This window comes from Lissotriton vulgaris, chromosome 7, assembly GCF_964263255.1.
Source record: "Lissotriton vulgaris chromosome 7, aLisVul1.2, whole genome shotgun sequence".
Classification (NCBI taxonomy): Eukaryota; Metazoa; Chordata; class Amphibia; order Caudata; family Salamandridae; genus Lissotriton; species Lissotriton vulgaris.
Genome location: NC_141695.1, coordinates 1,143,575,317 through 1,143,647,405, shown reverse-complemented (window position 1 = coordinate 1,143,647,405; position 72,089 = coordinate 1,143,575,317).

Sequence of the window (72,089 nt, the reverse complement as noted above, 5' to 3'; positions counted from 1 at the left end):
CTAACCGATGGGGTCCACACCTTACCACAAGGGGGTAAGTTTCCCCATTTGCCAGGCAATTTTATTTATTTCGTTTTTACACTGATCCCTATTTTGTGTAATGTGGGCCTCATACGAGTCTGTCACATACTTGTTTGTCTTTCTTGTCTATTTGTTCATGAATTTGGAGACAGCTATTGTTGTGTGGCAGTGAATTGAGATTAGTAGCCCACATCACCATCCCTGGATAGGTCTTCACTACCCTGTGAGAGTCATGGGGTATTTGGAGCCAGATGTATGTATATTTTGCTTACCGATAGCGATTCCATCCAAATTGCTATTAGGAAATCACTTATGAAAATGTATGAAAGTACACCTTCCACAATTAGTGATTCAGTAGAAGTCGCATTTGCTATTTTGCAATTTCCGAATAGGTAATTGAAAAATCTGCTAATCTAGGAAATCACAAATAGTAAAAATTGCTTTTTAGGAACAGAAAGATGAAACCACTAAGGGGAAGTGTTCAAATTCATGCCCCTCTCAGGGGTTCCGGGACACAGAGGAAAGGGGTGCTGTTGCAGGAGTACATCTGAGGACCCTTGTGGAAATCTTTAGCTGAAAACAATCACAAATATGTCCAGGGTAGAGGCAGACAAAGACCTTGCAGCTAGAAAGCGCAAGCTTAAATTCTCAGAGAAGGAGCTAGAGGTCTTCACCGAGGAGTGTGTTGGACTTAATGAGGAGCTGATTGGGAAGAGCTCTTTCACTTTGCCAGAAGCACAAAACATAAACTCTGGAACGGCATCTTGGAGAAGATCAATTCTCTTGGAATGATGCAACATACAATCCCAAAAATCAGGGAAAGATTGTACGACTTTACATACTAACGAGAAGGAAACAAGTCGCTTGGCGGAGGCACATGAGACAGGCAGAGGACCATCTCAGAAGCCACCACCAACACCTATGCGAACCATGATTGAGGCATAAATTCACCCAGAGAGTGTTGTTGGGTTGTCCAACATAGATACCTCAAATCCACCATCTACATTGGAAGGTAAAATGTCATTAGATTTTCATTATATCATGATATCATCAATGTATGTTAAAAGATACTCCATTTTAATAATTGTTTTAACTTTCAAAAGCATTATGAGGGTTGTCGTAACAATAATCATCAGTTATCATATGTAGAGAAACACATGTAAAATAGTTTGCCCGCAAAAACATTGTCATTAAACGTGACCAATAATGAGAGAATCGAACTTAGAGATACAAGAATTCTGCAATTTTCATGTAAAAAAACCAATATACTAAAGTACAACTATGTATTTTTCTCAGATGTATCACAACAGATAAAGAATGACATGGAGCAAGTTAACACTGATGGAAGTCCTTGTAAAAATGAGCAATCCGCAGACAGATCTGCCACACAGACAGAGCAAGTAACAATACGCAGAAGAGCCACCGTTTCACCACTCCCTGTAGGAGTTGAACCAACTCAAGCCAGGAAAAACACTGAAATACCTTTCAGAGACAGGGAGATGTGTCACAGTTCTTTGTAGAGGAGTCATCATGCCACAGCTTCTCGTAATGCTAGCCTCCTTGTTGCCGAAAATGCTTCTGAGACATCTCAATTGTTTGGAGGGTTAGAGGCCTCAATGATCTCTGTGCGGGAGCTGCAGACCAAAAATATTAAACATGTAAATCGGCAGCTTACGTGTTTCAATCACGCAATGTCACAATTGCTCAATGGGAAATAGAGTCTTAAGAATCAGTTGAGGATGAGCTGCATGGCGGAGTGAGACATGCCTCGGCGTCGCTCCCGGCAAAGCTGCCTATGATCCGGCGATCGACCTGCCTTTTAGCCCGCAAAACAGCACGAAACTCGGCTGAAGAGTGGACGGAGGTGTGAGGCGTAGGCACAGCCCTTCGGTTTGCCCTTCCGTCGCTGTGGGGACGAACTGCACGGAAGCCTTCCTCGGGACCCGTGACGCCCTAGATGGCGGAGACCGGCGGTGCTGGAATCCTGGGCTGAAGTGACTGCGGGGCTGCTGCGGCGACGAGCGGACCGCTCCCCCTCCCGCGTGAGTGCGGCTGCTCCTGACCCTGCGACCGGCGCCTGGGAGCCCCCCCCTGGCGGACCTCGGGGCCGATACGGGGCTGCTGGGTGATTGTTCCCCCCCCCCACCCCCCTCGGCGCCGAGGGCGCACGGAGCCCTGGACGGAGGCCCCGACCCGCGGGGGCACACGGACCTACTCCTTCTCTATACCTTCCCCTCCCCCCTGAGGCACTCGGGGACCCGCTGGAGGCCTGGCTCTGGGGAAGGTGCCAGAGCGACAGCCCTCGACCGCTGGCAGTGGTGGTGAGTGGGGGTGCCGAAGCGGAGTTTGGCGAGACCCGGGGTCGGCCCCGAGGGCAACACTGCACCGGTCTCCCGGCTGCTGGACTGCGGGCATTGGGGACCCCCCGGTGATCAATATGGGCAAGAGGGACCCGGCGCCGCGCTCCACCAGGCAGGGGTCCATAGAGAACTTCACCACCACTCGGACTCCCAAGGATGTGGCCGCAGGGGCTCGAGACACGCATGCAGACACCGCCATGCTTCTGGAGGCGATCCAGGCCTCCAGGACTGATATTCAGGACTCCAGAGCGGCCCTTGAAACGAAGATCCGGGAGGTGGGATCAGAAGTCCTTCTGCTGCGCCAGGACTTTCGGAACCTGTCGGACCGCGTGGGCGCAACGGAGACCAGGATCACGGAGACGGAGGAATCTGTTTCCTCCCTCAAGAAAGATATGGCGGAACTACAGGCCTCCCACAGGCAGCTGCTGTGGCGGGTGGACGATGCGGAGAACAGAGCCCGCCGAAACAACCTGCGCTTCGTGGGCCTGAGGGAAGGAATCGAAAAGAATGATGCGGCGGCCTTCCTCCACTCTTGGCTCAAAACCATGTTTCCACAGGCTCCCTTCTCTCCCTGTTTTATGATCGAGAGAGCGCACAGGGCACTCCTGGCCAGGCCCCCGGAGGGGACGAGACCCCGCCCGATCATTGCTCGATTTCTAAACTATGCAGACAGAGACCTTATCCTGAGGGAGGCCCGGAAAATGGGGGAACTTAAGTTTGAGAACACGGTAGTTATGATCTTCCCTGATTATAGCCAGGACGTGCAGAAGCAGAGGCGCTCTTATGATACTGTGAAGGCTAAGTTGCGGACCCTGAACATATCGTATATGCTTCTCTTTCCCACCAAACTCAAGGTCCTCTACAAGGGAAAGTCGCTTTTTTTTGCTCGACCGGAGGAGGCCTGGCACTGGCTGGAGGAACGACCTCTATTGAGAGAGGCGGAAGAGGAGGGTCGTAGGATCCGGGAGGAGCTCGCGGCGGCCAACTTCGGGCGCGACCGCAGCGGGTCGCAGCGCTCCCGCCACCAGCGAGCGGACAGGAAATCTCAGCAGACCCCGTATCCATCGCGCCAGGGTGCCGCTGGTGGGAGAACGGGAGACGCTGATGATGCAGCGACACGGGACCCAGATAGGGGATCAAGATTCCGGTGTCTGCTGACTGAGCCTGGCAATGGCATGGACCAAGAAGAAGATGTGTCTGCGTCGGACTTAGAGGAACGCTCGGGCCGTCCCTCCACCCTCTGGCCGTGGCCATCCGCGACCTGGAACAAGGTGGGCCGCACACCGTGGAAGGCATTGACCCTGAAACGCAAGACTCGCATTCCTGAGGGGCTAAGGACCTGAGATTCTGTTTTGGCAGTTCCCTGCCGGGGACACGCAGGTACTGTTCTATTTGTTCTGAGGGGTGGAAACACTCCACACTGACACGTGACTCTGGACAGCTAGGTATCTCCTAGGTGGGTTTGTTTGGAGGGTGGGCGACAGACCTTGCTCCCTGGTATTCTGACCCGTCGATGGTTGTATGGGCGGGATGGCCGGGTGGCGCAGGTGGGGTGGGGGTTGGGGGGGTGGGGCTTGTTTGCGTTGTTTGGTTGTTCATGGGGGGATTGCGGGGGGAGTCTTGCCTCGAAATCTGGAGAATTCTGTGGTTCCATCATTGCAAATGTTTGTCCGCCAACTTAGCCCCGCGTCCTGGGGTGCACTTGTCCTATTGCTGTGTACATGACCGCTGACAAGTTGAAGGTCCTGACCTGGAATGTAAACGGTCTGGGGAATAAGATCAAGCGGGGAATGGTGAACAATTTTCTGAAGAGACTGGGCCCAGACGTCATCTTCCTGCAAGAGACCCACTTGCGGGGCACTGCCTGTCCGTTCATAGCGAGAGGGAGATACAAGGTGCTCGGCCATGCAGGGTACACATCTGATTCACGGGGTGTAGCGATTGTGGTCAAAAATACTTTCCCCTTTCACATCACACGCACATGGGGTGACCCTTTAGAAACATGCGTGGGGATACAGGGGACATGGCGAAGGTGCACCTACACATTGGTTTCAGTGTACGCTCCACCCAAATTGCAGGCGAATGTGCTAAAGCTCCTTGCATCCATACTTTTGGACACCCCAGACACCGTACAGATAGTGGGGGGTGATTTTAATGATGTGATGGACAGGGCATTGGATAGGTCCGGAGTAGTTCGCACCCGAGATACTCAGACTCCCCTGGCCCAACTGATGTCTGAAATGGGCCTGTTTGATGTTTGGAGGTCGCTACACCCGCAGACTGAGGCCTACTCCTTTTACTCGGCAGCCCACAAAGTTTTCTCCAGGCTGGACTATATATTTATGCCGCGACAGACGTTCGCTGCAGAGGACACGGCGACATATTTGGCGCGGGGTCTGTCGGACCACTCGCCCCTGTTGCTTTCGATGGGCCGGCCTGGAGGCGGGAGGGAGGCCGCATGGCGACTCACCGCATGGGATCTGGCGAACAAATCGGTTCTTACAGGCGTCAGGGCGGATGCACGAGTGTATATGGCTGAAAACGAGGGGTCGGTGGAATCGGCGGTGACCCTCTGGGAAGCGATGAAACCGGTGCTAAGAGATAGGATTAATGGTAGACTGGGGGAGGAGAGGAGGAAGATAGTAGAGGAGGTTGTGGCTGTTGAGCGCACAGTTGTTGAGCTGGAAAGGGAGCACCTACGTACCAAATGCAGGAAGACCTTACGTAGGCTGTTAGATGCCCAGAGGCGATACCGAGAATTGGTGTCGGACGAAGCGAGAACACAGAACCTGGCCACCCTCCATCGTCTCTAAGATGTAGGGGATAAATCTGGTAAACTATTAGCGTGGCTTAGTCGGAGGGAGAGGTTGGCGAGGTGGGTGAGTGAGGTTGCGGATGTGTAGGGGGAGGTCGTGCGCTCGGACCCACTTATTGCAGACGCATTTGCGACATACTACGAGGCCTTCTATAGGGCACGGCAACTAGGTTCCTGTGATGAATCACTCCTCTACATGGTGGACGTAGACCTACCCTGCGTAGATGATGAGGACATACCACTACTGGAAGCTGACATCTCTCTTGATGAAGTGAAGTCTGCCATTGCTGGGTTGAAACCGGGCAAGGCCCTGGGGCCGAATGGATTCCCCCCGGAATTCTTTAAAAGTACGGCTGACATAGTGGCCCCGCACTTGCGCAACCTCTTCCTTGAGGCCTACGCAGAGGGGGGATTGCCCCCCGACCTCACCCTGGCCACCATAATCCCCATTCACAAGGAGGGCAAGCCGCGGGAGGACTGTGCCTCTTACCGTCCGATCTCTCTGCTGAACACGGAGGTGAAACTCCTCGCTACGATCCTGGCGCGCCGCCTTAGGGCGGTTTTGCCTGCTCTGATTCATCTAGACCAAACGGGCTTCCTGCCGGACAGGGATACGAAATTCAATCTCCGTCGCACCCACAACTGGCTGCAGGAGGTGAGGGATAGGGACCCGCCGCACTGGTTCCTTTCCCTCGATGCTGAAAAAGCCTTCGACTCCGTGCATTGGCCGTTCCTTGAGGCCACCCTGTATAAATTTGGTTTTGGCCCCAAGTTCCGTTCTTGGGTACAGCTGCTCTACACTACCCCGAGGGCCCGGGTGAGGGTGAACGGGACACTCTCCCGCGAAATCCAGATCCAGCGTGGCACCAGACAGGGATGTCACCTGTCCCCTCTTCTCTTCACCCTGACAATTGAGGTGCTGGCGGCTAGGATCAGACAGAACCCGAGTGTCACCGGCTTCAAGGTTACACCTGCCGATGACACGCAAGAAAAGCTGTCCTTATACGCCGATGACGTATTGCTCTAGGTCACTGACCCGCCCACCACCATGCCTGAGCTCTCCCGGGAGATAGTTGGCACAAGTCCGTCCTTTTTGACCCTAAGGGGGCCACGGGTGCCGACACCCTCCCGGATAGACTGGTGGTGTCTACAGAGGGCTTTCAATACTTGGGGGTCTTCATGACGCTAGACGCTGAAGTGTCCCGCTCTAGGAATGTAGACAGGATACTGCAGAACTCTGCCAGTGATATGGCGTGGTGGCGCCAGCTGCCATTGACCCTTCTGGGCAGAGCAGCGTTGTACAAAATGGTGATACTGCCCAAATACCTGTACGCCCTGCAGAACTAGTACTACCCCATCCCAGGAGACCTCCTATGCAAAATACACGCTGACCTTAGGTCCTTCATTTGGCTGGGTAAGCAGCCGCGCGTGGCGCTCACCACCCTGCAACGCCACCAATATAGCGGGGGCATCTCCCTGCCGAACCTGGAGGCCTATTACTGGGCGGAGCACCTCTCCCCTATCAACGACTGGCTCCATGCCCCGGCGAGCCACCCCACATATGTGCTGGAACGAGCAAAGCTGTCCCCCGCTCACCTGCTTACGTACCTATACGGTGGCCCGCGAAGGACGCCCCTACTCCCAGCCACTAATATCACCCTCCGGGCCTGGAAAGTGGCCACGAAACGTATGGGTTGGGAACAGAAGCCCACACGGCAGACTCCGCTCTGGCATTGTGCATGGCTACGGGAGCTGAGCAAACTACGCGGTTTTAAACAGTGGGATGACATCGGGATCTCCTCTGTGGGTGATGTCATCGCTAGGGGGGAGCTCAAGTCGTTCGAGGCCATGCAGGCGGAATTTGGGCTCCACCGCTCGCAGTTCTTTAAATATGTACGGTTACGGCATGCGTGGAGGGCCCAGGCGATATCATTGGAGGGTCTCCCGGAGTATGCACCCCTAGAAGGTAGACTACTGCAGGAGCAAATTCCCAACAAGGCTGTATCCCTTACTTACAAGACACTTACAAATAATATGCTGGGGGATCTGACGAAACTCAGGGCTGCGTGGGAGCATGACGTGGGTGGAATGGAGGAGATCGACTGGGACCTAGTCCTAATGCACCCGAGGGAAGTGGCCATTAAATCCCGACTCCGCCTGATCCAGTACAACGTGCTCCACAGGACGTACTTTGACAGGGTCAGGTTGTTTAAGATGGGGAAGGTATCAGATGACAGGTGCCTACGTTGTCTACGTGAGGGGGGGGGCTTCTTCCATATTCTGTGGGAATGTGGCAAAATTCAGTCATACTGGACACTTGTCTTTACCGAACTGAAGGAGGTCCTGGCAGTGCCACTCGTCCAGGAGCCGAAACTGGCCCTACTAGGAATGACCAACGATGTAGACCTCCCCCGCCCCCTGCTGACGTTCCTAACCTTGGCCCTGGTGGTCGCAAAACGGGACATTGCTAAGTATTGGGGGGTGGAGTCCGTACCTACCATGGAGGAATGGAGGAGGGGGTTGGACCTCTACATGGCGGCGGAGCGGGTGACATATAAATCTAGGGGCTGCCCCAAGAAGTTCAAGAGGGTTTGGTCAAAATGGAGGCAGTATCATGGGCTGGAGAGTGTGTCGGGGTAGGGAGGCCTACGTACTGACCCGGGGTTTGGGGGGGATGATGGGATGGGCGGCGGGTATGATTTGGAGGGGACCCAGTGCGCTGGGAGTATGCCAACTATTTGACAGTCCTGGGGCGGCTGGTATGTGGGGCGAGAGAGGGAGGGCTGCGGTTGATGGAAACTGAATGCACTATTCTCACGGTTATCCGGACTCACGTTAACTTGATGGATGAGCTATTACTTTCCCTCGCATTGTTTAGTTGTGTTCAGGAAGGGGGGGGGGGGGTTTGGTTTGCTACTTGGGCTCAGAGGACATTTAATAAAATAAAAAAAAAGGAAAAAGCAGATGCCCGGATGGACACTATGGCCACCCTCTGTACTGGGACGGGGCTCCGCCTATGTGACCCATATGTGATGATGCTTTGATTGCTGTTTTTCGCAACGTTGAGAATTGGGGGGTTGCTGGCCTTTTTCTTTTCTTACCTGCGTAAGCATTGATTTCTGTTTGTTTGATAATGGCAATGTACTTCTACATGTATCTGTGCATCTGCAATAAAAAGGTTTTTTTTTTTTAAAAAAAGAATCAGTTGAGGATGGGCAGATCATGATGAATAACAACTTTGCAAGACTCACTGATTCAATGGAAAGATTTATTACAGCAATGCAAGAGGACCACTCAAGACAAAGTTGTAAGCAACACCAGCATATGAAGAGGTGTGATGCGTTAAGGTGATCCAGCAACCTTCGGGCACAGGCTGCTAGCAGTTTATCTAGGTGCACTGTCAACATTCACACTCAGATGTAACCTGCTGTAGTGATGTAGCCTGTGGCTCAGTGCAGGTTACATCTGCCTTAGAAAACATACAAACCAGTGCAATATCAAGAAATGCAGAAGTAGGGTTAGGGGATAATGAAGAGTCATCAAGCTGAAGTAGCCCCTCTGTGCCTGACGTCTTAAATCTTAGGCGCACACGCAGACTATTTACAAAGCTGTTACGCAGTGCAGCAAGTCACCTTGCTGCACCGCGTGACAGGAAAAGAGCAGGAATGCGTAGTATTTAAGGTAATACATTGCCTTTCTGACTTTTCCACTGTGCAGATTCCCTTTTGGCAGCCTAGTGCCAATGCAGGCACCCTTGCAACATGGTGCAAGAGGGCCTGTGTTGCATACAGGATTGTTTTTTGTGCAGGACAGGACACCTTCCTGAAACAAAAAGAGTCCTGAGAGGCCTTTTCCTATTTCGTTGTGTGCTGTAGAATGCAGCACACATAAAAAGAGGAGGTAACATGGAGAAATAAAGATATTTCTCCTTGTTAACGCCTCTGCTGGGAAGGCGGATCTTTTTGGTCCATTCCCAAGTCAACCAGTTCTGGTAAATCTGGGAATGCGACAAAAACCAAGGAAGCAGTGTGGGAACACCCCTGCAACGCCCTCTGAACACCTTCCCGGAGCAGAGTGAGGCAACGCAGCCATTTCTGCTGCGACGCCTTACTCCAGATTTATGGAGCCACTCGGAGCCACGTAAAGTGGCCTTGCGTGGCTTCAAAAATACTACTTAAGGTCTGTGTTGCTCTTGCACCACGTTGTGTGGTGTAAGGGCAATGCAAACAAGTTCATATATAGGCCCCTTAGTACAAATCTTGATGATACTACATAGGCAGGCACTGCTGGCAAAAGTAGTGCAAGCAGAGGTAGAAGAAAGCACTGATCAGTTTGTTATCTATTCATATGCATTTCACTTCTTATCATGTTTGCTTAATGAAAAATCACTAACAAGTTGTAAAAAAAAAGTCCTGAATAAATGGAACATTTTGATTTAAAACCATCATCAAACATGTGGTATTGTTCTCATTTCCAATATCCCTTTTCTACTTACCTTAAAAATAATTCGTAGTTCTCTCAGTACAACGGGCTCCACCCTCCCCAGCACGAGAAGCATCTTATTGATGCTGTATTTGTGGTATTCCATCCTCAGGATCAGAATCTGCTTCAATCTCCACACTGTGTAGACTCCTCCCAATAACAAAACTGTGCAACATTGCAGATGTAGCCATGAATTTGCAACATGTTTGGGGACGGTTCTGGAAGGCTCCACCACTGGTGTGCAGTCACCCGAAGCATCCTTTTAGGATTCCAAATGTCCTTTCTGACAGAACGGGTAGTTTTGTGAGCACAGTTGTATTTCCTCTCACTTCTTATACTTGAATTTTCAGAAGGTGTCAAGCTCCAAGGCCATAATGCCTATGCACTGTCTCCTAAAAGGGTACAAATACAGAAATTAGTATGACTTTTTGTTTGCATGCTAAATTGGGGGTAAAAAAAATGTATAGGCCCTTACCAAGTAGAAAACTATAGCCAAAATCACCTTGAGACAGCCTATTGTATATCCTACTGTGAAGTAACATCTATGACTCATGAGTGCTGCCTGGAAATCGGGCTGCAAGGTCTATTATTATACAGGATGCATCACATACAACCTGTATATTGAGGGAGTGACTATTTCTTCAGCTTTGAAAAATGAATTCATTAGCAGATGGGGACAGATAGCAATATGTGGGCCATCAACAAAGCCTATGACCTTGGGAAAATGTACCAGACGATAAAATGATATTCTTGCATGCTTTATGTCCTGTTGAGATGCAGGAAAATAAACATACTCATTAATTTTGGACAATATAACATCAAGAAACCTATGAGGAAAATGTGGCAATGCACTTTGGGGCACTACCCCTTGCTTCCGCTTTAACTCCCTGGTAACTTCCAGATGCTAAAAGGTGAAGGCAACACCATACCTGCACATGCAGAGGAATAGCATCTTGTGGTATCCTCTACTTTCCTTGCATGTCCTGGTCTCTGCCTTATGTGTTCTACCACTGTTCCATCTTAGAATGTGCCTTATTCAAGGTGTTCCACCTTCTCTGGTCAGTTGCCTGCTGGTCTTTGGAGGAAATGTCCCTAGTTTATATTATACAATAAACTTCCTTCTTTTCACCTCCACCTGCCTGGACTTCATTTATTGGATGACTCTACATTTTGGCGACGATTGGACTACACCTACGCACAGGGACCTCAACTCATCAACACCTCGTTTTGTGGTATTTTCCTTGTTTCCTGAAAATTCAACATATTTGCCTGTTTCACGACAATTTCAAGCTCAAGGATCTTTGCAAGAACTTCGTTCATCTCTCCAGCAACAAAGCAACCAAAGGTACTGTTTATTGACGTATCCTGGTATTTATTAAAACCTGGATCGTTTTTTTTAATTAACCTGGACCGTTTTTATTTTTTAACCAGAAAGTTGTGGCTGCTTCCCATAATTGAACTATTTGAACATCCCACGTTCAGATTTTCCTTTATTTATTTCAGAGTTCATTTTAAAAGAGGATTAATTGTTTTTTCATTGAGCGAGCCACTCACCCCGTTGCCTTTCAAACAGTATCCTAGCAACGCTCGAGCTCTGCCATTCCTCCTCAGCTTGCATCTGCGCTGTCAAAACGGAAACGCTCCTCACACGCGGACACGTCACTCTGCGTTTTGACGTCATCACGTCCTCCGCCATCTTTGCCGGTCCTGTTTTCACAGCGTCTTTCTCTGCTCCGCTCGCCTGCGCAATCAGCTGCTGGGTGAGAAGCGGCAAGTGCTAACCGGCACTTGAACAACAGGAGAAGCGGCAAGCGGTTACAAGCGGCAAGCGGTAAGCCGTATCATCACTCAAGCACTGTTCTGTACCCTAACAGGAGGAGAAATTTGTTCCTGGTTTTGCCCAGAAGACTGAAAAGTTGAGAGTTTTACTTAGAAAAGGACAAGAATTTGTTTGGGACAAAAGTTGTTGTGAGGAGTATGATCTTATTAAGAAGTGCCTCAATAATGCGCAGAATCTTGCTTCGCCATTGGCCTTACGGACCATCACCACAGGAGAAACCCATTCTGTACCTTCGACCTCCTCTAGTAAGCTGTATTTTCAGCCAGCTCGAGACTGACATCTGGCTTCCCGCATTATTCACATGCTCATTGACTGTCATTGGGAACTACTAACGAGACAGTCATCTGTGGCCTCAAAGTTTCTGCACATGTATGAAGATTGCCACTCTTCTCAACGCTGATTGGCACAGCATATTGGTATAATTACTTTATGTGATATGTACAACTCTTTTTAACGCTGATTCACACAGCATGTTGGTATAACTACTCTATGTGAGTTTTAGAAGTCGTTTTTCCTTCTGCTTTTAGGTTACCCCACCTTCTTTACAGACAGCATCCGTAATTTACTGTATTTCTCCAAAACATGCAAAATGTCACTGCCCCTCCTTTCTTTCTATCTGAGCCAGGTGATCCTCCAATTCCTTGGCTCAAGTGGAAGAAGGTGTTTGCTCACTACGCCAGGGTCTGTGGTACTTCTCTCAGTGCTGAGAGAAAGTCTTCTTTGTTTATGCATTGTTTAGGCTCGGAGGGCCAAGATGTATTCGAAAATTTGCCTGATTTACCTGATGCAGAAGCCAACGCACTTAATGAATATGAGGTTTGCATAAGAAAGATGGATCTCCACTACCTTCCAAAGTTAAGCATGGTTTTAGAGCGTTTTCACTTTGGGAAAAGGATGCAAAAACAAAATGAGACTGTAGAGCAATATGTTACTGCTCTTCGCAAACTCGCTTCTACATGTTCTTTTGCTGCTACCTTAGATGAGAGACTTAGAGACCAGCTTATGCTTGGTTCTTCTCTCGAGAAAGCTAAGGACAATCTTTGGCAAAAGGATAACCCTAGTTTACATGAAGTAATCACTGCCCTCAAACTTCATGAGCACTCTAATACCTGTTCTGAGGTGATCCGTAAGAACGCCTCAGAAGAGAAAAAAGGGTCTACTGAAGTAAAAGAAATAAAAACGTCCTCAGTTCCCACAATTCAAAAGTCTAACACCTCTGACACGGGAAACACAAATGTTAACAAAAATTCTGGTTCGGATGTTAAGGCAACCAGCTTTAAATGTTATCGTTGTGGAAATGTGGGACATTTAGCCAATGCCAAAGATTGTCCTGGTTGGAAAGCAACTTGTTCTATTTGCAAGAAGAGAGGGCATTTCACAAAATGTTGTAGGTCCAGTAAGGCTCAAAAGAAGGTGCGAGTGGTGGATATTTATGAACAAGAACAAACAGACCCAGTGGTATGTCAAGTGAATGCAGTGGGTCTTGATGGCCAATGGAAGATGTTTCCATTGAAGGATGTTCTGTCAACATGCTATTTGATTCAGGTGCCAAGATTACACTAATTCCCAGGGTTTTCTTTAAAAAATTCTTACGTAACAAAGTAAAGTTACTCAAACCAGATCTAATTCCTAGAGGGTATGGTGGCAGAATAATAAGTCTTTTAGGATACTTTCTGGGTTCAATTGATTTTAAAGGGAGAGTCACAGCCGGTAAAATTTATATTTCTATGAAAGGAGATTCCCTTATCAGTTGGCTACATCAGAGAGACCTTGGGGTCTACCTTGATCCCAATCAGTCTCCTTCGGTCTGTTTGAGAGAAATGCCGGTTGATGTAGCAGTTGTCTCAGATCACACTGGTTGGGCCAAAAGATATCCTGGAGTGTTTTCCAAGGATCTGGGTTGTCTTAAAAAATACCTTCACTTGATAAAATTAAAGGAGAACTCTGTTCCCATTGTGGCGAAGGTAAGAAATGTCCCGCTTCTGGTTCGTGACAAAATGAAAGCTGAGCTTGAGAAACTGGAAAACAATGGTGTAATAGAGGAGGTCGAAGGTACAGAATGGGTTTCTCCTGTGGTGATGGTCCGTAAGGCCAATGGCGAGGCAAGATTATGCATTGATATGAGGGAGTTAAACAAAGCTGTGATTGTTGACCATTATCCCCTACCGAATATTACTGAAATGCTATCTTCTTTAGGTGGGGCCACACATTTTTCTACGCTAGATCTTTCCTCTGCCTACCACCAGGTAAAACTACACCCGTCTTGTCAGGATTTCACAACTTTCATCACTCCCTTTGGGACATATAAATTTCTTAGAATGCCGTTTGGGCTTATTTCTGCGGCCTCGGTATTTCAAAGAGTGATGGAGGGTATTTTGGATGGTCTGTCTGGTGTTAAGGTCTATCAAGATGACATCTTGGTTCATGGCGTTGGTTCTAAGGAACACGATGACAGAGTGTGCGCGGTCTTGCATAGGTTGCAAGACGCGGGTCTCACACTTAGATTAGATAAATGCAAATTGGGGGTTGAGACAATTGAGTATTTAGGACATCTTGTGTCAGGCTCTGGTATCAAACCTAAACCGTCGTTGGTGGAAGCCATATCCAATCTCAATTATCCCAGTAATAAAGATGAGTTGGTTAAGTTCCTTGGGATGTCAGAGTTCTATAATAAATTTGTTCCTGGTTTTGCCCAGAAGACTGAAAAGTTGAGAGTTTTACTTAGAAAAGGACAAGAATTTGTTTGGGACAAAAGTTGTTGTGAGGAGTATGATCTTATTAAGAAGTGCCTCAATAATGCGCAGAATCTTGCTAGCTTTGATCCCACAAAAGATTCCTATATTATGACTGATGCCAGTTGCAAAGGTATTGGAGCTGTTCTTTTGCAGAAGGGTGAGGAAACTGACAACACCATACTTTTCATTTCAAGACCTCTAAGAGGTGCTGAGGAAAATTATTCCGTGGTGGAAAAAGAAGCTCTGGCTGTTTATTGGGCTGTTAATAAGTTAAAGAAATTTGTCTGGGGCAAAAGGTTTTCTGTTATCTCTGACCACAAACCTCTTAAAGAAGTTTTTGAAAAAAAGGGGATTGATTGCATATCGCACAGGATAAGAAAATGGGTTGTCGCTTTGCAGGACTTCGAATTCGGTGTGTCTTATCTACCTGGATCTAATAATATACTTGCCGATTGTTTGTCCAGGCTCACGGGCAAGGCTTCTTCTGAAGAACAACGTGATGATTTTTTCTGTTGTAATGAAGACTTGTCAGAGGATGTAAAAGTTTGTGTGGTCACCGAGGGTGTTATTACGGAGGATGAGTGGATCAGTGAATTGAGATCTGATTTAGACCTTCAACAAGTCATTACATATGTTCGTGATGGTTGGTGTCTAAAAAAGGATTGCAATGAAGTGGTGAAGAGTTTCTGGACTGTGAAAGATCAGTTGTCTTGGGTTGATGGAGTGTTAATGAGGTGTAGCAGACTTGTTCCTCCAACTAGATTGAGACATAAGATTGTGGAGTATGCACACTCTAGTCATATGGGCATTGCAAAAACCAAATCAAGAGTCAGGGAAATCTATTGGTGGCCTGCCATGGACACTGAAATTGAAAGATCTGTGAGAGATTGTCCACAATGCTCAGTTAGTGATAAGATACTCAAGTGCAGAACTCAACCTATGGTAATCAGAAAACAGTCTACTGGCTCATGGATTGATGTCTCATTGGATATCTTAGGTCCTGTCAAAGTTAGCAGTCAAGACAAGTCAATTTGGATGAATTGTTTTCCAGTGAGGGTCTGCCTAACTCGGTGCTCACCGATAATGGTGTGCAGTTCGTCTCTGGTCTGTTTGAGGGTTTTCTTAGAGAGAGAGGGATTCTGCACAAGCGTGCCTCTGTTTATCATCCAGAGAGTAACGGTGTTGTAGAGAGATTCATCAAGGTCCTGAAAGAAACGATGCAATTAGCTCTAGTGTCCAGCTACAATTGGGAGGAGGCCATTAAAAAGAAAGTATGTGAGTATAGATTCACCACACATTCTTCTACTGGTGTGTCACCTTTCCTCTTGTTCAAAGGAAGGTCTCCTTGCACTCCTCTCAAGCCTTCTTGGGTTAGTACGAAGATTGGGGTTAATGACACTTTGTGCACTGACTGGAAAGAGAAGGAGTTGGGAAAGGTAGCGAAAAGGAAGGTTGAGTATGACATAAGAAAAGCTGCTAAAAAAACTGTGGTGAGAGTGGGAGATGTGGTGAGGGTTAAATTGCCAGAAAGAAAGTTTGGTGTTTCAAAATTCAGCCAACCAATCAAAGTTATAAAACTTCTAGGTAATGCAGTTAAGACACAAGATCATAAGGTGTGGAACCTCAGCAGAATAGCTGTGTGTCGCGCCAAGAACATGGAAGACAATGTAGTGTCTCATTCTCCTGTACCCTCAACTTCTGTTCCCGTTAGAAGATCTACAAGGAAGAGTTCTGTTCCTTCTCGTTTTATTGACTGAGCTCCTGCTCACTTGTTACTGCAAATGTAACTGTTTTGCTCCACGTCTTCCTCCCTGTTTGTTCACCACACCCTCCACCTACCTCTTGTGTTTTATTGATAAGAGGGAGGTCTTGTGGTATCCTCTACTTTCCTTGCATGTCCTGGTCTCTGCCTTATGTGTTCTACCACTGTTCCATCTTAGAATGTGCCTTATTCAAGGTGTTCCACCTTCTCTGGTCAGTTGCCTGCTGGTCTTTGGAGGAAATGTCCCTAGTTTATATTATACAATAAACTTCCTTCTTTTCACCTCCACCTGCCTGGACTTCATTTATTGGATGACTCTACACATTGCTTCTATCTATCGGGGTCTGTTGGATGTAAATCGGCAATCAATTCAAATTTAGCCTGATTTATGAGCCTGTATTTATCAAATATCTCCTTCTCACTTTGATTGAACAGGGTTACCCTAACCCTAAAAATCCTTTCCTGTCTCATCCTCTGCATACCAGTCAAAAGTCTCAGCCTCCTCACCAAAACATACAATGCTGCCATTGTGAAAGGGTCTGATGCATTGTGGGCAGTTTATATAGGTTGCACCTGATTAGCACCAGATTGAAACTGGTGATAATTTCATTTCCTAAAACTGTATTTTGCACTAGTGGCACTTAGGAAATGCTTCATACACGCGATTTAAAATTAGCAATTTGAAAATCCCTATTTGCAATTCCTTATTTGGAATCGCAAAAATAGTGATTTCCAAAGGGAAGAAATCTCAATTTGGACTGGAAAAATTGCTTTTCGCTCATTTCGAAAGGGGCTTTTGCATTTGCAAATAGATATTTGGACCATTTACAAATGCAAAAACCTTTCGTACATCTAACCCTTGGTTCCTAATAATAAGTCAATTGTGGACCTATTACTTGTGAAGGACTGACATACATCCTAAACAATAACCACATTTCTTACAAGCCGCCACCTCTGTAAGATCAGATATTGCGAAAAATAGATCATATCTTCTGTCAGACAAAAGCATGTCATCCTAGCTTCAACAAAGCTTTTGTCCATACCTTATGTGAAAACACCATACGCTCAACTGTCCCACAGTTAGGTCTTGCCTATCCAACACGAATACACAAAAACTATACTGAACAACTTTTCTTCCAGGTGGATGCTCCAATTTGTGGGAAGTATTCTCTGAATAATTAGGACTTCTCACGCTGAGAAGGCACCTGAACAGACAACTTCTCCACTCTTTGTAAATGTATAGCAGGTCACCTACCCAGGCCCCAGCTTCCACTTACCTGGACTGGTCCTATGACCAGTCTAATGCACTTTCGGTCCCGGCCTTGCTGCCTTGAGGCCCCAACTCGTTCTTATGCTCCTTCTTCTCTCCCGCTCTCTACTCCTTCTTCTCGCCCTCACTCCTGTGTCCTTTTCCTTGTCCTTTTCACAATCTCTCTCACTCCCTTGCCTTCATCCTCGTGCAAGTTTTTTCAGTCTCTCTCTTTCTTTGTACCGGTTTTTCACTCTCCACTCTCTCTCTTTGTGGCTGTATTTCACTCTCCACTCTCAGTTTGTGATTCTATGTGCCAGTTATTCACTCTCCACTCTCTCTCACTTTGTATCTTTTTGTACCGTTCTCTATCCTCCAATCTTTTTCTTTTGCCTCGTTTCCTTGTGCCCACTTTTCCTTTGTGTTCGTTCTCCTCTGATTCCTTTTCCTCAGCATCTCATGTTTTCCCGTCTTGCATTCTTTGCCACCAAGTTCCTCCCCCACGCCTTACTTGCATCTCCCTCACATGTCTTCTGCCTCCCGTGTCCTGCACTTCCCAGGCACTGCCCTCCACTTCCCCTGTATCCCCCCTCCCAGCGCACCAACTTAATGGCGGATGCTGTGTGACCCGGTTATATGTTGTTACCACGAATTCCGTTGCAACGCATGCCTTTTCCACGCATGCGTTACCACGGAATTCGTTTTCCCCTCATCTTCTTTGCCACGTTGTTCTTACGTCATAAAGAGGAAGCGGAAGTTTATTCCGCTTCCTCTCTTATGACACTGCTTTCTTCGGCACGGCGGGATCGTTTTTCTATGGGGGGGGGAGACCCCCCCCCCCCAGCCCCCCTTTTTAATCCTTCGTTTTTTTTATTGTTCGTGGTAAATACGATCGTTGAAGGCATACGCGTTGGAAAGACGTTTACGTGGTAAGTGCCTCGTTGTAATCGTTACGCGTAGTACTGCCTTCGTTGTTAATGAAGTTTCCCGTGTGACCCCATTGAGCAGGTCCCCAGCTCTCACTTAACCGGACTGGTCCCCTGAACACTTTAAGGACATTTTGGAATACGCCTCACTGCCTCAAGGACTTGCCTCGTTCTTGTGCTCCTACTTCTCTCTCTCTCTCCTTATTTCTTTCTCTCGCCATCACTCCTGCACCCCTCTCCTTATCGTTTCAACTCTCTCTCTCTCATTATCATTCTTGTGCCCATTTTTCCACTCTCCACTCTCTCTATTTGTGCCTGTTTTCCACTCGTCACTCTCTTTTTGTTCCTCAGTATACCCGTTTTCACTCTCCACTTCCTCTCTTTGCGCCTCTTAATGCCCATTTTTCACTCTCCACTCTCTCTCTTTGTGCATGTTTTTCACTGTCCACTCTCTCTCTCTTTGCGCCTCTTTCTACCCATTTTTCATTCTCCACTCTCTCTCTCTCTTTGTGCTTCTTTTGGCTGTTTTCCTTGTGCCTGCTTTTCCTTCACTCCCGTTTTCCTCCGGTCCCTCCTGCATTTTCCCACCTCCCGCCTCTCCCTCCCATGCTTTCCCACCTTCCCCACTCTTTACCTGCATTTCACTCACATACCTTTTCCCGCCTACTTAGCCCTATCCTTCCCTGGCCCCATCCCAGTGCACACACTCCCTGGACCTACCTAATGGCGGCCGCTGCCTGCCTGCGCAGCCGGTCCATGCAGCAGAAGTGCCGCTGGCTTGCCAAAGGCAAGCCCATCTGCGTCTGAACCACGCCCAGTCCCAGGGACCATGGATTAACTGAACATCACTGGTACACAGCCTCCCTCTTGCATGCACTCAACACTGCATGCTGACACAACAGCTGCTTCCACGCCTCTACTTGTTCCACAATAGGACCATTCTCATGCACTCAAGGCAATTTTACCTGCACCAATATGCCACCCTCACACGCTACACATTCCTCACCATGTCTGGCGTGCATGCTCCTCACACTAGATCTCTCAGCAACCCCAACACTGAGATCTGGGTCATCATCAAAATTCTTCCTGACAGAGACCTGGCTAAGCCCCATATCAGCACCCACCATCGCCACAGCCATTCCACCAGGCTACAAATCTTCCGACAGGAGAGATTAAACAAGCTAGGAGGAGCACTCACTGTTAAGTAAAATAACTTTATTTGATCTATTTAAAAAACATAGATCATAAAAGTACATACTAAAAATAAGTTTTCATACAGTAAAATCTGGGAGGAAGTAAATGACTTGACTTGAAGACTCGCTGTCATCTACAAGGACTCCATTACCTGCACCAGCTCCACTGACATGAATACAACCTTCATGAAACATATGAATTTCTGGTTACAGAGCGGCAACCACACCACAATCGAAGGCACACTAGCATACCGGGACCTCTGGACCAGAGGCCACCTTCACTAATCTCCTCACAAACTTCATTGCCCCCATTGCCAGCACCTCGAACCACTTCATCTTACTCTGCAACCTCAATTTATATCTCGATGACCAAATACATCACACCTCCACTGCCGTACTCGAGAGCCTTGAGGTTCTGGGACTCATCCAAATCGTTGAAGGTCCTACCCACAATGCAGGACACACCCACGACCCAATCTTCAAAGCCAGCAACAAGGTCAAGTCCAGCCACCTCACTCTGCTCACCTGGGCGGACCATTCCATGCTCCACTTCTTCATCGATGCACCCAAACCGCTGACAGCCAAGACAACTAACATCCCTAGACATAGCTGAAACAAGATAAAATAAACAGACTGGACCAACACCCTCAATGCCCAATAACCAAACCTCATTGGCGACCTGCATGCCATCATCAAAGCCTTCAAAAACTGGATCACTATTGGAGCAAACTCCCTAGCCCCTGAAGAAAAACAAACACTCAAGAACCAACACATGAGCCTGCTGGCACACCAAATACCCAGGAAACTCCAAACACCACTGCAAACAGTTGAAGGAAAAACCAGAACCACCTGTGAAACCACTGAAAGAAACACTTACAAAGCAATCCTCAAGGTATACTACATAGAACTGTACGAGGCAAGAAAAACAACCCTAGCTCTCAGCCTGGAAAGCAGCTCCTATAACTGCAAAGAGTCCTTCAAGATCGTCAAAGAATTCTCCAACACCCCCAGCTCCCACCAACTCCATTGCCCCTTTGCAAGACCTCTTTGACAAACTCTCTGATTTGTTTCACAACAAAATTCTCAAGATCTACAGCAACTTCGACCCCCAAACCAAGACACAAGAAATCAACAACCAGCTGCCCACCACCACCAAATCGGACCACCACATCACAAACTGGCAACCCCTCACCCCAGAAGGCACCACTAAATTCATGAGAACAATCCACTACGGGCCCCCACCGACCCCTGCACCCACCATATCTACAACCTAGGAGGAACTCTGTTCAGCTCCCACCTCACCGCCATCATCAACACCTTCATCCAAAATGGAACCTTCCCAGACAACTGGAACCGCGCAAAATATCACAGCTCTCCTGAAAAAACCCACGGCAGACCCAAAACAGCTCAGCAACTACAGACCCATCTCACTTCTGCCCTTCCCATCCAAAGTTGTGGAGAAAGCTATCAACAAACAACTCTCTCCAGCCATCTTGGAGAACACAACCTACTAAATATCTCAAAGTCTGGATTCTGCAGCAACCACAAAAGGGAAGCTGCTTTCATCATAGCAACGGACGTCATCTGGACCATCATGGACAAGGGGAAACCGCAGCACTCATGCTACTCAACCTGTCTGCAGCCTTTGACACTGACTTCCACAGCACCCTTATCAGAAGACTCCACAACTCAGGCGAGCATGGGCGTGCCCTGAGATGACTGGCTTCTTTTCTCTCCGACTGGACCCAGTAATGCAGGCTCACGCCTGTACACTTCCGAACCCAAGAACCTCATATGCAGAGTCCCTCAAGGATCATCACTGAGCCATACACTCTTCAAAATCTACATGACACCACTTGCCCACATCATAAGATTCCACGTAATCAACATTGTCTTCTACGTAGATGACACCCAGCTCATCCACTTCCTCACAGACAATAACCACATCACCAGGATCAACTTCACCACCTACATGTCAAATGTAGCAAACTAGATGAAACAGAACTGCATAAACTCAATGCAGATAAAACAGAGGTCCTGATCTTCGGGAACAAGAGCTCTCCATGGGACTCCTCCTGGTGGCCAACAGACCTGGGATTCACGCCCACTTCTACTGACCACGGAAAAAACCTTGGCATCATCTTCAACAACAGACTCAGGAGGACCAAACAAGTAAATGCAGTCAATTCCTCCTGCTTCTTCATCCTACGTACACTCCGCAAAACGTTCTGATGGTCTCCCCACTGACACCAGATGCACCATCACCCAGCCCAGGCCCTCATCACCAGCAGACTGGATTACAGCAATGCACTCCATGCACTCTATGCTGGCACTACGAATCAACTCATACAAAGACTCCAAATCACCCAGAACGTCGCTGCCAGACTCATCCTCAACATCCCTCACAATGCATCATTGTGCCCCACCTCAGAAAGCTACACTGGATACCAATCCAGAAGCAATGCCATTTCAAACTGCTCACCCACGCATGCAAACCCTCCATAACGTTGGACCTGCCTACCTCAACCACTGCCCCAACTTCCACCAAACCAACCAGGCAACTGCACTCAACCGCACTCCACCTTGTGGAAATATCACACATCCACAGGAGCAAATAAGGAGGTTTCTACTTCTCCTACATTGCTACCACATCTTGGAACAATCTCCCACACCACATCAGGACCTCCCCATCCCTCCTTGAGTTCCGCAAGAAGCTGAAAACCTGACTATTCAACTAGGAGGCCGACTGGCCTACTCATCCGCTCCAGTACCTGGATACCTACATACATAAAACATAACACAACATATAACTTTCCATGCTGTGTCTCTCACCCTCCCCTCCTCTTTCCCTCCTTCACTCTCTGTCTACTTCCCCTGCTCCTACCCCCCTCCCCTGAATCTCTCCCCTTGCCTGCTTCTTCCCTTAAGTATATGTCCTTATTGTCTATCTCGACCTTACATGTAACTATGTTGCCATGCTCTAACAACTGTCTAACCTTTATAACGATGTAACCTGCAATTATGGTCTGATACTCATGTAAAACGCTCTGAATACTTCCGGGTATAGCCAGCGATACAAAACCTCTTTTTTTTTTTTTTTGTTATCCTCATATATCACGAATGGAACTCTTGATAGAAAGCTGGCACCTCCATGCACCATTGGTCGTTCTGTACCGGCCCTCGTTGTTAACGGCCAAAAGCAAAGTGGTACGCTTGCATCCTCAAGTAGCCACTACCTTCCCCTCCATACTCCTTTTTTTCGCCTATCTTTGGGCGCCCATGCTACTTAGGAGTCCAGGGAACCAGCAGGGCTCCAGACAAATCATTGGAAAACCAATCACCGAAGTTGCCATGCCACCAAGGCCTCCCAGACATTAGTCTCACTCAAGGGGTCACATGCCATATCTGATTTACTTGTTATTATGATCTGCCGTATACAATTAGCAAAGGTAGGGGGAGTTGGGCCCTTCCACGCCCTACAGATCTCTCGCCTTGCCAGCAAAATGATGTAAAAGACAAATTTCGTGATATAAAACCTTTTAAATAAATAAATAACATTAAATAAATAACAGAATCCCACAGTTTGTGCATAGCATGCAATAAGCTAGCAATACTTTGTTGCAAGCAGTAGGATGCAGGTTATATAGTGGTGATATAATATTTCTAAAGAAGGAAGTAACTAATTTGCTAATCAACCTGTTTCAAAAGCATAAATGGACACATGATGGATTTCATGATGCATTCTGAGTGCAGAGGTAAACCTGGAGCTTGGATTATGGGAAGTGCAAGAGTAACATAATGCCTGGTATTTTCCCTGCATGAATTCTTCCAGAAACTGTTTGGGTGAAAAAGGTCAATAATATCTGGAGAATGTGCCCTGTTCTTCCCAATCAAAACTGTGTTGCATTTACCAACATTTACCAACACAAATTCCACTAGGTATAACCTGTCAGTAATGGTGAAAATGTGCAGATTAAAGGTGCTGTAAAACCATATCTGCAATGTGTTCCCCATTCTGAACTCAACAATTCAGAATTGGATGGTAAAATCATCTTCCAGGTAAAGCAACGAGGTATGTGAAAGAATCTACCCTGAGGCCATTTCACTGAATAGTAAATCTACAGCTCACAGAATGCGGACATCAATAGATCTGTTTCTAATGAAAACACTATTTGACAGTATCACCAGAACCCTAACCCTTTTACAGTTGGTCATGAGCTGCCTTCCATGTATTGTCTCCATGGTTGCATTTGAAGTCAAAGACTAAGGGCCTGATGTACAGTTTAGTTGATGGGTACTTCTTCACAATAGTGCTAAATTCCCCACCCACTCTATTACTAGAGCATTAGGATGCAATGCACTTGTAATACGCCGGACGATACATCTCTCACGCTTGTGATGGAGATCTTGTTCGCCAAACTCTTAATCAAGCACTAAGATGCCAGATATTTCTCGCTTTGCTTCTTGGATATTTAAGTGTCAGTGCTCTTTTTGAGAAATTTGCTCACATAAAAGGTCTAAAGAGCAACATTTCCAAAGGATGGCAGCATTGGGATACAATTGGGCCCCTTTTTTCCAACATTTCCATATATTTGTGAATAGACTTCCATCGGTGAATCATTGGATATTTTTCAACGGGCCTCCTTCCATTGACTTGATACTTTGTTAGTCCCTTCTTTGCTCAGCTCAGTGGAGCATTCATCACTGACCTAATATCAATGATTGTTTGAGAGTATCCTTCCGCTTCCTCTTTTGTGCTTATGTTGAACTGCATGAGGAACTACTTTACAAATATAGCCTCCTGTCCTCTTCTGCAGGCACTCTCTAGTGTGTTTATTCCTTGCTATTGCTGCATGCATTACCACATTAAACTCAGATCTATTTTTTTTTGCCAATGCTTGTTCCCTATTACTGAGATACCTCTTCTTAACCTTGTCAGATGGCAGTCGCATAGCAACATCGTTTTTCTGGGAAAGCTCACTACAATCCCCAGAAATCTTCCTTTTAGGACTTTCTCTCCAATTAAAGTACAAATCACCAATGCCCCAAACTCACATATGATGTAATTGTTCACATTCACCATAAGAGAATTAAGTCTTGGAGTGAGAAGAGAGATTAGTATTGGATTATATTTTATTGTAGGATTTGTGTGGGACTACGTAACACGCTATGATTGTAATCTGTAGCAATTCCCGAGCATGACAACTTGTCCTTGATCTCTTTGTGAAAAAAGTGCCCTTTGGGGAGGGACCAATGAGGAGGATATTGGGGGAGTATTGTAAATTGAAGGCCTGGGCCTCTTGCCTGTCACTACAGTCTGAATGCCCCAGCTACAAGGAGGTTTTTGTTCTCTGGGATCTTCTGATCCTTTAGACTTTTAATGGGTATCAGCTGCCTATCATGGGATAACTTACGTAGTCATCATGGGACTGTCTGGTCATGAGGGCTGAGGTTGTGACTGGAGCTCTTGCACTGGGTTGAAACCAGTGCAGCACCATTTTTAGCAAGAGACACTTGTCAATTACATTATCGGCTTCCCACACACTAGCTCTGGCTACTTTGAATGACTCTCAGTGTTGTACTTTGACGCAAAGTCCAGCCACTAATGTCTAGCCTAGAATTTGTACTTAAAGTAAGTCTTTTAGTACAAATGATTAAATGTTGACAATCCATACAGGGGTGAGAAGTGTAAGATGTGTGCTTTATCCTAATGCAAAGGTCATCAACCAGTGGGGCATGCCCCCTCGCAGGGGTCCATGGCTGTGTTCCCAAGGGGTTGCAAATACCTCCATAAAAAATTAGATGAAAATGGCCGGGAAGCGCAAATTTGATTATTTACTGAGTTTCCAGGCTGTTGTCATTTACAAGTAGCAGTTGAATTATGTGGCACAATACAGCAAATTTTATTATAGTATTATTCATTATTTTGTACTTTTTACATACTGTTTGGGCAAAGATTTCACCTCATTAGTACCAGTTTAATTACCAAATACAGACATAAGCAAATGAAAGGTGACTAGGTAACCTCTGTCAAAGGCCTTCCATTGTGCGGGAACCCATGTTGCCATATTTAAGTAACTTTAAATTCATCTGAGCTAGAAACAATTTTATTTGTTAAATTCTGCAGCTTTTGCACCAGATGATGAGTTATGTAGCTGATCCATAACTATACAAAAAAAGCTGCAGAATCGCTAAATTCCAGTCGCTCTGGTTTTAGTGTCTAAGATCAAACAACAGCAACACAAAAAGGCGATGGATGAAATGATGAACATTGTCAAACATTCACCCCCAGTACAGAGATATGGGCCTAAATCCATTGTTTTTTTGCTCACCAAGCCATTGCAGTTTGGACCCAGCCATATTTAAATTAGCCTTGACCCTGTACCTCAAACTGGGGTGGCATGGTGAAGAGAAAAAATGGATTTAACCCAGTTCTAGGGTTGAATGTTTGACAATGTTCACCATTCTGTCCATTATCTTTTTGCGTTGGGATAGTCGCCCTGTGTGGGAAGAGTATGCCCAGACGTGAGTCCTGTGCTCGCTATGCTACTGGATTGAAGCTAGGCTGGCTGATGAGGGGTGGTACCCCGAAACTGGTCCCAGGGTGTTTTTATTTGGTCCAGTTAGGACCAGGCCTGGTAGTTCGGGCTAGACTGTTCCCTTGGGAAGCAGTGTCAAGACTCAAGATTTGCATATGGCTGGGTCCAAACTGTGGTGGCATGTTGAGCAAAAAACAACAGATTTAACCCGGATCTGTCACTAGGGGTGGTTGTTTGACAATGTTCAGCATTCTGCCCTTCATCTTCTTGTTTTGCTAAGATAAAACAACTGAAAAAGTTTTCAGAACTCATCATCCTTATGTCACTTATCATCATGAAACTTCAAGTGAAGCCATCAATAAAGGATTATACTGGGTCACAAGAAGCCCTTACATTTGCTGATTAACAATTGCTCACTTTTACATTTCATTCAGGTTGCAGGCACCATGATAAGAAGGCCTATTTCTTCTTTACCTCTCGTCTCGCCCTTGGCTTCATACCACAATGGTGTCCTATCCCATCCCCTTTCACCTTCACCTAGAGGCAAATCAAGGTTCACATTAACCATTCAGAGTTGTATTTTGTATTTTTTTAACAAAAAGTATGGGACCTGATTGTGTGGAATTGAAAAAAAAACATCGGCACATTGGTCCCCATAGATGCTGCCCACTTCGACATACAGATGTCATTTCGAGAAAACTGAAGGACGGCCAGCAGGGTCACATTCAGAAGCAGAGCCCTGATCATCCAGGCCCTGGGGCTTCAGAGTAATGGCCCACGAGAAAGAGGAAGGAGAGAGATTCATGGATAACGTCAAAGAGATGGCCCATAGGGTAGGTGCTATCTGGTGGCTAATTTTCCCCTCTCCAAATGGACAGAGGCTGCTCTTTCTCAGAGTGAAAACCTGAGGAAGGTGGAAAAATATGGGAGCTGTTTTTTTTATGAAAGGACCAGCACTTCCATAAGTGTAGCAGGTGCAGTGGCAGTGGCAGTGGGACTCAGGGTGTGTGGTGGCCACTGCACCCCAATAATGATTGTCTTGCTAGCAAAAAGTGGATTGAGGCCCTTTTCACTTGCCAGTATTAGAGCCCTGGTCACGCTCGGCTTTGAGCCTTGAGCTTAGGAGTAACAGCTCAGTGGAGTGGGCAGAGGACAATCTATTTCATAGGGCTGGAGGGGCAATGGCAATGGGTGCGATGGGCCAACTAAACCCCTATTATGGCTGTTTTACTATCCTTCCTTGTGTGCATTAGGGCCCCGTACATCCTTGCTCTGCCAATGTTACTTTGGTCAATGGCTCAAGGGAGGTGAGAATTGAAGCAGAGGACACAGTTTAGCTTGGGACTCAGAGAGATGGCAGAATGAGTAAAGCACAAGATCGGGCCCATGTTTTTACCAAAGAGCAGAGGAGATTCCCTGCTTCATACGTCGGTAGCTATCATTAGTGAAGCAGGTAAAGTGGCACTGGTCCCAGGGGGTTGGGGCCCACTGCTTCAGACTCATGGCTGTCTTGCTTTTCAAAAGAGGCATGGGGCCTTGCTAGCATTAGAGCTAAGGAACCGCTTGCTGCAAAGTGGGGACAACACGTAGGAGCTCTTTTTTTCTGAAAGGAACCGAGAGCCAGTTTAGGGACAGGAGTGATGGCCAGGGTGGGAAAGGCAGACAGGCAGCATGCTACCCAGGGATGAAGCTATCATTAATGCAGCAGGTGCAGTAGTATTGGGGCCCAGAGTGTGAGGGGATCACAGCACTCTAATAATGTGAGGTAGAGTTTTTGGATCAATATTTGGTTTTGTGTGGCATATCTCCTCTTTCATAATGCTCACATTTACAGAAGAGTACCCCCTACTCCCATCCCACTGTGCTCAGGCTTCCCACTCCCACAAGCCTTGCCATAAAGTTTATGGAGGGGCATCTGCCTTCAAACATTTTCCTTGGGTGGTCTCAAAGCAAAGAAATGCTGAAGACTTATTCCCTAATGCATATACATTGGGGCATATTTATCATTAAGTCTCGCAGCACAGCAAGCCATCTTGCTGTGCAGCATGACAGGGAAAGTGCAGGAATGTGCGATATTTAACATAATACAGTGAATTCCTGTCTTTTCCCTGTGCTGGCTCACAATGTGCTGCCTAGTACCAATGCAGTTTTATAGAAAGGGTGAGCGACCCAATATACCCTTGCGGGCTTGGGCAGATAGTATGTTTGAAAAATGGGCCAGCAAGGGATTTTGTTTGAAATAATCAGTTTCAGCAAAACAAGGGACTCCAGTTGAATGGGGTACCCACACTACCATTAGTTAGTGGCTGGATGTGATTTCATCAGCTATACTCAAACTGATGCGCTGTTGCTGCCGAGGTCGTGAACTTTGCTGCTTCGTTCCTCTCTTACAAGTCGTGACTCTTGACCGGCTGTCACTGAAGCCAACTTTGATACCTGCCTGATTCTGCTGTGTATCAGATTTCTAAGCACAAACAATGCTGTTTCCCTAAACTTCTGACCTGACAATTGGCAGAGTTTTCCTGTTGCTTCGATTAACTTCACCAAGCATCACTGACCATTCTTGGAGGTGTATGTTGTTTTACCTCAATTCATTTTTTTCTAGGGTCATCAATTACAATGCATAAAGTCTTTGTCCTGATGATGGTCTTATGAAACGACTTTCCAAAAGACCGAAACGTCGACTACCAAGTCTAATCCTGCTTACTACTTATCAGTTATCATTGATTTTCTTGTATTGATTTGAAATCATTGTGTTACTATTTACCAGCAGCATAGACTTATTTTGTGATGTTTGATTGGAGCATATAAGATACTCTTTCCATGTCTCAAATGCATCTCTTTGTACCCTATTTTTAACATTGACTGAACTCACCTTTTCTAATGAAAATAATAATCTTTTGAATCAACAACCTGGTTATTGCATTTTTTCAATTCATTGTGTTAGTGTGGTAATATCATTTGATCTGTATTAGAGAAATCACATCCAGCCACTAACTAATGGTAGTGTGGGTACCCCATTCAACCGGAGTCCCTTCTTTTGCTGAAACTGAGAATTTCAAACAAAATCCCTTGCTGGCCCATTTTTCAAACATAGTACCAATGCAGGCACCCGTAGACCATAGTGCAAGGGTGCCTGCATTGTAAGCAGCATTGTAGGCACATGTGCACCCAGCTTGCCAATTGCCTGTGGCCTCCAGTTCCTGCTTGTTCCAGCCTGATCCAGAGACACTAAAGCTGCAGGGGTTTTCCTGCCATGGTTTTCTCGCACACCGTTCTTCTTGCCAATAGAAGCCCTACCGACCCCAGGATCTACTTAATGCAAGCTGCAGCACGACTGCGCAGCTGGTGCACAAAAGTCACACCAAAAAAAGCCTGTCTGAGCCTATCCACACCTGGACCGCCCCCAGCACCATGACCCCTGGCCCTCCTGCCCCCTACTGAGCTCTACCCCCTCAACCCTGGATTCCTTGACAAACAATGCAAACATGTCAACCCATGATCCATGGTAGGCCCTTTCACCTACACCGACTGCCACTTCAGCTGCTACAGCAAACACTAGCTTACTGACCAGCCGGACCCTGAACACACCATAGACAACACTGGAACAAAAACACCAGCTCACAAGTGCCCTTCTCAAAACACACTCACTACCTCACTAAGACCTGGCTCAACCCCACTTCTGGGCCCGACATTGCCACCACAATATATATGTAAGATAACCCACTGAAACCAGATCAACAAGCCTAGCGGAGGGATCACCATCATACACAAGGAATCCATCCAATGCACCAGCACAAATGACATCACCCCAGCCATGGATACCTGAAATTCCAACTTCAAACAGACAGCAAGACCACCATCAGGAGCACACTCGCCTACCATCCTCTAGAACCATGTACAGTTTTCTGCAACTTTATCGCCCTCTTGGCATAGACTCCAACAACTATATTTTCCTCAACTACCTCAACTTTTATCTCGACGACCACAATTCATCAACACTACTAACCTCCTCAACAACAAGAACATCAGACTCACCTAATTCATCCATGACCCCACGCACACCGCAGGCTACAAGCTAGACCCCATCTTCATATCCAGCTACAGCATCAGGTACAGCCACACCATGGAAGTCACCTGGACTGACCACTCCCTTGTCCACTACACCATCACTAGCTCATGGACTTTTTCCCCAGTCTGCCCAAAGCCCCACACTGCCGCTAGAGTAAAATCTCAAAGGACACATCGACCAATGCCCACAACACCACTCACCCGATCTCCTCCAACAACCTAGACCAGAATGTCTGAAACTTCAACAATTGGATCACCAACTGCGTCCACAGAGTCTCTCCCATCAGCAACAACACTCACAGAAGGTCCACCAAGCAGGCTAGCTGGTACAATGAAGATCTCAGAACCTCTAAATGACACTATAAACAACTGAAAAGGAGATGGCACTGCAGCAAGGACACGACTAACAAGACCACCTTCAAGACAGCTTTCAACCTCAACCACAGACAGTTGTGAGAATCATAGAAAAATGCCTTAGCCTCATACATCGAATCAAGCTCCAATAACAGAAAAGAACGCTTTAATATCATCAAAGAATTCTCCAACCCCCTAATCCGCAACAAACAACATAACCCTCTAACATGAAATATGCGACAACCTTGCAAACTTCTTCCATGACAAGATCACCAACATCTACAGAAATGTCAAAACCAAACCCAAGGCCACTGACTTCTTTAAGCAAAACAATTACTCCGCTACCACCACAGACATCTGACTAAATTAATGGAGCTAGCTCATCACACAGAACTCCACCTTCATCATGAACCTGGCCAAATCAGGGGCCCAAAACGACCCATGCCCTCACCACATCTTCAACCTAGGCATTGCCAGAATCGGCCACGTACTCACCGCATTGTTAAATACCTCAATTGTCACTGCCACCTTCCCTAGGACTGGAAACACACAGAAGTGAATTCCCTACTAAAGAAACCATCTGCAGACCACAGCGAACTCAACAACTCTTGACTGATCTCCCTGTTCCCATTCCTGACTAAAGTATTAGAAAAAGTCATCAACCAACAACCTTCCTCACATCTGGAACAGAACCTCGATGACTCCCAATCCAGATTTCACTGTGACCAGAGCACCAAGACAGCCCTCGTCTCTGGCTACCGATAACATTCAAGGGCTGCTCGACCAAGGAGAGACTGTGGTTCTGATTCTCCTAGACCTCTCGGCCAGTCTTCGATATGGTCTCCCACCACACACTCATCAAAATGCTGCACAACATAGGCATGCAAGGAGCCGCTCCCAGATGGATAGCCTCTTTCCCCACCGTGAAAACGCAAAAACGACTGCGTTCACCTTCAAACCCAACACAATTGTCTGTGGAGTGCCACCTCTGGCCAGCAACGCCGAAACCTATGGACTAAACATCATATCCTACACCAATGACACACAACTCATCCTCTCTCTCTGAAGACACCACCAAGACCAACTTACACTTTTCCATTGCCTGCCTGCTTGGTGCACTGTAACTTGAGGAAAAAAAACTCTGTTGGGACTGAGACCTCTTTCTTTTCTTAATTTTTAAAAATGCTGACACTGATGTGTTGAACCTCTCCTAAAATTGGTCTCTTTGTCAAACAAGGAGAGCCAGCAGAGTAAGAGAAGGCAATAAATGCCATTATTGGTCTTGCCTAGACAGTTCCTGAGCTATCTCTTTGACACCTTTTATTTTCCATCACTGGCTTAGAGTTTGCTCATTGCTTACCATTAGTTCCAACCTCCCTATTTGTGTTGCTGCTATCCACCCACCCCAGTTGTTGTACAGGTAGCAGCTTGCCCCCACCCATCTTCTGCTGCCTGAGTGGTTGTTCTCAGCCCCTCCCTCCCACCCCCTGTTGTGCATGCTGCCCCCCGACTTACCCTCCCTTCCTCTCATGTTGCTTCCAGCAATAAACAAAAAATACCAATATCATGCAGCCAGCCTTGGTCACATCATGCCACTTTTTTCCCACTCTATCTGTTGTCTATGTTGCCCACCCACAACATTCCCCTCCCTCCCTATGTACTATACCCCGCCTTCTCTCCTGGCTGCAATGAAAAATATGTTCTGTGATGCGGACAGTGGTGGCTGTGTCATAGCCCTTTTTGTTTTTTTACTTACAGTCACACTGCTGTACAAGGTGATTAAAAAACATTGGCAAAGCCAATAGTTCTCCTGTAGGCGCAATCCATGGGCTTTGCAAGTGCTTGTTATGCTAATGTTACTGCTGGGTCTAATGGCAAGGCTGGCTTGAGAAACAGAAAAAATTACGAGAGCCTCAACACCTCAATTAAATAATTAGCAAAAAACAGAGAGGACTTGGAATACACTGTATTTACTCCTTAGATTATAGATCTTTAGGTCAACAATTGTAAAGAGCAGCATGAGTTTAGAATGACATGTTTGGTAGCTCTGTTTGATATTCCAATCGTTAATCACACATTTAGTTAGTTGTATATATGTGTATAGTGTCTCTTTGATTCAAGGTGTGATAACTGTGGGGCATATTACCTAGAGTGCGTTAGAAAACGCACAAAGCACATTCCCATATCGCCGGATTTTTTAACCGTGATAGCGCGCAATTATCAATGCGCATCACGTAGGCAAAATTAAATCCGGTGATAGTCGGCGATATGGCACATTAGCGCATGAAAACAAACGTTTTTTTCATGCGCTAATGTGTGCATTGATAATATGGGGGGGGGGGGGGGGGGTGGAATCAGCATTATGATCCACACCCCCATGTTATCAATGCCCTAACACCTGGTCAGAGCAGGCATTGGAAGACCTGCGATAAACGAGTTTATCGCAGGTCTGCCTCTCCCAACGCCTGCCTTGGTAATAGGGTGTTCCCACCTCCAACCACATTTTACATGTGGTTGGACGTGGGAACGCCCACTTTGCATGTCATTAGCGATGTTTGTCGCCAACATGCAAAGTGGGCTTGAGCCAGGCGTAAAAATTTCCTTGTGGATAGGGCTCTAGAAGTATCGCCGCTTTCTCGGCACAATTCGCCGAAAAAACTGCGATACTTCCCCTTGCTAATATGCCCCTGTATTCGTTGAATCTCATATACTAACTCTAATTGAATACCAATAATTAAATAACTGAACACAAAACACTAACCTCTGGTGTTAAACGGGGATAAAAGGATGCAACACCGCAGTCTCTCAGTTGCACAAACTGCTACCCGTAATTCTGGGCTCGAATCTCGTCTTCCTTACTTGACCACATTGTGTGATCTATGGCATATCGCTTTACTTCACTATGTATCTTTTCCCTGAACCAACCAGTTTGAGAGCACATAGAAGTAATTCAGTACAGGATCTGCTATATACAAAAACCCCACTTATATATTGTTAGGGTGAAATATGATCCTCCTTCACACTTAATAACAATATATGCTATATAAATAGAGAACAAACATTCTGGTAACTTATACCAATGTCTTTTTAAGGATTTTTGCAGCTCTGGACAAGAAATGTTGGGGCCAAAGTCAGACGTAAGATAGGCAGAGAGAAAGAGAGAGAGTGAGAAGCAGAGAACTAGACAGAGGTGAGAGAAAGAGAAAACTCACAGTCACAGTCACAGGTAGGCAGGGGGCCTAGGCAATGGCCATTCCTTAAAACATCTCTGCTTTTGATGACTTGACTCTTGCACTCAGTCGTAGAGTAAAGCCAGACCCCTCCTAACTCTTCTCTCCAAGGCTGTCCATACCCCTCCCCTCGAACCCAAAATGTAGGGACATATTTATCAAATGTTCTTGCTGCAACGCTGCAAGACAACTTGCTGCGATGTGCAGCATGAAAAGGAGAGGGTAGGAATGCACCATATTTGCCAATATATAGCCAGGGCCGGACTGGCCATAGCGGGCACCGGGCGTTTCCCCGGTAGGCCGCTAAGGTGGGGCCCGGTTTTTGGCCTCTGGGGGGCCGTTTTTGTTACCGGGGGTCGGCAATATCAGCCCCGGTAAGAAAATCATTCGAAACCGGCCCTCGCAAATTGCTGAGCAGTTTGCCAGGGCCGGTTTCTGTTCCCAGTCCGGCACAAACTGCTGCCTAACACCAATACAGGCATTCTTGTGCAATGTGAAAGGGTGCCTGCGTTGCAAGCAGAGTTGTTTTTGTGCAGGAAGGGACACCTTCCTGGAACAAAGCATTTACAATGCAATGGTCTCGGCATCATTAAAGGTAGAGCTTTTGGCACTGCTTATGACATTTCTTTTCTTTTTTTTTTTAAAATCATCAATAAATGGCATTGTCATTTACATTGCCAATAGCTTAATCGTTAAATAAATGGCATTGTCATTTACAATGCCAATAGCTATACCCTACACAGAGCCACCCTCACACAGACAGAGCCACCCACACATAGAGCCACCTACAAAACAAATAAATGACATTGTCATTTACATTGCCAATAGCACATGAATAGGTTTCAAAATAACTTCTAAACTTCTAAAAATGTATCAAGTGCAATGCATGGGATTCCTTTCATTTCATCACCTTTTTCTTTCATATAGATCATATATTGGAGCATGTATTAAACTGAAGGTATAACAAATTAAAAAGTGCAGGTATCATAGGGAAGGAAAGAGGAGTCGATCCGGTCCATCACCTTGTAACCTAAAAGTACTCTAGTAATAGAGACTGTGGTTTGATTAGCACACTAATCAGATGCTGGTCTCACTGTAAACAATTCAGTTAACTTGGCTGTAGTCTGACTGTGGGCGACCCCTTGGTTGTACGTGGAATCACTGAATCTACATACCAACACTGGTCATGGATTCCAAAAAGCTGTTTAAAGTGTGGCAGACAATTGTTTGGCTGCTTTATAAGCAAAGAGGCAAAAACAACGCTGAATACATTTGAGATCTGAAGACTACAGATAACCATTCAAAACAATCCAATACATCTAAACTGTACATTAGGCGATCTCTCTTTCAGAAACCAATAGGAAGGTTAAAACATATTTATATCTGCGTTTAATGTGCGTAAGCAAAAGCAGACCCAAGAACATTTTTTTTCAATCAAGGGCTTAATTTCACCCACACAATACTCGCGGGGGTGGGGGGGAGACTCGCGCGGGGGTTAAAAAATAAATTTAAAGAAAACTTATCTGACTGCCCGTGCCCGCGCCAGAGCAGAGGAAGCGGCTCTTGTTTTCGTCGTCAACCGAGGAAACTGCAGGGGACTGAGATCCTATCTGGCATCTGCACGCTGGGGAGGCTGGGAAGACCCGAGGGAGGCAGGCACTGACCCATCTCTAACCGGGGGCCTGGCGGGCCGTTTCTTTCACGTGGGAGCCCAGAGCGGGGTGCGGGAGCGGCACTTGGAGTTCACACTGCGGCGCTTCTGGGAGCAGCCAAGCAGGTGCCCCCCTCCCCCACCGGCCCAACACAGGGCTTTGTGCGCGCGCCATGAATCTGCCAATTCACCCAGAGTGAAAGGGGCATAAATACCCACAGACCACCGGGATGTATTTCAACCTCACACCCTCTTCCAGGATTAGAAAAGGATGGTTTCCACGGTGTATCATCGCTCGGGTAGGTGGGTACGGACCTGGTGCTAAACCCAGCTCGCCCATTTGACACATTGGGTGATCCTGAGCAAATTACCTCACAGATCTCTCTCTGGGCAAAACAGCAGCGCTTTGGAAAAAAAAGGTCTTAATTTAGACCTGAAGCGCTATGCAAGTAAGCGTTCTTTTACACTTCCAATCTGAATGCACAGATCGAAGCTGGCACCATGGGGAGGCCGCCCGCGACCCCCTTCACAAATAAGATTCGGGCATGCCTGACACACCTGAGGGTCATGACCCTATCCCCCGGGGCTGCCAGGCTGACCAATTCAAACAGGTTTCCCTACTGCCATAATGGTTTGGGTGTGTATTGAACTGCCACGGGAGCAGCGCCGGGGGTTTCTAGCTGCCCTCTGACCGTGGTCACTGGTGTCTGAAGCGTCTAGTTACGTTTCTATTTAACATATTTTGTTCCTGTAAAAAATGTAACTGGCCCTTTGGCCATCATTTCTAAGAGGGTGACTGAATTTTGCATCGGGAGGTGGTGGGGTCGTTTGGCGGGTAGGGTTTGGGTGGCAGTTTGTGTTTCATTAAAGCTGGCCTGACGCCCCCTGCAGCCTCGAGACTGAAACTCGAGGGGGGGGGGGGGTATGGTGACCCATCCAGGGGCCATATGATGGGTCCAATTACAGATGGGCCACCACTACCCTCGATGCAGAGCAGGACGACGGGGGGCAGAGCAGGACGACGGAGCTGCGGGGGGAGTGAAGGGGGGGGGGGGGCAGAGCAGGACGACGGAGCTGCGGGCGGAGGGAAGGGGGGCAGAGCAGGACGACGGAGCTGCGGGGGGAGGGAAGGGGGGGGCAGAGCAGGACGACGGAGCTGCGGGGGGAGGGAAGGGGGGGGGGGCAGAGCAGGACGACATACCACGGGGGCCGCAATTCTCCTGAGCTTCGGCGGCGTTACAACGTCCTCCGGGAGTGACCACCACTCTTCCGTCCACTCCTCCTGCTCAACACCGGCTCTCTCCGCACGTCATTGGGGTGCCTCGTCTGCTTCTCGTCCTCGCTCCTCGATGAGCTCATCTGCTTCACGTCCTTGTTCCTCATTTGGCTCGTCCTCGTTCCTCAGGAGTGCTCCGGTCTGTTCCCTCCGTCTCCCGAGTCCTGAGCACGCACACCTCAGCGTCCTGCAATTATGGTGGGCGTTCAAGATACCAGTTGCGATGAGATCCTGTGCGGGCGGGACAGGACCAGCGGGAGGGGGCGGGAAAAAAGACGGCGGGAACCAGACAGCGGGAGGGGGCGGCAAAAAAGACGGCTACCACTGAATGATTTATTTAGCGGGAGGGGGGCGGGAAGAAAGACAGACAGCGGGAGGGGGGTGGGAAAAAGAATACAACAGCACAGCGGCCGACCTAATCAGCGGGAGGAGGGCGGGAACAAACACGGACAGTGGGAGGGGGGCGGGAAAAAGACCAGGCAGGGAAAGAAAACAACGGCCGACCGATTCAGCAGGAGGAGGGCGGAAACAGAGACGGACAGCGGGAGGGGGGGCGGGAAAAAGACAGCGGGAAACGAGGACAGCAGCCTACCTCATCACAAGAAGACTTAAAATGGCGGCCACAAGCTTCAGATTTTTTTTCGGAATTGGGGGCGTATTTTGCTGTTCTGAGTGACGGGCGACGTCACTGTCTAAAGAACAGCAAAAATGACGCCCCCAAATCCGAAAAAGACGGGGCTTCTTTGGAGTGACGCATCTCTCCTCCAATGGCTGGCCTCCGTTTAGGAAGCCAGCCAATGAAGGAGAGAGGGGGCACGGAGGCGGGACCTTCGCCGCTACTCAAACTCATTAAATCTCCGGCCTAAGACTGCGCAAGCGCAGCCTTTTAGGCCTTCGACCTAACAATCCTCTGAGGTGTTTTCCTTTTTTAGGTGTGCTACAGAATGCAGCACGCTTAGAAAGAGGAAACAACGAGGAGAAATAAAGATATTTCTCCTTGTTGCACCACCCATGGGAAGGCGCAGCATTTTGACTCATTTAAGGTTTACCAGTCTTTGTAGACGTGGGAATGCACCAGAATCCAAGGGTGGGTGCATGGGAACACCCACGCTCCACCCATGGAATGTCTTCCCAGGGCAGAGTACCACAAGGGAGCAACTTGCACAGCTTGTGTTACTCCAGATTTACCAAGCAACAAAGGGCCACGCAAGGTGGCCTCGCGTTGCCTTTTAAATCTGACTTAGTATTGTGTTGCCCGTGCGACACCCTGCATGGCGCAAGGGCAACATAGTCCTATGATAAATCTGACCCTTAGCGTCTCTTACCCCTGCTTGTGATGGAGATACAAGAAGGCGTTTTTGCCTAGAGGCGCGCAATGGGTATTAAAAATGAAGGAGATCACCCAGGATCACTGTGAAAGACCCAGAATTCTTAGCTGGAACGCATGACCTCGTCTTGGCTTCATTTGTACCCTTTAGCGATGATGTACAAAGGTCCATTGCACAACACTCTCCTACACATCAAATGATGGAGATCACATGGGAGTCTGACTTTCCCACAATGCACCCTGGCCCATTACTTATTCACAAAACACCGAAAGAAGAAGTCTATCTGAAAGCAAGTAACTTACTGGGCGAGGGCCCATCCCGGACTGGAAACCAAACCCGGCCCTGGCAAAGTACTTGCCCCCCCCCCCCGGGGGTTGGGAGGTGCCGCCGAGCACTTTGCCAGGGCCGGAGTTCGGACGATTTTGTTACAGGCCCTGTAACAAAATCGGCCCCCAGGGGATCAAAACCCGCCCACACCCTTGCGGCGCAGCCGGGGGATTGCCCGGTGCCCGCTACGGCTAGTCCGGGCCTGCAGGAATTCCCCCCATTTCAGACAGTTCCGCAACATTCAGAGCTCAGGAACAACTTACAAATGGCGCCTACTCAAACAGCCTTTGTGAACCTACAGTCAAATCGTTCGCCGATGACTTCCTTTGGTAGTCCTGTCGCCTCCGTTTATTTTTATTTATTTATTTATTTATGCGTTTTTATATAGCGCAGACTTTACCCGAAGGCGTCAGAGCGCTTCACAATAGGAACAGAAAATTACAAGTGAACAAATTACAAAAGCAGAAGATAAGTTACATGAGGTAAAAGTGACAAGTGTGAGCAAACAAAATACATGAGGTAGCAAACAGTGCATTACAGGAGGAAAGAGTGACAAGTCTGCAGGTTACAAGAGAAAACAAAGTACAATTAGAGGTAATATACTGCAATATAAGCTAGACACTGAGGCACAAGAACAAACGTTACGTAGGCAATGGTGGCACTAGTGCAAGTATCAAAAGCAAACAAAATGTGAGAGGTAGCAAACAGTGAGTTACTAGAGAAAAGTGGCGTGTGCATGTTACAAAAGAGTACCAAACACAGGTACAAGGATAATACTGCAATATATGGCATACACTCCAACCACAAGAACACTCTGGGAAGGCAGTCCATAGTCATGGAGAGTAGAGTTTTCAGTAATGGCTGAACACACGTTTTAGGGCGGTCAGAGGTAATAAACAATCGCCCATTAGTCAGCGTCACCTCATGGCCCTTGATTTACGCACAGAATAGATCACATTTCCAAATCAATACTCCCTTTACCATCACCTCAGCACCTTGACCAGTTTACTGCCGCTAACAAGAGGCTTTCCAAGCCATGACGCCATTTCATGGCCTCCGTCTGGAGCCAAGCACGAGGCTCCAGGGTTTCCCAGCGTTCCGCCTCACCGCACGGCTGGGACATTCGAACCACGAGGCTGCGTCTCTACTCTTTTCGAGATAACTGGAACGTTTTCCCAGATGTGGGAGAGGCAATTACAGAGAAATGTGTTCTGAATCAAAAGACCAGAAAGCCTCCTCCTCGCAGAAAGAAGATAAGATTAGTGAGCACAGAGCTCCCTTTTCCTTCACATTTGTTGTATGGCTGCTGTTTTCTTCCCAGGCCAATCTGTGCCTTCAAAAGCAAACCCGACAACAGGGGCAGACGTTTATGTTTGGAAATATGGGGATCTTCCCGTAATGTGGCTTCGTTGCTGCAAGGCCTGCGAGGCTGCGTCAAAGCTGGTGCCAAGCCAGGCAATGTTAGCAAGGCTGGGACAGCGTCAGTGACCTGGCAGGCTGTGAAGGGCATAGGATGTGTTTGACAATACCTGTGCCCTTGTAGCCATCTAGAGGCGCTAGGCCATAAACCAGACTTACAGTTTCCTTAATATGGGTGATTCATTTGCTTGACCAGGCTCGGCTGGTAAAAGTCCCCGGGCAACCTCTCGTGTCTGGAAGAGCACACTGCAAGCTCCCCAGATGATGCTTGTCTATAGATAAAAAAAAATTGAATTACAATTGCATTTATATAGCACTTACTGCCCCTGATGAGGCGTTAAAGCGCTTTTTCAGCAAGTATCACACTATTCCGGGACCCCAAAGGCAACAGTGGTGAATTAGTATAGGGAGATATGAAATTAATTTGAGGAGTGGGCATGTGAGTTAAAATATTTCCCTGAGTTAAAGAGGAGATACTTCACTGCAACAATTAGGGAATTAACTGATGCAGACTACGGAATTAAGAATTCTACCACCTACTCAAACCTTAGTCTCAATCAAGAAGCATAAGGGTGAATGCTGGGGTGGGTTTTTGGATTTCCCTTGCAGCGAGCAACAGACTGTCCAAGAGGAGAACTAAACAAGCATTTACAATGCAATAGGTCTCGCATTTAGGAGGATCTATTTCAGTTCAGACGCGCCATTAAAACCTTTCTTTTTAATTAATACTCCTTGACTCAGTTTGCGCTTTGTGATGTTGTGTATACCTTTCTTGGCGCCAGGACGCCCCTTTGCTGGGGCAGCTGTGCGCGGTACAAAAACCAATAACATAACATAACATAACATAACATAACATTTACAGAGTTTGAACTATTGGCATTGCCAATGCCAGCAGCTTAAACTCTCGCAAATGCAAGACCTATGACATTGCAAATATTTTTCTTGTTGTTAAAGCCCCCATGCTGCACTTTCACGTGCATGAAATCCGTGCCCCTTTATTTTAAAAAGTCTTGTCTAAGAAAAGGTGCGCAGCCGCTATTAAAGTAAAGCTGTGGCATGGGGGCGTTTACAAAAAAATTCCTTTTTTTTCTAAAAGCCCCCATGCCGCGGCTATACTATAATAGCAGTGGCGCACCTTTCCTTAGACACGGATCTTTGACAGCAAAAATATTTGCAATGCCCTAGGTCTCACACTTATAAGAGTTTAAGCTATATTGGCATTTACAATGCTAATAGCGCAAACTCTTGTAAATGTGAGACCCATGGCATTGCAAAACAAGCGGCCGCCATTGTCCCAGCTGCTTTGAAAGTGAAAGCGCCCATGGCATGCTGAATGTAAGGAATGCATGTCGTGGCTGCAGTAGAGCAAAACCCTTTAAAGAAAATAGTGCTTGCAGATGAATTCAAACATACCGTGTCACAATAGACGCAAAAGGGCCAGTTGCCATGAGAGGTTTCAAATGAAGACAAGGCGGTGCTCAGGAGGGACTAACAAGGCGATTAAGGAATCAGAAGTCAACATTTACAGAGGACAACGACACAAGCCAATGAATGATATAGGCAGAGAGCGGCGGGGCTTCAAATCCCTAACTCAATATAGCATGGTTCTCACGCACTGCCCTGGCTCGACCTAATTAAAACTAATGTGTCATGGCTCTATCTCGTCAAGGTGCAGTCTGAATCTACAGCCATAACAAGTTCTTAGTCATCTGCCAGCGTGAATACATTTAATGGGAGCATGTGGGATTAGACTACTTTAGAAGGCTCTATCCCCTTACCACCCGCCACAAACTCCGCTATTCAGGCAAGTGGTGAGAACCCAGGCAAGAGAGGTTAGAGTTGGTAGAGGATGAGGAGAGGCAGACCTTAGAGACATTAAGGGACAGGGCAAAGCCATAAGGGTCCTCCTCCTTTAGGTGCAAGTAAAGAGTAGAACGTTAGCGGTTAATGACTTTGAAGGCCTTGAGAGGGTTAGTGCAGAGTAAGTAGCGTTGGTTATTTGTTGTGGTCAGTGTTAAGGATGAACAGACACAGACTGTAGTGAAAGTACTCCTGGCATTCCGGAATGCACGACAGGAGAGCTTCCTGATCCCTGGTATGCTGGACCAGGACTAGGAACTGCGTTGAGCACGTCCTATGAGTAGATCAGCAGAGTGCATGACCGCAGCAGTGGTGTTCGCTTGTTCCCCTCTGCATACAAAAAGTCTGGAAGTGGCTAGGAAGGAGATGGCTGTTAAGGGTAGAGACCGTGGATCGGATCTGCAGAAGACGCATGGTCGCAGGCCTCGCCAGCAGGGCTGGACTGGGAATCCAAAGCAGCCTTGCAGTTTTCTCAGACCAGTCCCTAAGGAAGCACTGCTTGACACGGGAGATTGGAAACGTTTGCTTGCTGCCTTTGTTAATGGGGGCCGCTGCAAAACTGGGCCTCTGCATCAAAATTGGCCACCACCCTTCAAGCCTCCCAGGGAAACATCTGATGCCTGATATGGCTAGTCTGGCCCTGCTCATCAGGAATCAGTAGCTGCAGCACGAAACTGGCTTTAAATGTAGATAACATACAGTGGAGCACATAGTGAACAGTCAATCTGTGAGGGATTTGTGAGTATTACAGTTGTTGCAAATATTTGTTCTGGGTTGTTTGCATTTCAGCATTGTTTTCAGAGAACAACATGTGCCTGGTGTGAATAATAACACTGAGAACTCTTTAGCTCGTTTTCAGTGGAGGAGGTTCCATGGTCTTGCACTGGAGGCGGACTGACGTAGGACTGAGAGGCTGAAGGAGCTGAGAATGCTAGGTCTCTCCGAGAGTCATCAAATTGATAGAAGGGTCATTGGCAAGCTCGACAGGAAGACCTACCAACAGGCCTGAAGGGAGTTTGTGGCTTCAGTGGCTAAGTATAGAACCAGAGCGTATGGTTCGGAAGCGGCACGTTTTGGTGATGTGATGAATTTTATAATGCATTAGATTGAGTAGGGTTTATCTGCAATGATATTTGCATTGAAATTGGCAGGCGTTCTATGGCAAGCTGCTGTGGGGTTACAGCTCGTTTCTGAGGGAGAGCATTTTTTAAGGCTACGTTGGAAAGGAGAAGAAGGTTGGAGGGCTAAAGGACCAATGACAGGGTCATTGTTGAGGAAGTTGTTTAAGGTACTGCAAGGAGTGAGTTTGGACAGGGGTGAAGCATGATTGTTCTAATTGGAAACGATTTGGAGTTTACAAAGGTTTGGAGTTGGTTGGGGGTAGAGAAAGTGAAGGTTCGTTGTTGCAAGATGTTTGCATGGAACAGGTATATGTGGTGGTTTGGTTCGAGATCAGGTTGATCAGAGAGGTCATGGCATGGAAATGAGGTTGCAGTGTTATCTGGTAGAAGAAATATGTCTTGTGGCAAGAATATCTTTGAGCAGGTTTGGGTAAAGGAAGGGGGATTTTGGAGCATGTGGGGTTTGTGTTTGGATGAGTTCTCATGCCTTGAAGGTGCTGTCAATATGCTTTGGCGGCATTACCACTGCCAGGAATAGATTTCGGTACACATTAAGGTTGTATTGTGCCAGCAAAAGAGGTGAGCGTGTTCGGTGTTTTGGGGAAGATGCTTAGAAGGTTAGGCAGGTTGAAGAACCGGGTTTTAGAACCCAGCGGCGCTAGGGATAACGCCCGATGTCTTCGGATTCCCCTGCCTCGGCAAACAGAGACACAGGACACTTCTTGATGACGTCAAAGACCAAGTTTATTGGCTGCAACCCGGAACAGAGGTCTACGAAGCACAACACGGGTGGTTCGCTAGAGACTGCACAAATTCAAGGAGCGGAGCATCGTCTTTTATGCTAAAATTCACATTCCTGGCTAGCATCAATTACATACAAACTGCCAAATGAAACAGTGACATTTCAAACATATCGCATGACGACAATCCCACTATCCATTGTCCAGCCCACCAGAAATGACTAAGCAAATTCCAATATTCCTGTTCAATCAGGCCGGACAAACTCATCCTAAAGACCTCAACCCAAATCCGTGATTACGCCATAAAGGAAGGAACAGAAGCAGATGAGAAGCAAGATAGAAGGGTGTGTGCGTGTACCATAAACTCAGCAATGTCCTGCTCTTTCATCTTTATCTGACCAGCTGCTTAACAAGGAACTGGCTCAGCAAGGTCAGCCTCGGGCAAGGGAGTCAGTTCGGCCAGGTCACGCAAGAGTCAGCTAAGGTGTACGTGTCCCAAGGACTCGTTCGGCCATAGTCATCGGCCTATGTGAAAGCAACCACACAAAATGGCTGCCACACACAAAATGGAACCCGAGGGTTCAAACGAAATCCCTAAATACGTAGTGTTCTCATTGATCGGTTATGACGAAAACACTCGTACACACCGCACTTGTGATTTGCGGTCCGCTGATACCAAAATCGTCTATATCCGACGACCTTCATCGAACGGGTTCAGAATCTACGAACCACAGACCATCGAACCACGGAACCACAGACCCTCCTTTTGCCCTTACATAGGCAATAAACCCAAACCCATGTCAGTCTGAATCCAGGTCTATATTCATCAGATCATCAAGATGTTGCTGTAGCATCATCCTAGTACTTAGCAACTCTCTCTGGACAGGTCTCCTCGCGCACGAAGTAGCACAAAGGCCACATATAGCAGGAGCACACTGTACACAGAGACAGAACAGGAAAAGGATAGCTAAGATTATCCCAATGACCAACAGAATCTTCCATCCCCACGTGGATATCAATCCCCAAAACCATCCCATCAACGACCAATCTCCCTCGTCTATATGTACAGACTCAGAGATCTTATGTAGTTTGGAAATGGCCTGGAAGACTGTCGGAGCGTTGTCTGGAATGAAAACGCAGCAGCTCGATTGAATCAGTTTACACACTCCACCTCTGTCTGCAAGTATGACATCAAGAGCAACTCTATTCTGACGTGTCATAAGTCAATCTGACTGGATCTCACCAGTCAAGTTACAAAGGGCACCGGCAGTTTCGACTATGGTGGACTCAACCACTCTCGTCAACTGGCGAATGTTTCTGCTGTTAGCCATCGGTCCCCAGAACGGCAGAAAACCCTTAAAGAAATCTCCCAAATCTTGCCCTGCGGTATCTTCCTTACTGAAGACACCTCTAGCAACTCTCGTCTTATGGTAATCTGCCGCAGCTGTAAAAGTGGGAGGCAACAGGAAAGAAACAAAACATGTACCCAAGAAATCAGGGGGCAACCATGTGTACGCCTTGTCATAACAGATGAAATAGGTACCCTTAGCTGCTAGGAACGCTGAGGAAGTCTGAGACGCAAATACATAGGTCTCAGTGCAGACACTCTTCCCTAACTGAGCTCTCGGATTCTTGCCATTACCCTGCAGACAATAACGACCCTGATGGGGCACTATCCAAATCGGTGGAGAACTTTTTGCTCGCTGGTTAACACTCAGACTAACTTCATATCCAGTAACGTTCAAACCAATGTATGCTTGTGTCTCATCTCTCGGGATAGTCTCATACAAACTAATTCCCCTAATCATATCGACTATACCCTTGACCAGAGCACTAGTCTTTGGACTATCTTTCACGGAACGTTGGGGATAGACATTATGAGCATAAATGAACATCGTTCTGTATGCCCAAATAGAACCATTGTAGCTAAAAGGCAAAACCAGGTAAGGAATACCTTTATCGGTAGTATGGTGCATGAGGCCACAAACCCAACAATTTGTCGTGTTCATAACTAGCTGGTGTTGGTGCAGGAGTTGAACAAAGGAATTGTTAGCAAATTCCAATCTTCTAACTATTTCATGTTCGGGCACAGGGTGAAAAGAATGAGAAGAAATAGTAGGAGGAGGTACAGGTTGCGTAGTTGGCATAAACGTCACTTGAAAAGAGAATATCACATATCCAATTAAAAACATCATTAAGCTAAGCAACATAAATAAACACAATATTAAAAATCTTTTCCGGGACATTAATTTACAGATTTTGCTCTTAAAGCTTATTTTCTCCACAGGCCTCTCCATCTCGAAAAACTCCATCCTCTCTAATTTGCTGCTCGTGGTGGTAGGGTGTTCTATGCTAAGGAATGCTTCTGTCAGCCCAGGGCAACTCCCTTAGGCCGACCAGAACCGTCGACCTAGTGTCTTCAGCTGCACTCCAAAGACTTCGGCAACCGCGACCCTACAGCTGAACCCGGATGGCGGTTCGAAAAACAAAAATCAAAGTAGTTCCTCGGAGAGTCAACCTTCAAAAATCATAAAAAAGGAAGAATTTATTTTATTTGTCCCGCGACTCTCGGTCGCAAATTGTAACGCTCTTTGCCAGGCAATGTTTGTTCACGGAAAAGTAGCTTAGGTTCAACAATGTTCAAACGGTTCAATGGAGGCACAGCTTCTTGGAGAAGATCATCACTTTCTTGCTCAGTGTTCGTTCCAATCAAACGGGCATCGCTGAATGGCAGAAAACGAGGCACGGTCTCAGTCTCAGAATCAGGAAGTCCTTTCTGGACCCACCGGTCGTACGGCAGAGGCAAAGGAGCCCTTTTGCAATGTACGCAGTGGCTCCAGTTCATTTTACCGTGCACTCGTACTGCAGAACGGATAGATAACAAAACCAGGTAAGGTCCGGTCCAGCGGGGCTGCTCGTTCTTGGTTCGCTGGAAATTCTTCACGAGCACCAACACGTCGGCTTCAATGGCGTGCCCTGGATCTTCAGAAGCTTGTGGCAATGATTTGTGAACCTGTTGATGCAAAACACGCAATTTAGCCGTCAATTCATACAGGTAGTCAAGCAACACAGGATGTTCTATTTTACTAAATTTTGTCGGCCTTGGCACTCCCCAAATATTCGCCGGGCGACCAAACACTATCTCATACGGACTCAAACCCATTTGTGAATGCACAGTCATTCTAGTGGACAGAAGGGCTAGAGGCAAGGCATCTGGCCATTGAAAACCAGAGCTCGCTTGAATTTTGGCTAACTTCAATTTTAGGGTGCCATTATAGCACTCGACTAGACCAGCTGATTGGGGGTGATTTGCAGCGTGGAACTTCTGCCGGATACCTAACCCGTCACATACTCTCTTCATCACTTGACCCACAAATTCACTCCCATTGTCACTCCAGATCATTCTCGGCAAACCGTACCTAGGGAAGAACTCTTTAATAAGGGCTTTCGCTGTGGACAAGGCAGTATTGTCCTTCAAAGGGTAGGCTTCCACCCATCTAGAAAAAGAGCAAACAACCACTAACACATACTTTAGGTTGTTGCACCTCTCCATGTGGATGAAATCTAGCTGCAAAGCCTCAAACGGATACGTTGGAGGAGCAAAATGACCAGCTGGAGTTGGAATTCCCTTACCAGGATTGTACATCAAACACACCATACAGTTCTTAACCAGATTCTCTGCACACTTAGGAATTCCAGCATTCTGCCAAACCGGGGCCAACAATTTGCAAATCCCTTTCACGATGATATGGGCCAATCCATGAGCCATTGTAACCACTGGAAGCATATACGCATTGGGTAACAACCATCTTTGTTGCTCTGACAAATCAATCCAACAACCATTCGAATCCAATTTACCCTTGCTCTCTCTCCATTCATTCAACTCTTTCTCTGTAGCTTCAGCTTGGATGGATTTCACACTCTCAATCGTATCTTCACACATACTTCCATCTGGAACCCATCTCGCCGGACCTGCAACATACATTCGACTCATCACATTTCTCGCAGTTTCTTTCGCTACTTCATCTGCAAACGCATTACTACGACCAACATCATCCGTAACTTTCTTATGCGCACTGCATTTCACAATCGCTACTTGCAATGGCAAAGTAAGTGATTCAAGAAGTTCATTCACCAACTGACCATGCTGGATCTTAGTCCCATGCGAAGTCAGGAACCCACGCTCTCTCCACAAACGTCCAAAACTATGAGCCACACCAAATGCATATTGGCTGTCAGTATACACAGTCACTCGTTTTCCTTTCGCCAACACACACGCTCTCGTTAATGCAATCAACTCTGCTGCTTGCACTGAATTATGTGGGATACGTGCAGCTTCAACAATCGTATGCAAAGTCGTAACAGCATATGCCGCAGTCGTATCACCATTCGGAAGCTTGAAACACGAACCATCAACCCACAAGGTACCATCACATTCTGGAAGAGGAGTATCACTAAGGTCTATCCTCCCTTTCGTTTCTTCCTCAGTTCTAAGGAAACAATCATGTTGTTCAGTGTCGTCTGACTCAATTGAAATCGGCAACAACGTGGCTGGATTCAACGTGTTGCATCTCTTTATATGCACATGACTTGCTAACAAGGTCAATTCGTAACCCGACAACTGAGCACTAGTTAAGTGCTGTGTCTTGGTACGATTCAACAAGGTATCCACTGCATGTGGAACCATCACAATCAGTGTATTGTCCATTACCAAACCAGCCGCTGCTGCTGTAGCTCTCAAACAACTCGGCAACGCTCTAGCTACCGGATCCAAAGTCGATGAAAAATAAGCACATGGACGCTGCTTATCGCCAAACTGTTCAGTCAAAACTGACAATGCACATCCCTCTCTCTCGTGGATATACAATGTGAAAGGTTTACTGTAGTCGGGGTACCCAACACAGGAGCCGAACGCAACGCATTGCGTAATTCTGAAAAGCTCTTCCGACATTCGTCAGTCCAAGGAATAGGATTTGGAGTATCCTTGACAGTAAGAGCTATCAAAGGCTTCACAAGCAACGAAAAATTAGGGATCCACTGTCTACAGTACGACGTAATACCTAAGAAAGCACGCACTTCTCTCTGTGTCATAGGCACACTAATTTTTGCAATAGCTTGAATTCTTTCTGGGGTCAGTTTCCTTCCCTCCTTCGATAAGAGGTGACCTAAATAGGTAATTTCTTGTTGACAATATTGCAACTTCGAAAGAGAAACCTTATGATGGAAATCAGACAAATGACGTAACAATGACAAAGTAGCCTCTCTACAGATCTCTTCATTGTCGGCAGCAACTAACAGATCGTCAACATACTGAATAAGAGCAGCACCATCAGGTAAAACCAACAAATCAAGTTGCGTCTTCAAAGCTTGGCTATAGATCGATGGACTCTCGCAATAGCCTTGAGGAGCGCGCTTAAAGCGGAAACTTCGTCCTCATAAAGAGAAGCCAAAAATATCTCTACTTTCCACTGCAATCGGGATGCTGAAGAAAGCATTCTTCAAGTCAATCACCGAAAACCACGTGGCTGTAGCCGGGATCAAAGTCAGTAAAGAGGTGATATCAGGTACAACAGGAAATTGGGGAACAACAATCTTATTCACCTCGCGGAGATCGATCACAAACCTATATACAGGAGGCTGTGAAGAATCAGTTCTCTTCAGAACAGGCAAAACCGGACTATTGCACACATTACCTCTCATTTCCTCAATCACATCTTTCTCAATCAGATCATAGATGATCGCTAAAAGTGCTCTTTCACCATCACTAGAGATACAATACTGTGGAATGCGTGGCAATCTAGCACTCGCCTTCAACGTCACAACATATGGCGGAATCTCTAGGAGACCCACATCGTTCGGACCAGTAGCCCAAAGAGAATCAGGGAGAGAAGACAATTCTGGTGGAAGTCGATCTTTAGACAAGTACATCAGAGAGATCACACTCTTACCCAATGTAAGATATACTCCTGACGGAGAACAATATAGCGTCGCATACAATCTCTTTAACAAGTCCAATCCTGAAAGGTTCTCACCACAACCAGTCGTCAGAATGAGGGGTGCTTCGAATTCACAAGGTCCAACAGAAATAGACAACGGACTAGAAATCGGATTTGTAACTGGGGCGCCAGAAAAACCTACTGAAACATTCTTTAAGCCAGACAAAGGTGCGCCAGGGAGTTTAGAGTGCATGATAGAACTCTTCGCAGAACCAGTATCCAACAGAAAAGGCTCTGACACACCTGATGCAATCACTTCAACATAGGGTCCACTCTGATCTACTGGAACTGAAACAACTCCCTCTATTTCTCTATGGCTGTCCTAGCAATCATTACCATCCGCATCCTCACCTTCAACATAGTAATCGTCCGCATAGTACTGTGGCGTCCTACCAGACTCACCTTTCTGCTGATCAAAGCTATTCATAGAGTTCTGTGGAGGCAAAGAACGCGTATTCTGACAACGACCTCTACCTCTAGGAGCTTGTTGAGCACCTCGACCTCTCACACCAGAAGCACCATTTGTGCGCTGTAACAGAACCGGACAACTACTCTTGAAATGGCCCTCTTCTTTGCAATACGAACACTGATTAGGACCAACGGGAAAATGCTGTTGAGAAGACTCGAACCTCTGCGAGTTTCTCTGATATTGCTGAGGTTGCTGATAATCACGCTGATTATTACGAGGTGGATAAGCTTGCTGTAGAAGAACTTTAGTCTTCAATTCCTTAGTCTTCCTATCCGCTTTCTCTATCTCATCCTTGTTCCTATTTTCATAGTACTGGGCAGTAGCCAAAATCTGCGCTGACGTAGAAACAGCCCAAGCACTCTCAGAATCCTTCAACTTATTGCACAATTCTGGAAGCAAATTATGAACAAATTTGTCAACTAACAACCTTTGACCACCTTTGGTACTCATGTCCTGACCACTGTGGTCAACAAAGGTCTCTTCGAACCTAGTGAAAAAGTCGGAAACAGACTCATCTTTCTTCTGCTTGCATGCAGACAACTTGTCCCAATTAACACGCACATCAGGCATCAAAGTCTTCATATAGTTAATTATCCTACCAGGGAGTTCAGCAATTATATCTTCAGGCTTAGCGCCACCTACTTGTCTATCATCTGCAGCTTTAAGATTATTCCATGTATCACCTAATTCCTGCGCATGATCCGTATGACGAATCTTTCCCCAAATAGGTTGTGGAACAACATTCCCAAACAACATGTCTATATCTGCTAGATTCATGATACATGAATCCTCAGTTTGAGATAGCGCCTTATAAAACCCTGCTGAATTTTTGCAAGGATCAGGCAAAGTCTGCTTAAGGGCTAAAACTTCAGCACCCTTCCAAGGAACATGTACCCAAACTCGCTGAAAGTGTGGCGGAATAGCTGGATTAGCAGCTGCATCACCAGGCCTCCAAACTGGAGGAACCTCACGCATCGGATATTGACGAGCCTTTCTCCTAACTGACGAATCAGGCTCAAACAGTCGCTGAGAAGGAGATGCATTCCTAAACGACAACAACGTCCCAACTGCTTTCTCAACTTCAAGACCCACAACAGTCCCTTTCGCAAACTCAGAACGTATACGGTACAACTCAGACGGAGTTTGACCTACCTCACTGTCTTCCCATTGTTCACGAATGAAAGAACCCATCATATCAAAAACGTATCTTTGTTTCGGTGCTTCCCATTGAAAGGAAAACATCCATAACACCCTCAAGATCATAGTGCGAAGGATACGAAACCCATTTACGCGCTAAGTGATCTAACACTGTCTTTTCATTAGCATCAGGCAACTGTCTACGCAATTGCCTACACTCGACAACAGGAGACATTCCCAATGAACCCAACAGAGGAGAAAAGATACTAGCAACGGCATAAGTCATTCTCTGTCGAGCAGAAGGAGAAGGTAATAAAAGAACAGGAGACGGAGCAGAATGAGATGAAACCAGAGACAGAACAGTAACAGAAGGAGTATACAAGACAGGCGTAGGAGTAGCAGACGAAGGAGGTAACAAAGGCGGCGGCCCTTGAGAAGGCTGCACCAAAGGAATAGGAGCCAACGGAAGAGGAGCTGGCTGTTGAGGAATCGCAGGTGGTAAAGCAACCGGAGGTTGCGCAACTACAACTTGTGGCGGTGCCATAGCATTCTGTACATAAGGGGGTGGCGAACTCAATAGATACGACATTAAAGGATCTTTCACAAGATCTTTCTTCTCTTCTTGTTGTTGAGGTGGCAAAGCTGGGTAGCACTTGTCTACCGCTAGTTTACGCTGCCTAAGCATCTGTTCGCTCTCTTGTTCTTCCTCGTTATCCCTAAACTGAATAGCAGCTTGCACCATTGACATACCTCGTTCTCGTTTATTCTTCTTCGCTAACTTAATTTCTTTCTGTTTGGCTTCTTTTCGCCATATGCGGAAAGAGTCAAACATTGCCGGCCGGGCTTTCTTCTTGAACAGTTTAACTTTGAGATTGTCTGAAATCTCTGTTTCAAAGCTACCATAACGGGGCTACTGTGGGACACCGTCTTTCCTGGTATATTTAACCCATATTTCATTATACGCTATGGGGCCCACTCTATGTTTTACGTAGAGCTCATAGGTCGGAGTTCCAATCGGAGGAACCGGACACGAATCCTCCAATCGGGAATCCCTAGTACAACCAAAACCAAATATCTTTCCAAGTCTGCTAAGACCAGGCATCTTCGCTCACTAGTCTAGCTTCAAACTTCAAGGGAAATCTTAAAACGTGAATACACGAGTCCCTCGGCTTTGGGGCCTGCAGGTACCAAATCAAAGCGATCCCGAAGGATACCCAAACAAAACTAAGGACTGGGAGACTCTCCACTCATACTTAACTGAAATGTCGATGGCGTCACCAGAAGACCCGTCCATTGTCTCGCTCTACAAATCGTCTAATGGCTCCAAGACAGGGCGACAGTCAGGGCAGCAGTCCTTCGTAGCCATTGGAAAGCGGGGAACCTCGCAGCAAAGACTTTCGGACCACGACGACATACAGGGGTCGATGAAGTGGCAGGCCTTCCTCCAGAATTTCCACACGAAGCTCCTTACGATCTTTGGGCTTGGACCGGTACCGCTGAAGTCGCCCCACTTTGGGCGCCAACTGAAGAACCGGGTTTTAGAACCCAGGGATAACGCCCGATGTCTTCGGATTCCCCTGCCTCGGCAAACAGAGACACGCAACACTTCTTGATGACGTCAAAGACCAAGTTTATTGGCTGCAACCAGGAACAGAGGTCTACGAAGCACAACACGGGTGGTTCGCTAGAGACTGCACAAATTCCAGGAGCGGAGCATCGTCTTTTATGCTAAAATTCACATTCCTGCCTAGCATCAATTACATACAAACTGACCAATGAAACAGTGACATTTCAAACATATCGCATGACGACAATCCCACTTTCCGTTGTCCAGCACACCATAAATGACTAAGCAAATTCCAATATTCCTGTTCGATTAGGCCGGACAAACCGATCATAAAGACCTCAACCCAAATCAGTGATTAAGCCATAAAGGAAGGAACAGAAGCAGATGAGAAGCAAGATAGAAGGGTGTGTGCGTGTACCATAAACTCAGCAATGTCCTGCTCTTTGATCTTTATCTGACCAGCAGCTTAACAAGGAACTTGCTCAGCGAGGTCAGTCTCGGCAAGGGAGTCAGTTCGGCCAGGTCACGCAAGAGTCAGCTAAGGTGTACGTGCCCCAAGGACTCGTTCGGCCATAGTCATCGGCCTACGTGAGGGCAACCACACAAAATGGCTGCCACACACAAAAAGGAACCCGAGGGTTCAAACGAAATCCCTAAATACGTAGTGTTCTCATTGATCGGTTATGACGAAAACACTCGTACACACCGCACTCGTGATTTGCGGTCCCCTGATACCAAAATCGTCTATATCCGACGACCTTCATTGAACGGGTTCAGAATCTACGAACCACAGACCATCGAACCACGGAACCACAAGGTGAAGATGCAATTGTAATAGACATTACGTTAGGTCCCCGTGGATGGGAATAATACATAATTAATGTTGCTGTCTCTTCTACGTTGTGTTGCTCGTTGCCAGTTAATTTGGTGTGGTTACGTGGCCAATTTATTTATGAAGAGGGCTCAAAGCAAGCTAAATGGAGGCAGTGCAGATGTCATTTGGGATTCGAGGACACCAGATCACTGACCCATCCGTGGGGTTGGGTTGACATTGTTACCATTGTTGGTGATTTTGTTCAAAGGGAAAGGCTGCCCTGATGCATTAATTTATTTAATCTACCTTTGATGTGTACATTTGACATGTCTTTCTTGGGTTATCGATGTCTCGCCCAAACAGTCTTTTCTCACCATGTGTCATTATCTGGTAGGCTACCATCCTCTCCCCCAGTGCTCCACTGTCACTCTGATAAGGAATGAGGTGAGGAGGGGTGCGTCTGTACACCTTGTACAGTATACCTATGTGTCCCTCATCTACAACACGTCGTGACGATTTGGCCAAGTTATCAACAAATCTCAGGATGCCAGGTAACGTCAATTGTGAGTTTATCCCTCACGTTCTATCTTATTCAAAGATGGAGTTGTTTTCCAAAGGTGAGTCACCATGAAGGACATAGATAATCACTAATATCTCTCTACTAGGTCTAGAAATGTGGCCAGAGGGAGCTGGAAAGAGGTGTTGCATCCTATTAGGGCCAGACTGGAAAACAAAATCAGCCCTTGCAAAAATATTCCAAGTAGGCCTGCACTGCAGGAGACCCAGGCTGTAATGGTGCCAAGGGGCATGGTTGAGTTATTGCAGCCCATTGTGCTCTGAAAGCAGTCTCTTAGCATACAACCAACCGGGGAAATGCGAGCGTATCATTCCACTACTATTCCATCTATTCACAGACCCATGCCTGTTGAGTGTTCATTTAAGAGAGTGCCAGTCTGATTTCATTGCACTTATTGATGCCATCTTGTATCAATAAATAAACAATGGACTTATGTTTTTCCCTATGTGCAGGTATTTTTTGTTATGCATGCATGCACCTACGGAATAGACCGCATCATCACACCTTTTTCTTTTTTTTTAGCCTGATGATTCACAGTATCGCAAAAAACATTGGCAAAGCCAATAGGTCTCAAATATGAAACCTATTGACATAGCCAAATATTGTTGTTTGTTGGAATGTATTCCACATATCTGTGGGATTGGTGAGCACTGGCTGCTGCCACAGGGAAGCAGGGTTCCCCAGAAGCACCTTTTTTTTGATGTCAGAATTCAGCTTAATTAAAATTTTAAACTGCGCTAAAGGCCTACCAAGATGAGAGGTGAACGACCATAAGAGCAGAAGAGGGTCCGCATTAACCCTCCGGCAAGGGCTGTGGGTCTTCGAATGATATAGCTGATTCCAGCTCCACTAATAGGAGCCCTGTACTGGAGGCTGCCACAGTGTCCTCAAAAATCTGACACCCAGTTTGAAAGATGACCTTGCACTTATATGATGAAAGAAAGAGTTGTGGTTACAATATTGGTCCTAAGGGTATTATTTGCAGGTTGATTTGAGTTAAACAGAGATAACCAGCTCTACAGACAAGAAACCTGTAAGGTTCATGGCTAGAGTTACGGCTCATTGCTGTCCTACCATGTTTTTTCTTTTGTTTTATTTTATTTTATTTTATGTGCTTGTATAGCGCCTGAATAGACCCCCGAAGGGGTATCTCCGCGCTTTTGCTAGCTGAAAGGAACATAAAATTATCCAGGTCATTCCAGAAGTACCGAGGCAGAGGGAAAATTAGCCGCTGGTGAATAGGTAGGTCTTAAGCGTTTTGCGGAAAGCTAGATGGCTTGAAATACATTTTAATGTAAGGGGGAGTGAATTCCAGAGAGCGGGTCCAGTATGTGCCAGGGCACGCCCTCCCTGGCCGGACCTTTTTATTTTAGGGACCTGAAGTAGATGGAGATTACTGGACCGTAGAGATCGAACTGGGACATAGGGTTGAAAGGCAGTTGTAAGATATTTGGGGCCCTTGCCTATCAGGCATTTATGAATGGTGCACAAGATTTTAAACTTCGTGCGCTGCCGCACTGGCAACCAGTGGAGTTCCGCCAGTAGGGGTCGGGAGGGGGTCCTAGATGGAGCATTAAGGACTAACCTCGCCGCCGTATTTTGGACTACTTGCAGTTTGTTCATTTGGCCTTCATTTGTTGACAAAAGAAGGCCATTGCAGTAGTCCAATCTACTGATCACTAGTGCCTGGACTAGTGTCTTCCTGTGGTTGTCGGGTAGATAGGGGAACACCCTTTTCAGTAAACCAATAGCCCTGAAGCATGTGCCGGCAACTTGGTTGACGTGATGTTTAAATGTCAGCGTATGGTCGAATAATCCTCCCAAGTTTTTCACCGTCTGCTTTGGAGTGGGAACTGGACCCAGTTCTACAGGCCACCATTCACCAGACCACAGAGTCACCGCCTCTCCAAACAGTAAGACCTCTGTTTTTCCCACATTGCATTGTAGCCAGTTGTCAGCCATCAGACGTACAATTGTCTTGGTTTTTACCCTTCCCATAAGGGGACCAACACTAGAGCTCTTCAGGAGACAGCTCTGCTTTATCAATGAGAGTAATTTTCACTTGCAGTTCATGGGGTAAAATGTACATTTCTCCAATCCTGCTTAGTGATCTAAGTGAATTCTGGCAATTCTCAGAACTATGGGTTAACAGTGCTAAATCGGCCCTCTTTCCAGTGGGACAGTTGAAGGAACTGTTGATGACCGCCTGTCGGATGTGAGACTGCTGTGGGAGACGGGCAGTATTAAATACCTCAGGATGTATATTACCCATGGGAAACAGCAGGAGTGTGAGCTGAATATGGGGCATGCGATTATCAATCTGCGCCCCTCTATTGCTTTCTGGAATACGCGGAAGCTATTTCTGATGGGGAATAGAGCACTTATAAAAATGGTGATCCTGCCCAGATGTTTGTACGTCATGCAGGAAGCCATGTACTAGATCCCAAACAGAGTGTTCTGTGTCCTAGACCTGTGGATAGACCTCCTCTGAGCTGGCAAGTGCTGCAGAATAGGCCTTAATACCGTTGAAAGGAATGGAACATGGGCGAGATGGAGGTCCCGGATTTGGAACTTTATTATCTTGCAGCACACCTGCAGCATGCCATACAGTGGCTGGATGGGGAGGCTAACTGGGAGAGAGAGCGCTGTTGGAGGGCACACATGATGAACACCAGCTCAGTGCCCTGCTAATGAGGGGAAGAGACATACCCAATACTTTCCCACACTTGATCTGCCTTCTGGGTCGTCTCTGGGAGACAGCGGTGCGAGGAATGATTGGGCTTGTTACATATGCCCCGAACTTGGAATTATGGACAGTATGCAGCTGTGAACAAATAGCTTGGACAGTGGTGGTCGACAAGTGGCAGGTGGGGGCTGTATGATGCTGTCCGACCTGTAACCGGCAGGCTGCTTCATCAAGCTACAGAATGCGATTGAGACGTATGACTTGGGACAGGGACAGTTTCTTCACTACGCTAAAATAGCTGCCATGACAACAGCTATGGGCGTTGTTTCCAGAGACCCTTGTGCCCACACAGAACATGGTGACCATGCATTCTATGGCGGATGGTCGCAGGTTCATAACGCACATACTTTTGCACATTGTGCATGAATAGACGACTAACGCCACTTTGAATAGAGGACACTTGGCAGCGTGTGTGTTACAACCTCTCTCGCCCAGAGATTGGCATCAAATTCATGCAGGAGTGCACAAGGTGTCGACTAGTGCGACATTCAAGTTGATTCAATACTACGGGGTGCACATGGTGTATAGTTCCCCTAAGAGGCCACATACTATATATCCCAAGAGGCTCCAGAGTTGTGTCAGGTGCGGCGCACCTGCGGCACATTTCCTGCAAGTGGTGCGGCAATGCCCCAATAGTGCGATTTATTGGAGGCCAATACTGCATCATATCAAGCACGCAACATGCTGGGGGGAGCAGTACATGATCAAACAGTGTATGCTGGGACCAGAAGAAACAAGCATTGGCATAACCAATAGGTCTCGCCTTTGGGAACTTATAAGTGTTTAGCCATGCAATAGTTGATGTTGTTGCACCAAGGATATTGTGCTGCATAACTAAATACTTATAAGGTCCCAAAAAGCGAGACCGCTTGGCTATGCCAATGCTTGTTTTGTTCTTGTAGCATGCGCACACACACACACACGCCTCCTACTTTTGCGCTGGAGCCATTGGCTGTCCCCCCCTCACCACCCCCCCCACCCCCCCTCCCACCATTGAAGGACCGGGTTTTAGAACCCAGCGGCGTCAGAGAGAACGCCCGATGCCTTCGAGTTCCCCTGCCTTGGCAAACAGAGACACGGGACACTTCTTGATGACGTCAAAGACCAAAGTTTATTGGCTGCAACCAGGAACAGAGATCTACGAAGCACACACGGGTGGTTCGCTAGAGACTGCACAAATTCAATGAGCGGAGCATGGTCTTTTATGCCAAAAATCAAGCCTCAGGAAACATTCAAAATTAGCATCGACTTCATACAAATCGACTAATGACAGTGTGACAATTTAAAGGTAGTGAATGACGACAATCCCATTCTCCGTTGTCCAGCCCACCAGAAATGACCAAGCACATTCCAAATTTTCTTGTCGGATCAGGCCGGACAAACCCATCATAAACCCTCAACCCAAATCAGTGATTATGTCGTAAAGGAAAGGCAGAAACAGATTGGAAGTGAGATAGAAAGGTGGGAGCAGTGTACCGTAAACTCGGGCACGTCCTACTCTTTGATCTTTATCTGACCAGCTGCTTAACAAGGAACTGGCTCAGCGAGGTCAGCCTCGGGCAGGGAGTCAGTTCGGCCAGGTCATTCAGAAGTCAGCTAAGGCATACGTGTCTCAAGGACTCGTTTGGCCGTAGTCAGGGCCTATGTGAGGGCAACCATACAAAATGGCTGCCGTTCACAAAATGGAACCCGAGAGTTCAAACTAAATCCTTGAATACAGAATGTTCTCTTAGATCGATTTATGCGAAAACACTCAGACACACTACACTCGTCATTTGCGGTCCGCTGACACCAGAATCGTCTATTTCCGACGACCTTATTTGAACGGGTTCGGAACCACCGAACCAGACCCAAAAACTCACAGAACTACAGACCCTCCTTCTGCCCTTACATAGGCAACAGACCCAAACCCATGTTAATCTGAATCCGGAATTATATTTATCAGATCATCGATATGTTGCTGTAGCATCATCCTATTACTTAGTACCTCTCTGGACAGGTCTCCTTGCACACGAAGTAGCACAGAGGCCACAAATAGCAGGAGCACACTGCACACAGAGACAGAACATAAAAAGGATAGCTAAGACCATCCCAATGACCATCAGAATCTTCCAACCCCAGGTTGATATCAATCCCCATAACCATCCCATCAATGACCAAACTCCTTTGTCCAAATGGACAGAATCGAGATCTTATGTAGCTTGGAAATGGCCTGGAAAACTGACGGAGCGTTGTCTGGAATGAAAACGCAGCAGCTCGATTGAATCAGTTTACAAACTCCACCTCGATCTGCTAGTATGACATCAAGGACAACTCTATTTTGGAGTGTCATAAGTCATTCCGACTGGAGCTCAGCAGTCAAGTTACTAAGGGCACCAGCAGTTTCGACTATGGTGGACTCAACCACTCTCGTCAACTGGCGAATATTCCTGCTGTTAGCCATCTGTCCCCAGAACGGCAGAAAACCCTTAAAGAAATCTCCCAACTCTTGCCCTGCAGTGTCTTCTTGGCTCAAGACACCTCTAGCAACTCTCGTCTTATGGTAATCTGCCGCAGCTGTAAAAGTGGGAGGCAACAGGAAAGAAACAAAACATGTGCCCGAAAAGTCAGGGGGCAACCATGTATATGCTTTGTCATAGCAAACAAAGTAGGTACCCGTGGCAGCTAAAAATGCTGGGGAAGACTGAGACGTAAATACATAAGTATCCGTACAAACGCTCTTCCCTAACTGAGCTCTCGGATTCTTGCCATTACCCTGCAGACAATAGCGACCCTGATGGGGCACTATCCAAATCGGTGGAGAACTCTTCGCTCGCTGGTTAACACTCAGACTAACTCCATATCCAGTAATATCCCATTCACTAAAGGGTTGCTTCTCATCTATCGGAATAGTTTCAACGGCATTAGTCCCTTTAACCATGTTGACTATGCCTCTTGCAACAGCACTATTCTTCGGGTTGTCTTTCGGTGAACGTAGGGGATAAACACTATGGGCATAAATAAACATCGTTCTATAAGCCCAAATCGAACCATTTAAACTGAAGGGCAAAACTAAGTACGGAATACCCTTATCGGTTGTATGGGGCATTAGACCACAGATCCAACAGTTTGTCGTGTTCATCACTAACTGGTGTTGGTGCAAAAGTTGAATAAAGGAATTATTGGCAAATTCCAATCGTCTAACTACCTCATGTTCAGGCAAAGGGTGAAAAGAATGAGAAGAAATAGTAGGTGTAGGTGTAGGTTGCACAGTGGGATTAAACGCTACTTTAAAAGAAAATGTCACATAACCAATTATGAATGTCATTAAACTCAATAGCAAAAACAAACACGGTATTATAAATCGTTTCGTCGTGATCAATTTGCATAACTTCTTTCTAAAAATCATTGTCCTTGCAGGTCTCTCCAACTCGAAGAAATCCATCCTAAACTAAATATGCTGCTCGCGATGGTAGTGTGTTCTATGCTAAGGAATGCCTCTGTCAACCCAGGGCAACTCCCTTAGGCCAACCAGAACCCTCGACCTAGTGTCTCAGGCTTGCACTCCAAAGACCTTCGGTAACCGCGACCCTAAAGCTGAACTCGGATGGCGGTTCGAAAAACAAAAATGAGTAGATCCTCGGTGGAGAGTTAACCTGCAAACAGAAAAATCATAAAAAACTTTATTTGCGCTTTATTTGTCCATGACTCTTGGTCGCAAATTATAGTGGCTTCTTCCAGGCAATTCTTGATCTTTAAACAGCAAATCAGGCTCAGTAGTGTTCAAGCGATTCAAAGGAAGCACTGCTTCTTGTAAAAGATAATCACTTTGTCTCTCAGAGTTCGTACCAATCAGGCTAGCATCACTGAATGGTACAAATCATGGAACAATGTCTGTTTCAGAGTCTGGAAGTCCCTCCTGGACCCACTTATCATACGGTAAGGGCAAAGGTGCTCGCTTACAGTGTACACCCTGGATCCAGTTTCTTTTGCCTTCTACTCGTATTGCAGATCGTGTAGACAAGAGGGCTTGGAAGGGTCCCGTCCAGCGGGGCTGATCGTTCTTGCTCCGCTGAAAATTTCTTACGAATACCCAGCTTCCAGGTTCAATACCGTGGCCTGGATCTTCTGAAGCTTGTGGTAGGCTCTCATATACCTGTTGGTGTAAGACACGCAATTTAGTCGTCAGTTCGCGCAAATAATCAAGCAACACAGGATGTTCGATCTCACTAAATCTAGTTGGTCTTGGCATACCCCAAATATTAGCTGGGCGGCCAAAGACTATTTCATACGGACTCAGGCCCATTCGCGAATGCGCAGTCATTCTTGTGGACAGGAGCGCTAAAGGTAAAGCATCTTGCCACTGTAGACCAGTGCTCGATTGGATTTTGGCCAATTTTCATTTAAGACTGCCGTTATAGCACTCGACTAAACCAGATGATTGGGGGTGATTTGCAGCGTGGAACTTCTGCCAAATACCTAGTCCCTCACACACTCTCTTCATGACTTGACCCACAAATTCACTCCCATTGTCACTCCAGATAATTCTCGGCATTCCGAATCTAGGGAAAAACTCTTTTATCAAAACTTTCGCTGTGGACAAGGCAGTATTGTCCTTAAGGGGATACGCTTCAAGCCATCTAGAAAAGGAGCAAACAACCACTAGGACATATTTCAAGTTGTTGCATCTTTCCATGTGGATAAAATCTAGCTGCAAAGCCTCGAGCGGGTACGTAGGAGGAGCAAAATGACCAGCTGGTGTTGGAGTTCCCTTACCAGGATTGTACATCACGCACACCATACAGTTCTTAACCAAGTTCTCTGCACATTTTGGAATTCCCAAATTCTGCCAAACTGGAGCCAACAACTTACAAATCCCTTTCACGCTGATATGTGCCATTCCATGAGCCATTGTAACAACCGGAAGCACATATGCTTTAGGCAACAACCATCTTTGATGCTCAGACAAATCAGTCCAACAACCATTTGAATCCAATCTACCCTTGCTTTCTCTCCATTCATTCAACTCTTTCTCTGTAGCTTCAGCTTGAATGGATTTCACACTCTCAATCATATCTTCACACATACTCTCCTCTGGAACCCATCTCGCCGGACCCGCAACATACATTCGGCTCATTACATTTCTCGCAGTGTCTTTCGCAACTTCATCCGCAAACGCATTACCACGACCAACATCATCCGTAACTTTCTTATGGGCACTGCATTTCACGATCGCTACTTGTAACGGTAAAGTAAGAGATTCAAGAAATTCCTTCACCAACTGTCCATGCTGGATCTTCGTCCCATGTGAAGTCAAGAACCCACGTTCACGCCACAAACGTCCAAAGCTATGAGCCACGCCAAAGGCATATTGGCTATCAGTATACACATTCACTCGTTTTCCTTTCGCCAACACACATGCTCTTGTTAGTGCAATCAACTCTGCTGCTTGTGCTGAGTTATGTGGAATACTTGCAGCTTCAACAATCGTATGCAAAGTCGTAACAGCATAAGCCGCAGTCGTATCACCATTCGGCAACTTAAAACACGAACCATCAACCCACAAAGTACCATCACACTCGGGAAGAGGAGTGTCTTTTAAGTCTATTCTCCCTTTCGTTTCTTCTTCAGTTCTCAGAAAACAGTCTAGCTGTTCTTCACTATCATCTACCTCAACTGAAATTGGCACCAACGTAGCTGGATTCAACGTGTTGCATCGTTTAATGTGCACATGACTCGCTAACAATGTCAACTCGTAACCTGACAAACTAGCACTAGTTAAATGCTGTGTCTTCGTACGGTTCAACAAGGTATCCACTGCATGTGGAACCATGACCACTAACGTGTTGTCCATAACTAAACCAGCAGACTGTCGGATTGAAACAGCCGCTGCCCCTGTGGCTCTCAAGCAACTCGGCAACGCTCTAGCTACATGATCTAAAGTCGACGAAAAGTAAGCACATGGGCGTTGCTTATCGCCAAACTGCTGAGTCAAGACTGACAATGCACATCCCTCTCTCTCGTGGACATACAGTGTGAAAGGCTTACTGTAGTCGGGAGTACCCAACACAGGAGCCGAACACAACGCATTGCGTAATTCTGAAAAGCTCTTTTGACATTCATCAGTCCAAGGAATAGGATTTGGAATATCCTTAACAGTAAGTGCTATCAAAGGCTTCGCTAACAAAGAAAAATTAGGAATCCACTGTCTACAGTACGACGTAATACCCAAAAACGCACGTACTTCTCTCCGTGTCTTAGGAACACTCATTTTCACAATAGCTTGAATTCTCTCTGGGGTCAGTTTCCTTCCCTCCTTCGATAAGAGGTGACCTAAGTAGGTTACTTCTTGTCGACAATATTGCAACTTGGAGAGAGAAACTTTGTGATGACAATCAGACAAGTGGCGTAGTCATGACAAAGTGGCTTCCCTACAAATTTCTTCAGTATCAGCAGCCACTAGCAAATCATCAACGTACTGAATAAGGGCTGCACCATCAGGTAAAACCAACAAATCCAGTTGTGTCTTCAAAGCTTGGGTATAGATCGATGGACTCTCGCAATAGCCTTGAGGAGCGCGCTTAAAGCAGAAACTGCGTCCTCCTAAAGAGAATCCAAAGATATCCCTACTCTTTATGGCAATCGGGATACTGAAGAAAGCATTCTTCAAGTCAATCACCGAAAACCATGTGGCTATAGCCGGAATCAGAGTCAACAAAGCAGTAATATCAGGCACAACAGGAAATTGTGGAACAACAATCTTGTTCACTTCGCGAAGATCGATGACAAACCTATATACAGGAGGCTGTGAAGAATCAGTTCTCTTCAAAACAGGTAAAACAGGACTATTGCACACATTACCTCTTGTTTCCTCAATGACACCCTTGTCGATCAGATCATAAATGATCGCTAAAAGTGCACGCTCACATCACTTGAGATTCGATACTGTGGAATGCGCAGTAACTTAGCATTCGCCTTCAGTGTCACAACATATGGGGTAATGTCCAATAGCCCTACATCATTTGGACCAGTAGCCCACAATGAATCTGGTAAAGAATACAATTCAGATGGAAGACTATCTTTCGACAAGTACATCGAAGCGATCACTCTCTCACCCAAGGTAAGATGTACTCCTGACGGAGAACAATACAGTGTCGCATACAATCTCTTCAGTAGAACCAATCCCAGCAAATTCTCATTACAACCGGTAGTCAAAAGAAGGGGTGCTTCGATCTTACACGGTCCAACAGAAAGAGACAATGGAGCAGAAATCGGATTAGTAACGGGGGCGCCAGAAAAACCTACAGAAACATTATCAAAGCCAGACAAAGGTGCGCCAAGGAGTTTAGAGTGCATAATAGAACTCTTTGTAGCACCAGTATCTAGCAGAAAAGGTTCTGACACACCTGATGCAATCACTTCAACATAGGGTCCACTCTGATCTACTGGAACTGAAACAACTCCCTCTCTTTGTCCATGGCTGTCCTAACAATCATTACCGTTCACTTCGTCACCTTCAACATAGTAATCATCCATATAGTACTGCGCTGTCCTACCAGATGAACCTTGCTGCTGATCAAAACTATTCATCGCGTTCTGTGGAGGCAAAGGACGTACATTCTGTCCGCGACCTCTACCTCTAGGCACTTGGTGAGCACCTCGACCTATAACACTAGAAGCACCATTTGTGCGCTGTAACAAAACCGGACAACTATTCTTGAAATGACCCTCTTCTCTGCAATACACACACTGATTAGGCCCATACGGGAAACGCTGTTGAGAAAACTCGTTTCTTTGCGAGTTCCTCGAATATTGCTGAGTCTGCTGATAATCGCGCTGACTATTAGTACGGGGTGGATAAGCTTGTTGTAGAAGAACTTTAGTCTTCAATTCCTTAGTCTTCTTATTCGCTTTCTCTAACTCATCTTTGCGCCTATTTTCATAGTACTGAGCCGTAGCTAAAATCTGTGCTGACGTGGAAACGGCCCAAGCACTCTCGGAATCCTTCAACTTAGTGCACAACTCGGGAAGCAAATTATGCACGAATTTATCAACGAACAACCTCTGACCACCCTCGGTAGCTATATCCTGACCACTATGATCTACAAAAGTTTCTTCAAACCGCGTGAAGAAATCAGACACAGTCTCGTCTTTCTTCTGCTTACATGCAGACAACTTGTCCCAATTAACACGCACTTCGGGCATCAAAGTCTTCATGAAATTAATAATCCTGCCAGGAAGTTCAGTAATAAGATCTTCAGGCTTAGCACCTCCAACTTGTCTATCGTTTGCAGCAACAAGATTAACCCATGTATCACCCAATTCATTATCATGATCCGTATGTCGAATCACGTTCCTGATAGGCTGTGGAACAACATTACCAAACAACATGTCTATGTCCGCTAAATTCATGACACACGAACCCACAGTTTGAGTGAGCTCTTTATAATATCCTGCAGGATTTTTGCGCGGATCAGGTAAAGTCTGCTTAAGTGCTAAAACTTCAGCACGCTTCCAAGGAACATGTACCCATACTCGCTGAAAGTGTGGAAGAATAGGCGGATTAACAGTTGCATCACCAGCCCTCCAAACTGGAGGAACCTCACGCATCGGATATTGACGCGCTGTTCGCCTAACTGACGAATCAGGCTCAAACAATGGCTCGGAAGGAGCATTATTACGAAACGACAACAACGTCGACACCGCTCTCTCAATGTCAAGAAGACTCACAATCGTCCCTCTCGCAAACTCGGAACGCACTCGATATAATTCTTCAGGCGCTTTACCCACTTCGACCTTCCACTGTTCATGGAGGAACACACACATCATTTCGAAAACATATTGTTGCTTTGGTGCTTTCCATTGCCGAAAAACATCCATAATACCCTCAAGATCATAAAGAGAGGTATACGTAACCCATTTACGCGCAATGTGATCCAACACTACACGCTCATCTGTATCAGGCAACTGACTACGTGATTGTCTATCCTCATGCACTGGAGACATACCCAATTGTCCCAACAAAGGAGAAAAGAAACCAGAAACAGCAGCAGTCATTCGCTGCCTAGTAGAAGGAGAAGATGGAAGAATAAGGGAAGACGGAACAATAGTAGAAGATTCCAAAGTCGGACCAGAAGGAGTATTACAGACAGGCGTAGCAGTAGCAGACAAAGGAGGAGGCAAAGTTGGCGGCCCCTGAGGAGGCTGCGCCAAAGGAACAGTAGCCAACAGAAGAGGAGCTGGCTGTGGAGGAATTACGGGTGGCACAACAACTGGATGTTGCACAGCCATGACTGGTGGCGGTGGTGCCGTAGCACTCTGTGTATAAGGGGGTGGCGAACTCAAGAGATGTGACATTAAAGGATCTTTCGCAAGATCTTTCTTCTCTTCCTGTTCTTTAGGCGGTAAAACCGGGTAGCATCTATCTACCGCTAACTTCCTCGCTCTAAGCATCTGTTCGCTTTCTTGCTCTTCCTCATTATCCCTAAACGCAACAGCAGCTTGTACCATTGACATACCTCGTTCTCTTTTATTCTTCTTCGCTAATTTAATTTCTTTCTGTTTGGCTTCTTTGCGCCAATGTGGAAAGAGTCAAACATTGCCGGCCGGGCTTTCTTCTTGAACAGCTTCGCTTCAAGATTATCTAAAATCTCACTTTCAAAACTACCATAACGGGGCCACTGTAGGACACCGTCTTTCCTCGTATACTTCACCCAGATCTCATTATAACTAATAGGGCCCACACCATGCTTCACGTATAATTCATATGTAGGAGTTCCAATTGGAGGAACCGGACACGAATCCTCTAACAGGGAATCCTTAGAACAACCACAACCAAATATCTTTCCAAGTCTGCTAAGACCAGGCATCTTGCACACTAGTCTAGCTTCAAACAACAAGGGAAATCTCAAAACAATAGTCTCGCGAATACACGAGTCCCTTGGCTTTGGGGCCTGCAGGTACCAAATCAAAGCGATCCACTAAAGGGATACCAGAAACAAACTAAGGACTAGGAGACGCTCCACTCATACTTAACTGAAATGTCGATGGCGTCACCAGAAGACCCGTCAATCGTCTCGCTCTACAAAACGTCTAAGGCTCCAAAACAGGACAACAGTCAGGGCAGCAGTCCTTCGTAGCCGTCGGAAAGCGGGAAACCTCGCAGCAAAGACTTTCGGACCCCGCCGACATACAGGGGTCGATGAAGTGGTAGGCCTTCCTCCAGAATTTTCACACGAACCTCCTCACGATCTTCGGGCTTGGACCGGTACCGCTGAAGTGGCCCCACGCTGGGCGCCAACTGAAGGACCGGGTTTTAGAACTTAGCGGCGTCAGGGAGAACGCCCGATGGCTTCGAGTTCCCCTGTCTTGGCAAACAGAGACACGGGACACTTCTTGATGACGTCAAAGACCAAAGTTTATTGGCTGCAACCAGGAACAGAGATCTACGAAGCACACACGGGTGGTTCGCTAGAGACTGCACAAATTCAATGAGCGGAGCATGGTCTTTTATGCCAAAAATCAAGCCTCAGGCAACATTCAAAATTAGCATCGACTTCATACAAATCGACCAATGACAGTGTGACAATTTAAAGGTAGCGAATGACGACAATCCCATTCTCCGTTGTCCAGCCCACCAGAAATGACCAAGCACATTCCAAATTTTCTTGTCGGATCAGGCCGGACAAACCCATCATAAACCCTCAACCCAAATCAGTGATTATGTTGTAAAGGAAAGGCAGAAACAGATTGGAAGTGAGATAGAAAGGTGGGAGCAGTGTACCGTAAACTCGGGCACGTCCTACTCTTTGATCTTTATCTGACCAGCTGCTTAACAAGGAACTGGCTCAGCGAGGTCAGCCTCGGGCAAGGAGTCAGTTCGGCCAGGTCCTTCAGAAGTCAGCTAAGGCATACGTGTCTCAAGGACTCGTTTGGCCGCAGTCAGGGCCTATGTGAGGGCAACCATGAAAAATGGCTGCCGTTCACAAAATGGAACCCGAGAGTTCAAACTAAATCCTTGAATACAGAATGTTCTCTTAGATCGATTTATGAGAAAACACTCAGACACACTACACTCGTCATTTGCGGTCCGCTGACACCAGAATCGTCTATTTCCGACGACCTTATTTGAACGGGTTCGGAACCACCGAACCAGACCAAAAAACTCACGGAACTACACCATGTGCTAGTCTAGATACACTGGCAGCTTCGCGCTGCTCTGATTGTTGAGCAAATAGGCTCACAAGTTCCTTAACTCTTAAAGGAAAACCCATCCCTTCCACCCTCATCCCGGAATCCCCCTCCCCCTCTGGTAAAGAGCGCCTGGCAGGAAAAGGAGAGAGGACTTGCCCTCCCCTGGCTACCCAGCACCTCACCCCTTCACTTGTTCATTTAGCTGCGTTTTTTATTATTAAATGAAGAATACCGCAATTAACTGGAATTCTGCCTTATCTGATTTTCCAATCCGCCTTTTGTTATGCTTTATTTTGGGTGTAACTGCAACAAAGTAACTTTATCAGGTTGCATTGAAGCAGTTCACAACTTCATTCAGTCAATGGAGGTTCTTTCACCCTGAGCTGAGCATGAAAATCTAAAAAACTCAGCCTATTTACTGACTCTTATTTATATCGCACTGACTTTGAAGAAGTCGTCTCTAGGCCCTCTACAACGGGCGTGCGAGATCTCGAACGGGTAGTAATGTCTTTATGGTTTATGCTGAAGATTAAAATATAAACAAAAACAATGGTTCTGTCGGAACTAAAAACAATTTCCTTGTAACGTAATACTATTCTAATCGTTTCTAGTGCATTTCACATCAGTAATCATGGAAATACTGTATACAACATTTGTTAAAAAGGAAAGAAACAAAGAACACACACCACAGTTCTAGTTGTTGCAAGGGTTTTCTTATTTTTTGTCTTGCACGAGTTAATCCAAGTTAAAGAGGTAGGCTGTCCAAAAACTCAGCCTATTTACGGATTCTTCTTTATATTGCACTGACTTCAAATAAGTCTTCTCTAGGCGCTCTACAACAGGCATGCAATTTCTCGAATGGGTAGTAATGTCTTTATGGCTTTTGCTAAGGATTGAAATATGTCAAGCTCTTTGATGTACGAACACAACAACAACAGGCTGCGATAATTTTTATAGCACTTGGTGCCTCAAAAATGTGCCATCGTAGCACTGTAAAATAACAGAACTGCCACTATGAGGGCCAATTGTACAGTCCTCGGAAGAACGGACTCAGTCCCAGTAGTCCTGGTATCCAGGGGCTTGCTGGAGTCTCACTGAAGTGAAAGCACTGCAATCTATCATAGTGTGTGCTAGCTTTCCCCGGTCACGAAATTAGACACACAAGTGCGTACATGCTCTTCGGATCACTTCACATTAGAAATTAGTTCGGATTACACTTAGAAGAGGTGCGCACTATCAGGGACGTTCATTTTGACTGGGCTGCAGTAGCGCACTTTATACTGTATTTGTCATGTACCTGATAGTATTTGTTGTGCACCTAAACAACCACTTGTATATTTTCGTCTTCCTGAACTTCTGTGGCTCCCCATGTTTCAGATCTCTTATCGCCAGCCTTGAAAATGCTGTCATCTGCAAACAGAATTGGGGAGTAACAGGATACTGAATGCCTGTAGACGCTGAGGGCATGTCTGGTGTTTCCCTTGCGGGAGCAAGCAACATGGCGCGATAATTGGCAACAGATGGTGCCGCTGCTCACTCCCGAAAGGGAAACTCCAAACATGCACGAGTGCCAATAGAGAGCAGTGCAAAACATGCACGAGTTTTAACAAAAGGGCTGAGCGATGGCAAGTGGTCTTTCTAAGCAGTGCTTGCGCGCTGCGTAGGCGAGACCTAAAAACTGTGTAGGTGCTTTGCGATGTTGGGGCTTATAGATGCTAAACGGTGAACAGCGATAGTCTGGCTTAGTGCTAGACCCCCCGCACAAAGAGCACGGAGAACCAATATACTAGAGTGGGCGGGTGCAGAGGAGGCGCATATGCGAAGAACCCGCAGGGATGAGAGGGTGGCGGATGACTTGCTCTCTTGGAGTACTATGACGCAGGTGCTGCTGGAATCCCCTGAGACAGACCGGACTGAGACTGCTGAATAATTGCACACCACGCTGGGCGGGACGAGTGGAGGAAAGGAGGGTGACAGACGATACCCAAGGGCTCCCTATACTGCAAGCAATGGGATATAACACGAGAAGGTGCCTTACAATATACTTTTAATTGTAACCTAACACATAATTTGACGCTAAGAGGGTAGGGGGGAGTACAATGGGCATGTAATTGGCTGTACTTGGTGTTGTTAATGCTAGCAGAAGTGGTGCTGTTTTCTTCCCCCTCAAAAATTCGGTGATGTACCAAAAAGAAAATGTATTTTGCACCTTTAGTACAGATTGTAGCTATAACCCACCCAACAAGGTGAGATTGTGTCCCACAAAGGGAGGTGTGATGTCATGATCTGTGGAAAGTAGATTGGGAAAATATGACTCAGAAAGCGGAGATTATATACTGAACAATGGTGCTGCCATAAGATGTCCATTGCTGTTTGTCATTTGAAATGTTAATAAAGAAATAATAAAAGAAAAGTACATCCCTTTACTGTACCCCTGGTTGAGATCTACAGGCCATCAGAGAATTCTCCATCTGTTTTCCAACACCGTACATTCAACATATTTCTAGTGTATGGTGTTGATACATGACCACAGTATTTTGATGCCATGCTACAGACACTTGTAAAGTTTACAGGAGTGTAACCCATATACCAATTCAGGACTGGGTACGTAAGGTGCAACAAAGAAACAATATCCTGAGAGGTAAGGATATGTAGACAATTAAAACATGCATGCACATAGCATTACTTGTGAAGAAAGTAGGAGAATACTCGTTGGTATGACAAAAGATAGTTAATCATCTTTATAGTATAACATTAGTTCCATGGTCGGATGTTATACAGGTAAAGACAGCACTGCATAAATTGAATAGATGACAACCATATAAAACTTGGTGCATAAAAGTGTACAAAGTGCAGGTGGCGACGCAAGTGAAAGTGAACAGCGTGGACGGCGCACTGTGAATAAGGTGCAGATAATTTACAGTGAGTGGCTCAAAGGCACATGTGACAGCGTGATATCAAAGTAGGCAAAGGTTCTTTCAATTAAATGTAGAGCCACAAGGGAGGAGTGCGCCTGTTATTTAGGCTGTTAGGTCGACGGCGTTTCGATCCATATTAGTTCGGATCGTCATCAGGACTTGGTTGTCTGAGTTGGGGCGTGCTGAAAGGAAAGGAAAGAGGTTCAGGGGTGAAGTTCCAGGAATTAAGGAAGGAAAGACATGCCAGGGGAGGCTGTAGGGTACCTGGAGTGGATTCTGGTAGCGTGAATCATCTACTTAGCAAGTATCCACGAAAAGGAGGGGCAGTCTATAGCAACTTGTGCAGGTCAAGTCAAGCATCGTCTGCGGACTGCCTGAGGGCACTGGGGAGACAGGGAAGAATGAGGGGAGCACTGTTTAGAAGAAGTGGACAAGGCTGGCGTGCTATGCTTGTATCAAGCCTTCTGATATCATCATGATACCAATTGAGGGCTGTACTGTTAGGCAGTAATTCGAGGGCTAGAGGACCTAATCGCCACGTACCTTGAGTGATCTGTGCCTTGATCGGCCGTGTTGGGTCAGCCGTGTTCAAGCACGTTCGCTGTGGAAAAATGGAGAGGGGGGCATTTGTTAGCAGCTCATTGTGAGGGAGCATGGGGGTTAAAGGTGGTATCCCTCGGGTAGCGGGGGCACATACCTGAATGAATCGGCGTGCTGGAGCTCCAATGAAGGCAAGCGAATGAAAGCCGGTGGCGGCGAGGAGTGGAAGTTTAACTTCCGTGTCTGGGCGGAGTTAGAACGGAAGCAGGGGGTGGGAACTGGGCGTGTCAATGCGCGTCAGCGGTTGTGGGCTAACACGAAGGGTAGTGTCAGGGGTGTAGCCCAAGTGACGTGTCGGAGAGGGAGAACGGAGTGGAGCGTTTCCATAGTGACGCGTCCTGGCACCGGAGGAAAGAGAATATTTCAAAGCAAGTTAACAGTTAAGCACTAGAACGATCATCGCATTTTAACACATGCCTTAAGGTATCTTAGGTTGCAACCTATGTCTATTGCGGGGGCAACATGTTGTTAGTTCTAATTGACATAGTGCAATTGCCTGCTTTGGCAAAAGAAAACGCAGAAATTTTAAAGTCACAGTATTGTACATCATATTATATAACATATTCTAACAAGGGCTCATATGTGGGCGACAATATTGTTAGCAGATAAATCAATTGGTACAGTAGCCTGTGGTCGGCGGATCTTTGAGGTGGTGTGTGCCGCCTAGGGACATGTTATACACCAATAAAAGATGTCTGTTTACGTGTTGAGAAAGGCAATGTTTTAACAAGTGCACAATGGATGTGTATGGGTATAGTGATCCAAGGAAGACCGGACTTGGTCTGTAGGTTCAG